The 72,089-nt window shown below is 39.7% G+C and overlaps 4 long non-coding RNA genes across 6 annotated transcripts in view; 1 reads left to right on the top strand and 3 right to left on the bottom strand.

Moving 5' to 3' along the window:
- Positions 1–26,609: 26,609 nt before the first annotated feature.
- LOC147756383 (uncharacterized) lies at positions 26,610–35,778 on the bottom strand. Its single transcript, XR_015324224.1, has 3 exons — positions 35,373–35,778; positions 29,214–29,426; positions 26,610–28,710 (listed from the first exon to the last, which is right to left on the bottom strand). It is a non-coding gene; the product is annotated as an uncharacterized LOC147756383 (long non-coding RNA).
- Positions 35,779–41,038: 5,260 nt separating this feature from the next.
- On the bottom strand, positions 41,039–56,489 carry LOC111247602 (uncharacterized). 2 transcript variants are annotated; one of them, XR_015323707.1, is made up of 3 exons: positions 55,228–56,489; positions 42,625–42,758; positions 41,039–41,576 (listed from the first exon to the last, which is right to left on the bottom strand). It is a non-coding gene; the product is annotated as an uncharacterized LOC111247602 (long non-coding RNA). The 2 variants fall into 2 exon arrangements; XR_002672174.2 differs by lacking the exon at positions 55,228–56,489 and adding an exon at positions 45,362–45,954.
- A 2,248-nt stretch (positions 56,490–58,737) lies between these two features.
- On the bottom strand, positions 58,738–70,172 carry LOC147756384 (uncharacterized). Its single transcript, XR_015324362.1, has 5 exons — positions 70,053–70,172; positions 69,288–69,966; positions 64,729–64,828; positions 63,389–63,491; positions 58,738–59,015 (listed from the first exon to the last, which is right to left on the bottom strand). It is a non-coding gene; the product is annotated as an uncharacterized LOC147756384 (long non-coding RNA).
- The window catches only part of LOC147756385 (uncharacterized), a 41,200-nt gene continuing 34,775 nt past the window's right edge, over positions 65,665–72,089 (top strand). For both annotated transcript variants that reach the window (XR_015324360.1, XR_015324361.1), the window contains exon 1: positions 65,665–67,321. This is a non-coding gene — a long non-coding RNA (uncharacterized LOC147756385). The remainder of the gene's footprint in view (positions 67,322–72,089) is intronic.

Genomic DNA, 72,089 nt, shown 5'->3' on the forward strand with positions numbered 1-72,089 from the left:
CTGAGCCTAACAGGTATCCTCGAGGTTATCAGAACGATGTTCTGATCATGACTAAAACCAAAAAGTAGAATTTTTACACTATTTTTTGATGCGATTCATCAAAAGACAGTCCTGTATTTCCCAATAAAGTACAAAATTCTGAAAAGCTTTAATAACTAAGGCACCAAACAATACTCGGAGAGGGTACAAGCTGTGCGAACTAGGCCTGAAGGAAGGAGCCGAAGTGCGTTTTTTCTTAACCTTATGCAATATTCTGCTAAACTTCGTAGAAACAGCTCAGCGTTATATGACCTTCTTGAACGCGTACGAAGTACATACAGTACAGAGAACACCGAGCGGCACTTAACAATATTAAATAATTAGGTTGATGGTAACAGAACAAGCTAGAGAAATTGATGAAAAATTGCTATTCTCGCAGAGTATGTTCCTCCAAATGGCATAATGGTGATGTCTTCTCTTTAATTTCTTGGCACTTCATAAACGCCAATTGCGCCCCCCTTGAAAAGACGAATGAATGTAGAAGAACAGCGACTACGAAGCTCGGGCAGTCAAAGAGTGCTTAAAAAATGGGTAGTATGTTCTTTTGTAGCAATCGCTTCACGGATCTTCTTCGTCAAGGATAGCCAGATGGGGGGTTAAGTATAGGCGGCACAAAACAAAGACGCATTGCAATGCGAATATACAATAATGGTTTTCGATAAGAATGAGGAAACTTCAAAGGAGGTTTAGATTTTCCATAATAAATACATGGGAATACTTCCGACTTCGTGGTCTAAAGTCGAAGACTTATCCAAATCTGACCAGGACGTTTAGAAAATAGTCGGAGCTATTCTAACGGTCGGATTGAATACTACAGCCCCGGAAGTGCTCTGAAAAACATTTCTGTTTTTTTTTTTTAGAGAATATTATTAGCAGGAAACGTTCACTATGTTCCCGACAGTGGAAATCAATTCATAAGCTTAAGCTTTAAGTCTTTTTCTGAAGGGAATAGCATGATGCATATATAGTTGTCAGCACCATATCAAGGTCAATCTTTACAAAATATGTATACGGTAAGTATGGCAAAAGGGCGTATAAATCATGTAATAGATGATAGTGTGAGAGAAATTGTCAGAATCATTACGAAAGTCCTAATGCGCCTACAGGAAGCAATCAAGCGTCCGCGCAAAGCGATCGACCTATAAAACAGCGTTCTGCAAGAAAAACGGTGAAACAACATTGACTATGCCAAAAAAGAAAGCGGAAATTTAATCTAGAAATTAAAATAAAAAAAAAAAGCTTCAAATCAGAAGATTCCGCAGCTGTCAGAACTTACAGAACAGAACAAAAAAAATAAATAGGTTACAGGCGGTGTCGTAAAATATTATCGTACAGACCGCATAACAATTGTCCAATGATATATCAACGATACAAAACGTATAGGTCAAACAAATTTAGAAGAGCAAATAATTATAACCAGCTAGTAGACCACTATTATGATTACAGAACCGCTATAAGGCTGGCAAGTCAACGTGAAAGAACCAACAACTTCCAGGGCAAGCAAACGATATCACCAAATTCAAAAGAATCTAATTGACTGGCTAATTCAATTACCCAGACGGTTATCCTTTTAAAAACCTAAAAACGACCAGAGACAAGCCACCATACGATGTTTATTCGACGCAGAAAACTATATGGTCACCAATATGAGACATAACACGTATTCAAAATTCCTTGTCCTTAGCATAGACCTTATGTATGTTCTCGGAAGTGCAGGCAACCATCAGCTAACGACCAAAAGGCCTTTATAATACTATATACACAGATGACCAGTAAAAGGGTTGCATTTACTGAGTTGTAACAAAGTCATTAATAAAGCACAATAAGCACTCATCCATAATCAAAACGTAAGTCGTTACACAATGCAATGATGTTCTGACTTAGCCAAAGATTGCCACCTGATACACCTGGGCTAAACACTGAACAATTCGAGTACATCACTTAGTCTCAGTCTTCTTTTTTTCAGAAGTCAGGTGCTGGTTGTCGCCTATGAGGACGTGTTAATTCTCTTGAGTAAATCGACTATCTGCTGATTTTCAAGAGACATAAAAACTCAATTTGGCCTTCAGCCAACCTCAAGCGTGTAACCTTTATAGTGACATAAATAAGAGGTTTGCTCTCAAAAATGTTCGAAACCGCCTCGCACCTAGCAATCATATGTCACAAAGACAAATAGACGTCATCGGTTTTTCACTGTTTCGACCCTAATATATCAATTTTATTATAAGAACATATGCTTCGTTTCTGGTTAACATACAAAGAAATATTTCCAGTTCTCGACTGATACCAAGAATGCCTTTTCCATATAAACACTCATGGAGGAACTGTGTGGCCATTTTTTGTAAAAACAATAATGTCGTAAGAATTTTTCGCGTGTTTAGTTTACCTCGGCCCTTACAGCCTTCTTAGGGTACACACCTATAAGGGGTTCCAGCAAAGAACCGCCCAGAAAGGCTCGAGGAGAAGCCGCATTGTAGTCAAACAGACACGATCAGCTTTATTAAACACGCTAGAAAAAAGGAGATCGGAAGAAAGATTAGGGATGAAAGCTCTGGATTAGTGACATACAGGAATATATTGGGGATTTGTATTTGTTTGTTCCGTTAAGTATTATTCCAAGCGGATGGTTCTCACAGTGTGGGTCTACGACACAGCATGTACGCCCGAATTCGAACCCAGACCACCATGTGACCCAAATTTTAACCTGCAGGCACGTTACTTGCTAAATTATATCCGACACCATATTACGCATCGGGAATAGGAGTATTGTAATGTCTCTCTCAACGTCTGTTAAAGGTTCAAGTGTTGGTTTGCTTCCTCCAGCTTCTCTTATGGTATTTAAGCGATGGCATATCAAGTTTCCGGTTGGTTAATACCAGAGATGCGCCAGAGGGCTGGCGTGCTTTTGGGATTCCTCCGAGAGGAAAACAATACGATTGCAGAACTTCTTCAGAATAAATAGTCTCGCTTTTGAACCCTCCTTCGTTTCACAGAAACAATTATTTGGTGATGTCACTTTCCCTGTTTATCAATTTTCTGTGATGCAGAGCACAAGCAGCGTAAATCAAGGACGTCTCTCACTTCCTGTATTCCTTATGGAGAATTCGGAGACAGCGTGTGCTTCAACCGTAGACCCTTAATGTCGTCGTACATTTGATGTTGTACTTGAAATCACCCGAACAATACTGTTGATTGATTGATTGATTGAAATTGATACGACAGAACAACAGCGTTTCTTACAGACTTTCTAACATGGTCACGATTCATTGGTTTAATAATAATAATAAGAAGAACATAAACTGTGAAGTTATTATCAGTATTAGGACACCGGCGCGAAGTTTCGTCGCTTAATGGATCATTATCCTGTTAAGTCGAGCGTTAGACTTTAAGTTGATATGATTTCTTTAAGACAGCATTGTCAAAAAAAAGTGTCTTTAAAAAGCACCCGTTGGGAATTCTAACGCTATTTAAAAACGTAGACTTCTCGAACGAGGTAATGCTCGTCGCAGCACTCACTTCCGGCCAAATGTTCACGCTCATTCTACCCGCTTATTTCACACGTTTATGTCAAATAAAAAATATTTACAAGGGCAAGTATTACATTGTCGTACTGCATTGTTCTCCCCTAACAAGCATGCCTGTAGTTCAATTAAGATACATTTTAAAAAAAAGAAATAAATGAGCTTTTCTCCGAGCCAAATTAGCAATACACTAAGGAGCAGACTTGCTATGTCTCCGATGCTCCAGTATGCTACTATCTAGTTGATTATATCAGCGATGACTAGGCGCTTCAGAATTGTACTTACGCAGCATACGGTCGGCCAAGACCGAAATAATACCTGCACGAGGCCATTTCTGATTGATGGAATGGCTGCACCCTCCCCTCTACGCGTGAAATCAACGACATTACACCGAGAAAATTCCCGAGAAACTTCTAAAAATGAATGCACCTAATAGAGACCCTCAAATGTTACTAACTTTTCGAGATATAGTAGTATAAAAGAACTTTCATCATTAACATTAGGTATCAGCGCATAAAAAAACGGATGCCTTCAGGTACAAAGTAGAATCATTTATTAGGCCTTTGCAACGTCAGTTTCACGTAGGAGATTTTTCCAAAGCATTATCGTACCGCTTAGTTTTCTTTTTTTAGCTTAATTTTACTTAACTAAATGAAATATGACAAAGATACACGTGGAGCGTATTGAATGAGCGAACAAGATGAACACGTCAAAACACACACACACCTATATAAATAGTGGCTTCATCTTTCCGACCCCGGCAAGGGTCTCCTAGTTTACTTTTGTCTCTTTTGCTAATCAAGGTAGGAAATTTTAAGTTCAGAATTTCTAGTTGAGCTTCAAGTTTCGATTATCGAGATCCAACTCTCATATTTCAAATGTCAATTTTATGCCGCGAGCGCCGTGCGTCCGTCGGGAGTGTGTTTTGCTCGATTCAATCATTTTCAGGTACTTACATATGCTTAGACCGGCAGATGCCATTATAATGCAGGTCTCGCTACTCCTTAACCTACGGTAAATTTTCGATAAAGTATATTGCTCTAGTACTGTTTCACGCAAATAGCAAGAATAAATCTCTAAAGTTAAGCTAGAAAAAATACCATCGGGTGCTCTACTTCTCGAACTCTCTATTTTTTAGCCGAAATGCAAAATTCCTCTTCGGCTTAAATAGGTTCAGCACCTACCGTATGCACTCGGTTTTGCTTTCTGATCAAAGATATAAATCAGAGAAATTTTTTTCCATTGAGGATTTTGCCAGCCTGAATAAACATGGAATGCATGATTTATGTATATAGAGTGTTCAGCTATACTTCCAGAGCTTCTCTAGATATCAAGTAGTTTTTATTTTTTATTTATTTATTTTTTTTTATAATACATAATAATGTGCAGGCTCTAGATAGCTGGCATGAGTCATCTGTCACGAGAGATTGTAGTGCATATAGGAACGAAGGTAGAATCAAAAATTCCCTATGAAACATACAAGCCTACGAGAGGGATAGGTACGAAAAAACATATGATCGTGTCCTATAACCCTTTAACCACCCTAGCTATACAAGATTTAGCATGTGCGCATTTTTCATCCCTCTACTATTTTTGAAGTGATATTTCTGTCGTAGTCCGGTCGAAACCACTTAACGGCTCTTGATAAGTGTCACTGGAAAAAACATTGTACACTGTGACCGTACCGTATGCTCCTGTTGAACAGCCTGTATAAGTTTCGAAATATTTGGACATCGATGTATGTGGCATATATGTCTACTTGTAAAATCGTTTCAAGTTCACTGATACACAATTTTCTATGGTGTTATGCCTTACATTAAAGGAGCTTCATACGGAGTCTTCAATACGGACTTCCTTTCGTTATACCTATTTAAAATATTCATCTGTCGAGTCTCAACTCTATCAAGATACATTCCGTTATATAAAGACTTGTTCCACGATGAATCCTGTTTTGGTTCGGTATGGCTGAATCTCACGATGCCAAATGCCCTATTCCAAAAAAATCGCGTTGAAACTCAATGGAAAAACACACATATACACAATACCTGTTATTCATGACACAGGGATGTAACAAGAGACTCCGATTAACCCGTGTCCAAAAATGCATCGTATTGTGGTTTTCTTAATAGCGCTTACAATATTTATTTTTCGTCTAACCGATTTTTCCCTATTTCGTCCATATCCTAATCGTAGCGAAACACTTATTATTAACAATTATTATTAATAACGTCCGGCATTTACTGACGATCTGCTGACATCTAACTCTGCTACAAGTATGCCTGGTGGACAAAGAAGGTTTGGGAAAGGAACATTGAAGCTAGCATAGGCTTACTTGACCCGTAGTTTAAGAAATTTGAAAAGGAATGCATGTAGACGTTGTTTATTACGGGCGAAACAGGAGCAACGTTGTTTATTATAAAGCAATTAGAACAGAAGCACGTAGAAAAAAAAAGAAAGATAGGTGTGCTATTCGATAATCCTGGAAACGCTAGTGTTTCAGTAATTAGTAGAACCAATAAGGTGAGATTAAGTACTCTAATTTGTGTGTGCTTTGCTTGACACGCACAAAAATTCGAATGAAAAAAGTCAAGCTTCACACACATAGTGCGGTTTTTTGATTGAGAGAACATTTTTTGGCTATGCTCAATAAGAAAGCGACAAACATAAATGCCGACGAGGGGCTGGAGCAGTACAAGGCACCTACTCTAATTTTCACAACAAACCCTTACATCTTTCACATACGTCCGTACAATCGAAACGCTTAAAAATACAAGAATTTGATAAATGGGTCTGCGTTAAAATGCCCATTTACTGTCTGACTGTCGGGTAACGTAAACTATAGCAGCTTGTATAGCCGGAAACCTACCCCTGATGCTAGGTACGTTACGTGGCACAGAACTAGAGTATTGATACTGAGGACATACTGATGCGGAGGATTGTATCTTGAGAGGATATACAGTACCGATCATCGTAGAAGTAATCTTTACTGAAGAGTGATTTTTGAACCTAGCGCTACTTAGCATGTATAATGCATATGTATTATAGTATTAAGAGAGTTCCTCAAAGGTGGTCCGGATTTTATATCCTAATTGATCACCCTGGAACGTTTACGTGTATAATGTACCAATTTCTTTGAAATATAAGTTAATATTGTGTTTTCGTATCACTTATTTGTCCGAACTGTTCCAGACAACTCACGAAGTTACGGCATAAAATCTGGCCCACTTTCACTGACGCGCCTGCATGGCCCGAATTAGTGCTAGGCTCAGCCTTATGTGTCAGGACACGACACTTTTTTGTCGTTAGGTTCATTTTTCTTCACAAGCCATTAGCCAATCGAGAAAAGATTCATTATGTTGTAAGGGAGAAACAAGAAAAGCACGACCACCTCTTTTTAGACTCAGTTGATGAGACAGTTACTTACTAGCTGAGACAACATTAAGCGACGCTCTCAAAGGTATACTTGCTTGGTAAGGACCTACTTTTCTGTCGATATGAGGTAGCTACAAAGCTCCAGCCCGTTTAAATAGCTAAATTGTTACTCCTAAAAAGTAGGTCGTTCTCCGAAATCACTTAGGTGCGTCCACAGTAACAAATCAAGACTTCGTTGACTAAAATAGTTTTTATTCCAACCGAAAATGTTTGCACTCATGCAAGTGATCAACTATTATGCGTATGTAGAATGATATGATTAATATACGGTAGAGAAGAGGGTTGCTGGCCTGCACTTTTATCGGACATTAACTGCCGAAAGGTAAAAAATTGGGCTCAACACTTTGTTCTTGCTCCTCAGGGGCGTGCATTGAACGCATGCGTAACAATAGATTATAAGTAAAAGAATAGATCTAATGAGACGGCGCAAATGTAGCAATAGGTCGAGAAAGCAGTAAGCGTTTAGATCCTGCCAATCATATCTAAGCATTTCTCCTGTGCCTTCGACCGTCCTGTGACCGACAGAGCGGAACTGCTTCGGCTCACCGGATACCTAAGCTGTACTTGAATGTTTTTTGGCCGTCTATAGTATACTGAATCTGCAGATGCTCAATCTGTTTTTGCATAGCTCACCGCGTTCGCACTTTTTACTATAATACCTGATAAGAGTCTGCTTCGCTATATATGCCAATGTGCGTTTTCGGTATATAGATATGCAAGCGCACGGCTTAGTATGCTGAGCTTTCAAAAGGAGGGTGGATCATAAAGTCAAGCAGGTAAGCATCGCTTATAAAAGTAAACTCAGGAATGATTTTGTGCGTGAAACAGGCGTCCAAACTTCCAACTTACCGTACGCTTTGTCTGTCCGATCAATTATATGCAGAATGACTATAATTAGAAAAAATTGTATATCTGAAGGTACGCGAATTTGTCATGCACACCCTGCACAAATCTAGGGGCAGAAGAACGTTAGAACGATGTACGCAGTCGACGCTAGATCGCCCTAATCCGGATAATTCGTAGATGGAAAAATAGAAATGCTTAACGGTTTCAAGAAACGCGTAGCATTTTTTGAGGTGTTTGCTCATTTTAGTAGGACACACTTCTACCGATGCAAACAAGAAGCAGATGTCGAAGTCTATAGACAGCCGATAGCTCCACGACTATAGCAGAAAACTGAGATTAGAAACAAGTCTTGCGGAAACGGCTAAATAACCTTTATTTTTAGTCAGAGGCATAAGAATAGACAGGTAAAATAGTGCAGGTCTACTGTGCGTGTCTGTCTAATCAATAAATATATCCCTAGTTAACAGTCTATTACCATTAAAAATTTAAAGGGGAACGAAGTGTCCTGGGGTGGATGTGCATGTAGTAACTAGCTAATGGGCTAAATTCTATTAGCCAACTCTTACTACGCCTATAAATTGAATAACAATAATCAACTGGCTTTGGTGAGCCATTCTGACTTAACCGCTGACTGCTGTCGTTACTCTTTATGAGTGGACCCGTATTGCTACTGCAAGGAAGAAAGCCAAACGGGAATAGCACAGATTGTGCTTATCGACAGGTTGAAAATGTATGTATGCTATTGCCAGCGATAAAGGCCGCACGGGCTGGCTTTGTCATCGTTTTTTTGTACATGTATTACTGATCGCGTTTTTGTACTTAGCCTTCCTTCATGCTAACCCCCCTATCCCGAGCTTCACTGCCTACAGCCGGTGTGCCACGGTCAATTTACAGAAGAGAAAAATGTAACGTCATTAGTTTGAGCTGCAAAAACGCTAACAGATTTTCAAGATTTCTTTTGCAGGAAATCGTTGAGACCGATATTATGTGTATGAAGGTGAATTACGTACACGTTTCACACGAAGTAGTTCATACAATATTGTTATTTGCTCTGGCTATTTCAATGAATAAGCAGTCTGTTACAGAAAATCTATACAGATTATCCCGTGCACATTGATAAATCTATCATCCGTCTAAATTCAGGTTCCTTTATGGCTTGTTTCTCAAGTTATGTCTAAACAAGTGTTGGTTGCAGGAATCGTTCCTGGAAGGCACGTTTTTTTTCAGGACAACCATCATGCACTGCAATCACCCTTTCGATTGCTAATCTAAGCCGTTCAGAGACTTGCTTTGAATATTCCGTCGGCCCACATGCAAACGCGGTAGGAGCTTGTTCAGACTATTCTCGTATTCTCAAGCCGTAGGTTCTAAACTAGCTGGGTGATGCATCATCCCGCTAGAAGACTAGGATTTTCGTTCGGTCGCACAACCTTTATAGAACATGCAGGTAAATTTACTAGGTAATACGTTCGCTCTTTTGTAAAAAGTATGGTTAACTGACACTTCCTTCACTGGACACCGCAATAAACATATCCTTTGGATCCTGAGCAAGTCTGCAAACGTTTCTGCGGTTGATTTTTGCATTGAAAATAGATTTTTTTCAGAAAAGAATCGAAGATAATTTGCTGCGTCACCCTTTTTCAACGCCTACGGCTATTTATACTGTGCAAACAAGTCCCCGAAATCATCTGTTCGGCATAGCGTCCAGAGCTCGCCCTCACTGGAAGGTCTAGCGTATCTTCGCCGAACGTGTCGGAGTCTTCTCTAACAGAGCCATGAAACTGCATGGTACCCATACGTCATGGTAACTACTTACCAACGCTAAAATGTGAACCTGCAGTGACTACATGTTCATGGTTACCGTATCAACCCACGCCGCCTCATTGCTTCACCACTAAGAGAATTAAAAACCAGACGGAGGTCTTGGCCTTATTGACTTTAACATGACCTATAACGAGTTTTAACGAATGATCTGTAATGCATTAGGTCTAATCACATGAAATTTCCTCGTGCTTCTTAACAATTGAGTCGAAGTGAGACGATCGTCAAAAACGCACTTCTAAACGGCACCGGTTAGATTTGCACCCGGACTATTCTTCGCTAAAATTCGTATTTGTTTACATCGATGTTATAATGGGCTTGATGAATAATATATGCGCGTCTAGGTCTGTATAAGGGCAGAACAAGTGACTGTGCAACGGTCAACGTCGCCAGCCAACGGCAAAACGTCCGCCTTTATTATATGATTTTGGGTCGTCGAAAAAGTATTGCTGCTTCTTATAACTAGATAGCTTTAAAATTACATATGTAGAGTACTATGAGCATTTAGAATGTCTTCATTCGGACACAAGACAGAAACCTTGAAAAATTTCGTTATAGTTTATTGCAACAAAGCACTAAACATTGCCCAAGCCCAACAAAAATGGGTTAGTCCTAGTCGAAATGCGTTAATCGTAAAAAAGTGGCCAAGGAAAATGTTATCGCTTCCGTGCTGCGCATTCGAAGTGAGAGGTGCTCCTCGTGCCAGTCGGCGGACAAGCGGATCACATAGGACAATGTACAAAAAAAAAGAATCGTGATTATGGCGAGGAAAAGCTCGCAAATCTGTGGTGAAGCTCGAATTGGCGCGGAAGAAAATATTTTCTTGGTATGATTCGAAAGCAAGGGTGTGTCATGACCTGCTGGCGTCTAGCAAAACGATTAATTTGACCCTCTACTGTCAACAACAAAATTATAACAAGCTATTAAAGAAATTTAACCAGAGTTAACGAACAGGCACAATGCAGACTTTTACTTTGACAGAGTCACGCCGTGCACATTTTGGCTACCCGGCAAGAACTGAGACAACTTCTGTGAGAAACGAATGCGTCCACAGTACCAACCGGATTTAGCATCATTAGACCATAATTTGTTTCGGTCTTTGCAAAACCCCCCTAATAGGGTTAACTGAGCTTCAATAAAAGGGTGCAACAATCACTTATCACATTTTTTGGCTCAGAAATCGCAGAAGTTATACTGTGAATTCTGGTGGCTGGCTGGTGTTACCGTAAAATACCGTAAATAGATCAAAGTAGCGCTTATTTAGAGTCGAAATTATGATGTAAAAAAATAGTTGCTTTAATTTTGGCTTAAAACTATTAGTACCATTACGATTACCTAATATATAAGCGTGCTGGGTCTTCAAATCAGCTTTGGAGGTCCATGGCTGCATATATGGGAGCACACATATGGGTCAGCTTTGTCGTTGACTGGATGCAAGGAGCATTTTCTGCTGGATCTGGAATGGAAATGTGTAGACAAAACGATTAAGTAATTTTTACTTTTGCCTGAGCACAATAATTGATACGGTCGAATCCCTTACGCCAGATTATCATTATAACACCGGAATTTAACGTTAAAGGACGACAGTTGAAGATATGTTATAAAAAAAACTATTTATCTAAAGTACATCCTTTCAGTAAAGGCTCAAAGGTGACGTGGCCTCTATCGTTATTGACGGAGCGTATATAAGTAGAAATGATTTTTTCGATGCATAAGAATTCTTCTCACACAATCTAGTTGATGCGCAGGAGAAGTCCTTTGTGAAATATAGTACAGAAAATTAATATTAAAAAAGATGACGCTGAGGTTGGCTAAAGACAACAATAATAGTAGCAGGAAGCGTCCTTAAATTCTAATGACCGCAGTGTCTAATTTATCGAACGGGATTTCTTAGAAAGGGTTGTGTTGTGGTGCACGGTTTTGGTTTTGGTTTTTGTTAATCAAAGCCAGCGACGAGGTCGTAGTAGCGTTTTGTTGTACTTCTTGCCTTTCGCCTCCCGCGAGCCTCATGGAATACTAAACTTTGACTAGGCAACGGTTCCTTAAATGGCAACCTTTTTGTCTACACACGTTCCTTTCAGCTGCTTTTCGCTGCTACTGCTAATCACGGTGGAAATACCTCTGTTGCCCTTAGCTACCTCCTGTGGCGCATAGATACTCTTAGATTCACTTTCCAGGGAAGTTTTTCAACATTGATTGCATCGAGGCTGTCCGATAGCTGCCATACTGTCTGCTCTACTTCCGGTTACCCCTGCATACAGAGCAGTGAATCTATACCGTTTGTTTTTAAAAATTTTTATTTCATCATTTAGATGTTTTTGCATACTCACGGCTTGGTCAAGCATTAGGTATATCTGTACCGTTTTTCCTCTCGGCTATCACAATTCGCTATCTACGCTCCGTTGTCAATAATATAAATGAGCCTATAGCTATAAGAAATTCAATACTTAATCAATAGCATCATACTATACAATTGGAGAAGACTGGCTTAACTTTGTCGCTGGCCAACGGATTCAAGCGCTTATACAATCATTCTAATATTTTCTTTGTTTTTGTACATATACATAGATATAAATTAGAAGTGTCCCGACGATAAATATTTATTCAATATAAACGCACTACTACTACTGCTACTGTGGATACAGCTTCAGTTCGATAGACATCACTCACTAGTCGTCTTCGAAAAATTATTTTCTTAATCAGAGATAACATAACAACCGTACGTCAATTGATATTATAGACGTGACCTATCGCTAAAAATTACGTTATATACGAAAATTTCAGCGGAATTAAATTACTGGACGGAGAGCAGGACAAAAGTCTCAAGAAAAATAAACAGTTCAAAGCGGACAAAAAGTGCAAAAATCTTACTGAGATTAAGCTTTAAAGTCTATTTTCTTTCATCGGTTCGCATTTTTTGAAAATCACAAAAAGGAAGTTTCCGGTTTTAGTGAGGGTTTGACTAATACGAAAATATTAGACAGTGGTAGGTTTTCGACTGAATTGCAAAAAACGAAGCACTGATGTACTAAGAACAGCATATGGACGCATGCCTACCATGACAACTAGCACATTAAACCCGTTTAATGGGAGAACCTTGCGTACATATTACCAATATATGAGGGGTACGAACATAAGTATATGTACAACATTAACACCACAGATGTTGTATGTAGCCCTAAAATATTAAGTGAACAAACAGCACGTAGTCGAGCTTGTCAGTTGACCCGGCTATGCACTCTTAACAATACATTGTACGTTTAATTGCACGATGGCAGTGCTTTTAGTAGCCAAAAGCTCACTCGAGAATGAAACCAGCTATACGGAACGCATTTTGTTACTCTGCTCAATGCTAAATACAGATCTGTTCATCGGCAACTAATCTCTCCTTCATACCGACCGTGAACGTGATTGATCCATCACAGATACTCGCTCTAGGATATTACCAATCTCAATTGTAGCGGTCTGTGATCTGCTCTTTATACTTGGTCTAGGCTGGGCACTTGTGGGGTCCTGGAGGCCATGCCTGAAGATGAAAAATAACCTCTTGTCTTCGTAGTAGCTTGTATTAAATCCATATGAAGCACACTCGTCAGTAACAATGTGCTTTATCAATAATATTTCATAGTGATAATGTGTAATGTTTTAAGGTCGAAATGTTTGCTACGTTAGGAGCAACGAATATACTATGTGTCGGTATGTAACTTTGGACGGTGAGACAATAAAATAATATCAAAAGTTTTTACAACAGTGAACCCGAACGTCACACAAAACCCAATTCGAAATTTCCTCAAAATACTTTTACATATCTTTTTCCGTTCACAGCTCTTCCAATTAACAAAGCGATCATATATTAATTCGGATGAAATTAAAGGGTAATCAAGGCGTGTCATCTTTGAGAACGTTTCAAATATATTAAGGAAAGCAATCTTCAGTACTTTCTGCAAATCTATTGGAACCCCTAAAGCCTAATGTTTTGAAGCCGTACACATCTTTCCCCAAAAAAAAACCAATTACTAAACGAAAACCCAAAAAGCTAGTATTACCGCATACTAGATTTCCCATCAATTCATTTGTCCAGTTCTCTAACCGATATACTGTCTGTACTTATCAGTACTACTGCAATGCTTTGGGTCACGGTTTGAACAATAAATCAGCTGCATCGCTCTGAATAAATAGGATATTTTCTTATCCCTTCGTTCATACTTACAGTTCGCTGTCACTGATATTTATTGTAGCTTTCGTTGTTCAAACTGAACCTCTAATTATTCATAGTATTTAAGCTGCAGATACTACCTCGGATGGGTGGACTGATCCGCGTCGTCGAACGATTCGTTCCTTGACTCGCTTCACCCCATCGTTAATGTCATTTTCCTGCAGCGGCATAGCATTGGAAAATCCTCTATCTTTTCGCTCGGATTATTAAAGCAAAACAGGCCAGTTACTATAGGCTTTATACATACAAGCAATGCAACTCATTGTTTGGCATGCATGGTGACGCTAGCGATAATGGACAGACCATCTAACTACGGACCGAATCAGCACGTCTACAAAAAGCCTAGAAATAACAATGCTTAATTGGAAATTGCTATTAAGAAAAAGGCCATTCCTGCATTCAAACACCCCCTGCAGAGTTTCAGTTTCATAAACAAGGACAAAAAGCTGACGACGAAGTCCAATTATCCTAGTCTTTAAACAACGATGATGTAGGATTATTTACGTTTACGGAGTTGATACCCCTGTCAACGGTCGGATCGCATCACGCTTGTAAAATCCACTATGATTACCCGATCTTGTTTGGATAGTTGGGAGTAAACAGATAAAGGAGGCTCTTCAATGTTATGCTGTTGCGGGACAGAGGCTCCAAAAATGGGTTCAGTAGTTATCTATGGGTCTGGCCTAGGCCGAACCACTGCGAATGAATAGCAGTCTCATAGATAGTTCATCAATAATTGCTATTAATGAGACATTAGTTCACTCGTTTTGAACTTGAGAATGACCACAGGGGTTGATGACATCTGTGCCTAGGTAATAATGAATATAATAAATCCACGCCATGTCCATATTTGGTGTAATTAGACTTGTCCTTAATTTAGCCTTCAGCAACAGTGGGGCCATTCAAATAGAAGTCAAACTGAGATACGGTAGACCATCAAAAATGTGTGTAGTTTAAAATATCGTATGCAGGCTAGGACCGTAAATAGTGCTCGTGAAACTAGTTGCCTGTATTGCATTCGTTTCATGAATTTTTCGGTAGATTGTCACTTGTTAATATTTTACTAACAGCCGACCTGTATTTCAATATATAGCTATCGCTATAATATACGAACAAAAAAATTCCCGTGTGGCTACAACGTGTTACTGTTCGTTGCATTCGTAGAAAAGCTGCCATGATGGAATTACTATCAAAGAATTTTACCAGCAAGTGTATAGAAACTCAAAAAATATTTCTCTGTTCTTCTATGATATAGTTTTCAATGAAAAGCTACACGATAGATATACCTAAAATCCAGTTTAACCTGCTCTAGATACACTGAAGAGGACATAGGCTTATCGTATAACTTGGGCGGACCTTTATTGTAGGCTAATATAGGCCAAAAAATAAATAATGCTGACTTGCTATGAGGCAGGTACAAATACAACGAGCTCCCGTATCGTACATAAGCAGGTGTGCCAAAATGAATGACGAGACATACAGGTATACGCCCGGCATGCATATAGTAAAGACCCGTTCAGAAACTTCACTACTCATATACGTTTGCTGTAAACTCCTGCGTTACAGTATTTGAAATATTCAGATATGCATCTATATTGAAGGCTTCATTGATAAGGATATACCATACCATTGTTGTCCGTACTTTTGGACAGTTCGATATATTTAACGTAAACTAGAGTGATTTGGTTTAGCATTTATTATAACGACCGTTGCTCTATCTTCCGACTCTTGCCTCTTCCCTTGTCCCCTCTCTCTATGTTTTTGGCTGAGATGCTCTGCCAGACGAACTCTGCGGCGACACGTTTTTTCAGGGTAGTGAAGAAAAAGGAAATCAGATCTTTAAGTGGCTGGCCAAGTTTCTCGGTCCATTTTGTCCCATTGTCGTATCTGTCCATGCGGATAGTCGTTGACGTTACTGCCTTGAGGAAACCATTTGCACCCCAGTTTGCTGGCGGCAGCCAGTCTATTGGCAGGGCCTAAGGGCATACATCCCAAAGGCCAACGCCGCAACCTATTCACAGACTTCATAGATTCGGCAAAGTAAAGGATGTTAAGACTTTCCATCAGAAGTCATAGTCGGAATTCGCACTCGATAGATTGACGCAATGAGGGAAGCAACGAAATGTTTTCCCTTTCGTCGCTGATACTCGCATCTATTGAAGGCTCACTGCATCCGCTGCGGTCACAATGGGAATCGAGTGACAGAGGAATCCTTTGAAATGACTAACCAGGGAATAAACTAGGGTGCTTTGTCCAGCGGAACAGTCGAAACTTGTCGGACGGCAAAGACGAAGAAATAGTGCAAGATCCCATATAATGTAGCGGTCCCAGAAAAAAGGACCAGAAACCGCAACAATTAACCTCGTAGAACAGAGAAGAACGATTATAGGGTCCCTATCTATCAACTGTTCATGCATTTATGCTTTCTGTTCTATGCAACCAGTGTTTGAATAGCTCATCTTCTGCATTCAGTTAAGGTATCAACATAAAAGCATTGCCGTACAGGTAGGATGAAGAGAGCGACTATGACAATGGAAGCGACCACACGTATATTGTTTTCGTACTAAGACAGAATCGCCTAATAACTGTATTAAAACTGGTAGTGTTTAATCGTAAGATAATACAGTTAAACATTCGTACAGCTCCGACTGTCGCAAGAAAACCTATGTGCTAACAAGTTAAAATAGTTTGACAATCTCAGCAACCTACTGATAAATCTAAGGGCAAATTTAGCCGGTGTAGCAGAATGGGGTTATTCAAAATAGATCGGTGTATAATGTACGAAGTAGTTAATCTTCACTGTAGCCCTTTTAACGTCCAATCATTAACCGCCAACCTGTGTAATATCACGTATATTCCGGTAGATAATTTTGTAACAACAACGTATGTACCACCTACTTAGTCGCCCTAAATCTGAACCTAAAGAGAGAGAGAGAGAGAGAGCGAAGATCTATCGATTGGCGAACCGACACTAAATAAGCGAGCAGACAGCTTTGTTGTTTGCTTAATTCCGACTGGATAAAAACCCAGTGGCATCAAGGCACCCCCGCTAGCAACTTCGCGTTAGTTGAGAGTGCTAGGGCAAGCACAACGCCAGCTGTGGTCGTATATGTAACGAGAGCATAGTCTGAATATTCTCCTGGTCAGGGTTACCGAGATTACAATTTCACTTATCGTTCAAGGAGACGTCAATGCTGACTGCCCGGAGGTTAATGTGTAAACCTTATATACGGATACCGGGCCATTTTCCTCTAAAGGGTCTTTGCTTACAATACTCTCCAAGTACACATTTTTTCCTACCTCAAGTATCTCTCTATATCAGTACTTGTTTCAACAGTACTTCAACTAAACGTTAATTTTGTGGTATAACAATGTAATATCGACCACGTACCCGTGGTCGAAACTTACTGGCTTTGTGTCCCTGCAGACATATAGCACTATATGAAATTTTCTTTAGTGAAAAATTAAGATCATCCCATTGCAAAAATCCTGAAAATAATTTATCCTTTAAGAATCGCCTTGTCGAAAAATTATTCCTCATTGGCGAGGACTGGAAGCGAAACCAGTTGATAAAGTACGCCTTTTATTTTGGTTTTCAGGATTGAAACCAGACCCGTCACCACCCCGTTAAAGATCGAGTTGTCCGTTCTTTGGCCAGTGCACGTTAACGGACGGCGGTCATAAAGGAACACCAAAACCCATGGCTCAGATAATTGGACAACGACAAGCCAGGCAAATAGCGTTTTCACTTTGGTTCAGTTTGCTAAGAAGCTAGCGCAGTATCCAGGAATGCGTAGCCCGATGGTGATTGAGTTGGTAAATCTTCTTACCCTTTTGTTACCATTCATTGAGCTACTAAAGTCGGTCACTAGATGGCGTAGCAGCAACCGTGGTAGAACGAAGTTAATCAGCAAAGGCCGGGAACTTCTGACCCCTCGTCTCTGGCGACGTTTGGCCGGGGCCTTTCATACTAGAATTTTCTTGGTTGAAGAATGTAAGGACAAGCCGCCGTACTTTCTTTGCCGCATAGTCTTAAACGCAAAGATATTAATTGGCAGAGGAACACTACAACTCCCCAATATGCGTAGCCTTTACCTTCTTTGTTAAGATTGTGGCTGATTTTCAGCGTTATATTGAATTTGCGCCTTGAACTGATCTCAAAAGCGATACGAGTCCCTCAACTGCAGAAGCCTTTGCGAAATTGCACATAGTGTTCCAAGACGATACACAGGCGTGGGTTACCTTATTTGCACTTTTCCCTATTGTCCCGCAAATGGTAGCCCGGAAACAGAACGGAATGTCCCTACCTGCGGTAATTCGATTTACTCTTGCGGCGTACCATAATGGCCATAGATCTGTATATTACTTCATTTTTTACTCGACTACATCCGCTTCCCAGCTACTTCAATTGCTGGAAAAAATAGTATACGACTTGCATCTAAAATACATGAAGAAGGTTTTTGTAAGTTTGTCAGAGTTAAGTCAGAGTTTTCTATTAATCAAATTCATTTATAACGTAGGTAGAGCTTGTAAGAGCTATGCGAGCTGAACACCCTGGCGAACTTCAGGGTAAGTTCGTGTCCAATTAATGATGTCGAGCAAGCGACATCTGATGATGACATAATAATAGTTGCCAAATCCTTGGTAACTAGATATGCAACAAGGGTTTTGGTCAAGAAAGATCTGACAATTTCTATCTTAAGCAAATCATTGGCCTATTAACCCTTTCGTTTGGTGCTATCCTAGACATTAGCACACGCACTGACTAAAGTCATCGACGTTATTTAATGGGAATTAATTTCGGTCCGTCCTGTTTCACGCGCACTTGTAACATGTAAAATAGAGGATGGCGCCTTATACCTATTGTTTGTATTTTTCTCATTATGGATAGTAATGGCTAGATATAAGTAGAAGAAACTAATACTTGAAGTTTTCACTGGTTGAGATGCGCGCGGCAAGGTTGTGTCAAGGCTACCATACAATGGGCCTGAATGCACTCGCTCGTCTAAATGGATTTCAAAGCCATTCCCAATACAGTCATAAAAAACTAGTTGCTTTATTTAGTAGGATCAAATATCTTTGAACTATATGGTTTTGTAAACTATAAATCTACAAGCAACCGTCGCACGCATCCTTGAGACATATCGTTCTTTCTATAGCCAACTTACAGCAAAAACTATCCTTCATTCATTTGCTACTAAAGATCTGACGCAGTCAGTAGAGTAACCTCTCAATCTGTGGTAGATGAAGTGGCAGAGTCGGTAAAGACTCTAACCTAGTGTTATAATAGATTTCCGTCCTAATTTTAGCGGGTGAAATAGGGCTTAATTCGAGCGCCGCAAAAGGTGAAGTTTTACGCTGGCTTTCTTTATAGAGAGCCCAGCAGACCACGAACCTACAGACTTCTACCAGCTAGAAGTGAACGCTATTAGAGGTACTTTAAATCGACGACGAACTTCATTCAGTTAAGGCTCCATAAATGAACCGAACTAATCTTATGCTTCAATATACGCATCTCTTTGAAGTGTATAAGGTCCAACTTCTCCTTTGAACTATACTATTGGCTACTGAGATTGCATATGTACTTATCCCCTCATGGAGACTCTTCATGGAGTCCTCTCTATTTTTCGAGTTCTACATCCGGTATTACCGTTAGAGATTCCCTCAGATGGCTAGCTCTCAACGCAAAACGAAATGTGCCTAAGCCCGGGTTCGAACCTAGACCACAACATATCTCTAAAGTTAGCAGGCAAATATGTTATCCATTTAATTATTGTATCGCATAGAACTTCAAAACTTTTTCCGCACATCCAAAGGCGCTCGAGAAGTTCAGGAGCTGACTCCCTGCAAAGCACCAGAGATATTATCAAGAAGCTCACACTGAATTTCTCAAAAGTTTAGCTACAATGCAATATGTAAAACTGCGCATAAGGCTAGAGATAATACGAAGTCCTCAGTTGTGCAAAGCTCTACCCAAATGCCGTCCCCTCTCCTTTAATTTGAACTATTCCAAGCAACTGCGTCATGCGTATATGTTTGTTTCACTTAGATACACGCTTAGTAATTCCGCAGGCTTTTCTCAACCCGCGCCTCACAGCCAGCAGTTGCTCCTCGTATATTTAATTATCTCGGATTTAACCGCGAAATGTTACTACGGGGCTCATTGAAGAGGAGGCCCATGCCATGATTGGGGCCAATTCAGATCTCCGCCGAAACGCGAATAAAGCAGACTTACCTCGAAGGGTGTCAGCCTCATTGTGAAGTGCTATTTATCGGTTGTTGGCTATCGTGTTCGTAAGTTTTTCTGGTCTCTCCTGTTTTTTCCAACAAACTTATGAAACGGTATGATCATAATTCGCTAAAGCTATTACTCAAACCAGCAATGACGTGTGTTCATGGCTACCATGATAATGCAATTAAAAACACGCACATTAGTCATCCTGGTTACGTCGCTCTAATCCGTCGCATTTGGCGGTATGTTAAATCTACAAGCATGACAGAATACGGGCTATCCTGTGTCAAAATTGTAGGAAAATATTCTAGCTAGTATCATATTAGCAAGATTTTAGCAAGAGCCTTCAGATCCGCTTAGTTTTCGTGCTTGAGAGAACCGCTTGATTTGCACAGCGATGACGGCAGTAGGCTAAACAACTTTACTCTCTTCCCCTATCAAGAAAGAAAATATTAATTTGGAATGCCACTATGATCAGCACTCTAGCCTTCCTTTATGTTGACCTTGATATTGCAATACCCGGCCATTCTAGTACCTTGATTTTGGCCCGATTCTGCAAGGCTGTTCCTATTTGTGTGCCTTTGAGACTTTAGAGGACCAAGAATGAAGGTTGGAAATTGTCAGCAAGAGTCGACGGTAAAATCCAGTTTCAGTTACGCACAGAGCGGTCGTGCGTGACCTAGATTCTTGAAAATTGGTGGAATTGGAGCTGTTAGTACCTTTTTGGGCTGAGTGTATTAATGCATTGTGAGGAAAATAGCGACTCAATGATTTAATAAAGGCACAAAGTGCGAATATTGGCGATTTGCTACTATCTTCCTTTCTATCCAATAATTCCTTGCATCATGATTATTGCAGTGCCTGAATCCTAGCCGAACGCTAGCCCTACCTTGAGGTGTGATCGGACGAATTTACACATTTATATTTCTACCAGCACTGCAGAGAAGGATTGGAAAAATTGTTCATAGATGGGCTTTCTTTTTGTCTTGTAGTAGCGCGGCCTAAAGCCTTTTAAATCGTACACACGGTCTGCCAAACTAAACATGTGGCATGCCGGAAGATGGGGAATAATTTTGAGATAGGCAAACATTTGAAATCCTGTAGCCAACTCTGCAAATCAAAAGGCATTACTATATACGACGCTCGGGTTCCATTGGACGGATTAGCCCCTGGAAAGTGTGTTTGCCCCGAGTCTCACGACGTCCGGATGGCGAAAGGATGCAACCGATAGACCCAAACGCTTCCGGATATTGGACGAATATAAAGGTTTCCATATAAAGAGAGACAGAGGGAGCTGAAGAGTTATATGGAATATCTGACTCTTAAGATGTGGGTCAAAATTCCGTGAGTAAAAAAAGAAAGCTGTCCACAGGCTCTAGCGCTCGATTACATATATTAGTAGATTAGCTAAGAAATTCCATGTTCGTCCGAACGGAAAAGGCAAAGACTTTAACCTATATAAGAACCTATGAAGCGAGGTGAGGAAAATGGCGTGTAAAATCTGCACGCCTATAATAATGCTAGAGTCAATGTGAAGATCCCCGTAGTATTTTAGTAGGTAACGTATATTTGTCTGCTAATCTTAGGGACACATTGTGGTCTGGGTTCGAATGTGGGCGTAGACACAGTTCGTTTGTGCTGGGAGCCAACGGTCATATGTAACGCTTAAAGACAATACCGGACGCAAAACTTGAAGGCACCGGGGTAAACGAGGCTTGCTTCGTTGTTAATAAACCAATGAAGGGTACTATTGACTACTAGTCGCCTGGAGCCCAGTTCACAAACCCTCTAGTAGCAAACAGAATCTTAGCAAAGGGTAAACTGTGCATAGGATGGGTCGCTCACGAAATGACCAAAGTGGTTATGGTGCCATGCTGCCTGCCAGTTCAAAAAATGAAGTGCAAAACCTTTGAATGTTTTAACTAAACCATGACGAAATCTCCCAAAAGATTCTACCGGTGTGAATTACTAGGACACGTTCTTAAAAACTGCAGAAGTGAACCCTCCTGCTACAACGGTTGTGTGGAGGACCATCCCGCAAATTTTATAACTGGTTCAAAATGCGGAGAAGATCGTAAAGGAAATTTAGAAGTGAATACAGGTTAATTTTATAGGTAAATCATTTGTTAGTCAGATACCAACGCCGACAAAAGAAAAAAAAAGGGAACTGGCTGCAGCGCCTGTTCCCTAAACGTCAGCTATTAAGAGCGATAACTTCAAAACAGCAAGCACAAAAGAGTACACCAGGAATGAGGAAATAGCTCCCCTACCCAACAGAAACAATGAGAAAAAAGACGTTTTAGAACACGTGAGCAATGATCACAGTGCTCCAATTAAACTGTCGCAGGAGTGCAATATCTCACGATCTAAGAAAAATGCGGCTGACTTATTGATTACTAGCGAGCCTAACATTGGCCTACAGAATAGCCAATAAATGGCATGCAGCTTCGATAATATAGTGTGTATAAAAGACCAAGGAGGGATTGTCACGAGTAGCTGGGTGAGGAGAGATTTTCCTGGGTACGGATTGGAAACCTAGCTTGCATCTAATGGGATAATGGAAAGCTTATACAGGATTTTAGATGGCGGACAGAAATTGTTGACTAAAGTAGGAATTGCTTTAGTGATCATTGGCGGGGACCTCAGAGCGGCATCCGAGGTAGGGGGAGCTTGTAGGACAGACAGAAGTCGGCAGTTGCTAAAGTGGCCACACAAGACTTGGCAATGCGCAAGCGGCTTGCCAGCCTTTCAGAGGCACCCAAATTCCTCCCTTAGAGAGCTCATGAAATGTGAGATTAGGTGGCCGGCTTGATGCCTAAGAAGTGCTGGAAAAGGAGCAAGCTCTAAGTGATCATAATGCTGTAAGGTTCTCCGTACATCCCAGGCGAGCAAGCAGGTGTGCTAAAAGCAGAATGTCTCTCGTACACCTGAAAAGAGAAAAAACGAGAGAGGCCATAAAATGCTGACTACAAAAATATGAAGACGCGTAGAACGAAGAAAATTTACAGCGGCTCCTAGTAAAAGTCTGTGAATAAGACAAGTCAAAAATACAACCAAACTATTGGTGGAATGAAAAAAATGCTCAGTGTCGAGCATCATTTAATTAAACTAGCAAGAAACTTCAATGAGTCGGAGCTAGACATGCTCCAAAAAACTATTGAAAATTAAAGGCAACGAAAAAGCGGCACTTGAGATAAATATCATGGATAGTAAGGAAAGCTTCTGGGGAAACCTTCTGCAAGAAATACGGAAAGACTCATTGGATTGCCTTTATAAGCCCGTTGTCATTGGCGGGGATCTGAGTAGAACATCAGAAAAAGAGAAGTATATTCAGCAAAAAGAAGAGAAAATAAGGGCATTAAGGTCCTTGTTTCCATCTTACTAGCCTGTCGATCGAGCTGAGTTTACAGGCCCAGACCGTGAGAAAGAGATCCCACCTGTTACGAGGAAGAGGTATGGCAAGCAGGAGAACAAATCAAAACGAATAAAGTATTGGGTTTGGACGAAATCCCGGCCGTAGTTACAAGAACATCTCTGATATGGTTGCTGTATTTGCTACATAGATTCTCAGCTCACACTGCTTTCCACTGAAGTGGAAAAAAGTCGGGGTTTCTACAGGTAAGAATTCCTACAGACTTATATGCCTGCTACGGACGCTAGTGAAAAACATTGACTCCATATAGAACAAAGGCTCAGAAAGTTTGCCGAAGGAAAAGGTTTTTGTCTAAGAGTCAATATGGCTTCTGAAAATATGAGACTGACGCTCACAGCAATTGATAGAGCTCTCAGAAGAGCTGAGAAGGTAAGAGAAAACTCGATTAAAGCAAGAGACCTTTTTCTCACACTTCTCCCAGGTGTTAAAAATACTTTTAATAGCCTGCCGTGGCAAAGAGTGTTCACATATCTAAAGGAAGGAAAAGTTTCCAAATATTTAGTCTCTCTGGTTTTGGATTATTCGCGGGATAGATCAGTAGTCAATGGAGAAAATGTCCTTCTTATAATAGTAGAAGTTCCACATGGGTCTATTCTGGGTCCCCTCCTGTGAATCCTAGCGTATGACGGGGAGCTAAAGTTAAGCGATGTTCCTTTAGACCTGGAAATCATTGCCTTTAGCAATGATGAACTGTCACAGTTCATGTCCGGGTGCCAGAAGAGCTCCAAAGAAGAGTAAATCGAACTTTGAAGGAGATTTTAATATGAATGAAAAATATGCTATATCTGGCCCCTGCATCGTCGAAGGTTACACTGCTTATCAGTAGGGAAAAACGCCAGCCTCTAGCACTAACTTTGAATGGAAAGAGAATAAATCTGGCAAAATAAATGTGGTACCTAGGCATCCAGCTCGATAACGCGATGACAGGAGAGCTTCATACCAATCAAGTCGCTACTAGAACCTTCACGGAAATTCCCTAAATACTACCAAACACCCATGGATCAGGGAAGAGCAAGTGATAGTAGAATCAAAGTGTGAACATTACCGTAACCTATAGAAATCATGATTAACAAGCTACTTAGGAGTTTTTGGCGTATTCTTCTAGGGTTATCAAGCCTGTAATACGGTTAGCACAAACGCTGCCTTGCTCATTGACCTAAGAGTTAAAAAAAAGACGCATTTTTTGGCACTATCCGACAGATGATGCGGAAGGCAAAGTCTTGAGAATGTGGCAAAAAGAGTTGGAGGCAGTACCTCATTGTGCTTAGTTGGTGCGGCAACGAGCGACATCATCCCTAACAAGCAGGCTTAGATTGCGCTTACCACCCGAAAGCTTTTCAAAGCTATCTTCACAAAACCGGTAAGGCTACATAGGATCTACACTGCTGGCCTGAAACATACGGCATACCACACATTAGTAACCTATACGGCGGTTATCTACAGTATAGAAGGAAAGAAGATAAGATTGTTCTCAGAAAGTGATGTGAGCTTGTTTACGTCCTTCATCACCTGACCCTAAGAATATTTGGAAGCGGGTGACCCCGGTCTCATGATCCGGTAGCACCAGCAACTGCCTTCTATCAATCTTTAGTACCGTTATTTGAAGATCTGAGCTGATCTGGAGTGAACCCTAATAGACGAATTGAGAATCTGCGAGTATTGATCTCAAAAGAAATAAGTCCAACCAGCTAAACCTCACACTCGGTTTACATAAGGTAGTAATTATGCTCTGGTGTTGCTAATCGTACGTAAACTTCTTGTAATGAGAAAAAGCCTCGAACAGACCTGACGAGTTACAGGGACTCAAGAGCAGTCCTTCACTCTACAGTGATCGCAGGTTGACATGTACGAAGATAATTACTGATATCATGAACACGCTGCTCGTGTGGTTGGTATGAGTTTTCTGCTCTAGGAGTATGCAACTTCGCGGTTTACTATTTTGATATTTATCCGCTATATTTGTCAGTGTTATTGATATTTAGTTGTCCGACCATCCATTTTTATTTTTCGCCTTCTTTGGGTTTTTATAATTTGTTTATAGTTGGGGATATTTGTTAACAAGTTGCAGAAGTTACAGTGAGCTGTTTCAGGTTCTACCTGTTTTTCTTATTAAATAATATACTTTTTTTTACGCAGGGGTTTATACCTGCCTACTAACTATATATATATATATATATATATATATATATATATATATATATCAGTTATATTACTCTGTCATATGTATAAAGCCAATGTGTCAATGAATTTCGATACTTATTAACGCTTCTAGTCTGTCTGATTATGAAATCCATTTACTTTTCGTCTTTTGGCTAATTTGTGTTTTGTAATTTTTGGGGGGGGGGGGGGGGGTGAACGTATGTGGACACACGGGCTGCAATGAGTGGGAGTTTATCGAAGCTTAAAAGTGAAAAAGGCATGTACTTACATTGTGCAAACTGATAGAAATATACCCAAAAACATGCAGTGAACAAGGCAAATAGTATTTAAATGCGTGAAGTTGGTCCTTTAGTTTAATCTAGTCGTAACATTTGATAACATTAAAACGCAGAACAGCAATTTACAGTTTATCAGAAGTTCAGATTATATGAGATAACGAACGCACCTATCTAGAACACATATTGTGATAACAAATAGACTAAACCGTGGAAAGCAAAAAACATACATAAATTCTAGCCAATTAGTTACCAGGATTTAGACTATCTCTGACAAGCAGTAATAGTTCTCCAATTCATTCTTGAGTTTGAGATAGCGGTTTTTTTTTTTAGTGTTTTAAACATTTGTTGTTAAAGTTTTTTTGACTTAATTTTTTGTTGAGAAAGATCCGGTATTGAAGTTTATGTTGGGGTTTGGGGTCTATCGTTGCACTATTTATGCGTATTGTAGCTTCTTCTAAACCTGATACGACTAAAATAAGAACAGGTGAGGAACGTTTCCAGGTAAGACGACCAAAAAAAAGACCTTGAAGAGGACTGAGCATACGTCTACAAATAGTGCTGGCACACATTTTGTACGTTTGCATTGGTCGCTAAATCGGCTATGGCCCACGTTAATGATCTTTCAAACAGGTGATTAAAAATACGTTGCCTATTTTATTACACAATCACAGGAGTTTATGCCGATGGTAGGCAACGATCTCATGGAGAAGTTATTCACGCTTGTGTAACCCCAACTTCTACTGAATGATAGAAAATCTCCCGTTCTCGATTCCTAACCCAAAATAGCATCCGATGGGGCCGGTGTTTATGTAAGCATACTAACCATGGGCGTTCGAGAGCTATTGTGGAAAAAAGCGGTCAACAAGATGGTGAAGCTGACGGCCCAGTAGACTCGCAGAATGTACCGCTTTAGTTTTCCACATCCGTTGGCGATAACTTTTATAACACATTTTCTTTTGCCGGATGTTGAGTTACTGATTCTATCTAATATCGAGCCGCTGTGCATTGTCATCCTATCTCATGACGCCAAACAGCGGCCATTTTGTTAGAAAACTGCCCTTACGGTGGTGGTGGCAGTAGATGATGTTATAGAATAATGGTGGCGGAGCTGCACGAGTATTTCTTGCATGTTTTATCTTTCTAGGCCTTCTTTCTTTTACTGTGCGTCTGTTTGTCTTGCAAGTCGTCAGCTTATCAGCAAACGGTCTATTCGTTGCTATTCACCTCCTTTACCTTTCGACCACCAGTGCTACTATCGTTTCCTTTTTGAATCCTCTAACTGCCCGATTCTTACCTACTCGGATCCCCGTGGCTAGTACTATGGCAGTGACATTATTCCATAGAAAGCTATCGATGCATGGGCTACTTGATTCTAAGCGTGCTTGGTCGAACTACCCGTTGTTATATCCGCAGGCGCCGGTATCTTGAGCTGTGCTCACTGTGGGCGTCTTATGACGCACCAAACGAACTAACCGCTAGCGCCGTGTAGTTGTTGGCAGTGGTACCGGATCAGCTCACATGAGCACGTCAAGAAACAAGCGAACGACGAAATCCAGGGAAAAGGACTAGCGGTAAAAGAAGGAGAGAATGGGAGATACAGAAGGCAACGTAGTTAGAGCTGTACTAGGGATTTGTGTATGCGTTATGCCTTGCGTAGTGCTCGCTTTTCGAATCGCCCGTCTCTTTCTCTTTCTATTATTCTCTCGAATTGATGCCTCACGCTTCTTTATTTTCCTTGCCTTCATCGATGCAACGTGACTCCTGTGTCACCCGTCAGATCAGATCTTGCTCGAGCGTACCCCAATAGTGCTATAACTCTTACTTCCAGAGACCTATAGAACGATGTCATACCACCACAAGAACCATTATGTATCGAATACTATCACTACAAACACATACATAGTAATACATACCAGAATAAACATCGCCCGTTCAAAACGAAAGAATCCTACCCATTCTTCTCCTAGTTTTCATCCTAATATCTCAGAGCATATTGTTCTTACCCTCGCATCAGTACAATACAGAGTGTATTTCCCAGTAATGCAATTCGTGCACGTTGATTAAAAGATATATGTTCGATGTTTAGTAGCAAATACATCGTAACTCCAATAATCATTGTTATCAAGGCCAAACAATAAGCATTTGTCAAGTAACGTGTGTCGGTTGATACCAGCCAGGCAATTAAATGTTACATAGTAAAAATTATTCTCTGTAGGATTTTGAGGGGTCATCGGTTGGACCTAGATAGACGAATCTGCTTGGCTCCACTTCAACTGAGACTCAGGGGTTTTTCAAATTTCTCGACTTGCACATTTCAGTACACTATACAGTCACATTCGCATGAATCTATTATATAATATATGCTATCCGTTCTTGCGGAATAATTGAAATCGGTCTCCAGGCGTCGTTCCCATTGAGATGCTATCGTTGGCAAAAGGTCTCAGCTCCTACGAAAAGGCCTCACTTTATACTCTTGGCAGAACAATCTGAACGTTTACCAACGCTGGGAGATTTGATTAAATAATTAATTGCTTAAACAAACACGATTAAAGATAAATCGAATGAAGTGTTTAACAATTATCCAAGTGTGTCACCTAAACAATTTGGCGTAGAAGAGTTACACCTGGAAACGCAGGGATAGCAGAAAGGGTCAAAACGGAGATGTTGGAGGATAAATAGGAAATCCATCAGCTGTGATCCTACAGGTGACAGAAATCGATCCGGGCTCGTACCTGTAAATCGGTCAAGTACGCTATTATTATTATTATTATAACAACGGTAGTTTAGCATTCATTGGCGAGGACCTGGAAATATATATAGTATGTCCTTCGCTATAATAATGCAGGGCCTCGGAAAGCGATGAAAAAGCAGTGCTACCACAGTGAATTGCGCGTGCGATTTACGACAATTTTTTATACTATTATACAAGTGACTATGGACTTTCCAGACATAATAAGTTCGTCTTGGTGCAATAAGTTTCTCTCAAATTCAAGCGGGTAATCATGTACTCTAGGAGACGTATTTTGGTAGCATTTTTGCTTCTGCTGCGTAAGTGACGCATAAATAGCTTGTTTCTTTCGTGTTTCCTTGCTGCACACCAACCTCTAGCAGTGACTTCAATGAAATTAAAACCTCAATCAATGTAATAGCGTTCTTGTGAGCGCGCGGTCATGGCGTTACGCTAAATGAATCGAGTCATTACGATAATAAGTCGATGGTAACCTTCATACTCTACCTCACGTCTACATATAGTGGGACTCGAGCCATCGATTGTGTATAGGGTTCACCAAAAGCCGACAAATGACATGAACCGAATAAGAGGTTTCGGCACACATGCTATTTCTATGGAGGGACATCAAACGACTGGTCACGTCAGTTGAAAGGACCGAAGTGAACGTCTGTCGTATCCAATAAGATTTCTTTTTTCAACCGCGCTGGTTGCCGATATCTGAAATCCAAAGAACCCAGAATGTATGGCAAAACACTGTATTTTTTTATTTTTACAATGAGCACCTCATATTTATTCTACCTAAATGTTTCGACATTCACGTCTGGCACCATTGTCAGACATGTTCCGGTACAAAATGAAGTTCACTATACTATACCTAATATTGCGTCCACGCTATTTTACACCGATTTCGATGATGCTGCCAAATACATTTCAGTTATTCGTATCCAAATAGCCTGACAAGGACACGCATAGCTTCGCGTTCAGTTTTGTTACTGCCTGACATTCTGCCATGAATCGTTGCCCTGCATTGATATTATTGATTTATACCGGGAGCTTTAAGGCAATGAAAAGAAGACTTGGGTCGAGACGCAAAGCTAGAACAAATGTCTCGGCACCGATTACTGCTGTTTTCCTGTTGTACTCTGGCGTATATGAAAACTCGTAAAGAAAATCATCCTCTTCTTTGAGAGTCAACAGTAGCTATGGTGCCGGCGAGCCTTACTTCCTGACAGCATTCTACTTATATGTAACACGGTGTTCAACATCAGCCCATAAGTAGTAACGAAAATAATAGAAAGTTCAGTGATATCCCAAGCACATCTAGCAGATAGGACATGAAAAAAACACTTTTGCCTGATTGAATAGTAATAATAGCGTTACTGCTTAGCAAGACGCGCTACTAAAGCTTCTACCAGCTACATGTACGCTGATATATGCCAAACGATACCTCTCACAGAAATGCATGTTAAACTTTTACGAAACGATCATTAATGATTGGAATTACATTATAGTATATGAGCCTAAGGTTCCCTTCTAATGAAATGAAACAGTCACGTTTAATTGTAGTACTGTTATTATTTGTAGTAACTACGTTACTAGATAGCAGTCGTGGTCACACGTATAAACCTCTATTTTGTAGTGAGTCCTACAAGAACTGGCAACTAGTCCACCGACAATGTACCTACTAGCCGCGACAAACATAGATACATGAGTGGTTATATATATATATATATATATATATATATATATATATATATATATGTGAGTGCGTATAAAACTGTAGTATTCTATGACACGTTAGTTACACGTAGTCGCGATGACAACGCTATTAAATTGCCGGTACTGGGGGGAGATATGTAATAAAGATGTTATATATATTCGCACTTTACAATATGTAATAATATGAACATTTCGCTGAACTCCGGTTTTGATCTCGGTAAAATTAAGTAACTTTTTGACCTGACGTAGCAGGGTTTCCTTCACCGTTGCAAACTTCTAGTTTTTAGTGTAACTTTAAATAAATTGACATTTTATATGGGTTGCTACCATTCGCTATAGTTCTAGCAAATGTGCGAATTAAGTTTTAAAATATTGCTAGCGAAACAAACAAACACACACAGTCCAAATTTCACATAGACTAATTATCCGTTACTTTTTGCGTTCGAGTGTAAAAAGTTTAGCGGGAAGGTTGGAAATCACCCATAGCGTGGCTAGTGTAATGATTTATCGTCACCAGCTGATTTTACATCACGAAAAAAGAAGTTTGTCAGTTTTTCCTGGTGTGCCCCACAGCTTTCTGGCTCTGAAACCTTTTTGACTACCATATATTCATGCCAGATGTTATCTCCGCAGCCCCATCGGGATTGCCGATAATTTAGGACTCTTCTAGACCCTGAATCTATACTAGTGTAAATAAATCTAATGTTGGCCGCATTTTTTCAACAACGGAATTTTTAAAAGAGGTCCTATTTATTGGCCTGAGATGCCTGACCAGAATTATGCGTACGTACACAATGCTTTTAACATTAAACAATTACCATCCGACACGCTGGATCAACTGGAAAGTTGTAGTTATCCAAAAAAGTTAATTGAATTTATGTTCCTTTGTCTCAACTCAATTCACTCGGAATTTGGCATAGCTCGGTAGTCAAAGCACAAATAAGCTTATCGCGTATACCTATTATACGCTTAGTGCTTATGTTCATGCGTCAACGTTTTGTCTAACGTAAAAAATCTCCAAATTCTAGCGACCAGCCGTTTATAGTAAATGAGCCTAAAAGCGAAGAATACGTAAGAGCAGAGAGTAACAGGTGACTGTGAAGGGCTGCTCTAGGTAGGCTTTCCTTACTCGAACTGAAACGGCAGACAAAAATTCTGTAGAAATACAAAAAAAAAATTGGTCGCCGACGCTATAGTACCATAGTTAGGGGTAAAATGCGTTGTTCATTAACGCTTTGATGATGTTTGCTATGAGGCTAACGGAGTCACTGGTTGTACAGCAGAAATCGTTGCCGCAGCTCTAAGAGCCAAGAAAGATTAGCCCGATAGCTAGCTCCTAAATTATAACTTGCTTGCATAGATGTAGCTTGCCCTTAGTTCGACATATCATGGTAACGACTCGTCTCTAGATCATGCCGACAGTACAAAACATACTCCAAGAGCGACTACTTCAAATGATGCATTCATAATAATCGTGTATTCTGAAGAGACGCCGTTCCTTTGTTACAAATAGAACATACTCTGAATAAACTAGGAGGTTCGTACTAAAACTAATGTGCATTAAATTCCAGCTGCAGAATTTGAAATATTAAAGGAACAAAAATCTGCTGTATTAGTTTTCACGAAAACGAACAACGTTTAAATACTCTGCGACATTAGATTTCCCTTTTGATGAGCAGTTCTGCTTGTTGTTACGGTCTGTATCGTTTTTGTTATAGCAGTTCAGGTCCATCACCGGAGTGTCATAAAGGTACGATTCGTTTACGAAGCGCAAAGCAGTGCGTAGGAGCACATAAGTTCCTTTAGATGTAGAAACTTTGGATGTGCGAACTAAAGCGCGAAATTCCACTCGAAGTTGGACGACAAGTGCGTTCATGAGCTGTCCAATATCTTTTAGCACCTCTCGAAGACCTAGTGCAATGTTATTTGGCAATATCTAGGTCGAAAATTTATAAATTGTCGGCATAATGCACCTAGCCTGTTGAAAGTAGGTGGTTAGTTGAGTGGTCCTACTTTTGCTCCAGTCGCTACATAGCTAGTTCCGTTCTAAATCTTTGCTGATAGAGACTGTCACTAATATTATTGATAAAAGCCTCTAACAATAATAGTATAGCCTATTATATATTCTGTTTATAGTTGTTATGAATTGTATAAACGTGTATGAATACTTCGGCATCATCGATACTAAGATGGACTAAAACGCCGCTTGACTGCAACTCCTCACTGGTGACAATCTGACTGAAATTGATTTGAATATATGCTTTTCCTATACGTAACTTCAATGCGCCTTTAACGGGAGAAATTCAACAATATAGTATATATAAAGATGGGTTACCACAGGATATATGATGCATATTACAACATAAATGGCGACGATTCATTCATACGTCGCCTTAATTACAACGTCTATAGGGTCAAAATTTATTATTTAAGCGCTGGGTCTGTGAAGGTTATCATTATGAGAAAGACAGTTACTTGCTGCATAGTATCCAAAAACGATTCCCCTACATCTAGTGCAAATACACCCCTTGTTGGACTCGTAAAAGTTCTCGTCCATGTATTGTATGTGGTGGGAATCGTAAATTAAAGGATGGGCACAAAGCTCATTCTAAACAATCCTAATTGCTCCCGCATTAAAAAGTTCGCCACCTAGTTTGGCTAGCCTCTGGCCCAATCTTTCGATACGTTTGGAAAAAATCTCGGTTGCCACAAGATCAAAAACAAAATCTCAATTTTTCGGTGAAAAGCAAAATGTGAGCGAAGAAGTAAACTAGTCAATCCCTTGCCCTATGATGAAGGTTCCGAATACGGTTCAGCAAGGTGATTCAATCAGTTAAGTAATTTAAGATTCCCTAATCTAGAGTCGAACCGAATTACATTTGCTCTGTAAAGCGCTACCAACTTAAAATGGGCGGAGCGATATCACGAGAAAAAGTTTGAGGTCCTAGTTTTAGAAAAGGCGGATAGGGCTTTCTTGGATGTCCCTATAATATGCGAAATAAAGCGTAGCAGTTAAAGAAGTGCGTGATACGGGAATCTGTTAAAGGTCACAAAAACGGTGCGTCACCAATTGCAGTCCTACGTTTCGTCCTGAAGTTGGCAGGCCCTGTCATACCCAGGTTAACTATTAATCTCCTTTCTGTTACCCTATATGATAAACAGGACTTTCGACACTTGAAATTTGGTAGAACCGCTGATGGCCGAGTCATCCGCGTAGAGAACGACCTTCATTAAGTTTTTTCGATCGCTTATTCTATCAGCAAAAAATCCTAAGGATTACCTGGATCGGAAGGAGGCTTAGACAGTCACTTTGAGCAAAGAGTGTCGTTTGAAAGGAGAAAGCAGTTCCGCCACCTAGTTGTTTGTACTTATCTTGTTCTTTATAACATCGTAGCCAACAGAGTGAGCACATTTTTTTATACACCCATGTACGTTGAGCCATCCGAAACTACATTTCTACGTGCAGAATTGAATACAGCTTCGAAGTAAACAAATACTCAGTGTAGTGTTGAGCGCCTCTTTAATGTCGGCCACTAGAATTCTGCACGCTGTTCCCGTCGAACGCTTTTTCCGAAACCTATCTTGTTTCTTTGGAATAGCTTATCTGCTCTCTGCAAGAGCGGGCACTCTTTTGATCAGTCGAGCACGGAGCATCTCGATGTAGCAAACGCTACCCTTGACGATTCTGCAATATGACGATGACGAAGTTAGCTCATTTTTGCCTTTGGGAATCACCAATAAAGAGCAGTTCCCCACTGAGAAAAAGTGCCAGTACGCAGATGTTTTAAAAAGTACAGTCCAGCAAGGAGCCAGAATAAATGACCTCTTAAAATGCTCATAGCGTATCCCGTACGGGCCCGCCGCCTTATTGCTTTGGTTCTTGAAAGCTTGTTGGACTCTGGCACGGTCATCGGATACACATACAAAGTGTTCCAAACTCTTCGGTGAATTTATTTGTTCAAAGAGGGCGCAAGTAGGTTGCACTAAGGCCATATACAGGCTGGTGCGCTCTAACTGGGGAAACTTTGGCAGTCTGTTCGGCGCAATGGGCATGCTTTCATCAGCTATTCTTGGCACTAAAAAAAACAGTCTTTTTCAAACCATGACCAAAAACAATGCGTTGTTTTCTCAGGGTAGAGACAAACGATTACTGAATTTTTTCGGGCTGGAAAAACCACCAAAATGAAAAACTTTCTTTTTGATTGAAATCGACGGTTTGCGACATTGCCGGTTCTCATGAGGATTCTTAAAAGTCTAGCAAATTTAATCGACAAATTGTCAATAGAGTTCAGATTTAAGAAGCTCGAAAATTTATTTATCAAATTCATATTGTCGGAAGCCATTTTTGAAACAGCTAGGCTTTTCATACAGAAATTGCCGATTTTGCCGAGGAGAAGAATATTAGTTGCCAGCTAAGTCATCTGAATAAGCATTTTTTTTAAAGCCTTTTTGGCGTTTTTTGCGTTTGAACTTTTAAAACTTTTGACCTGCAATTAGCTTACACTTTAATAATGCTGGAACTTCTTATATTTCTCGAGTTAACAATTACCAACAACACTTGACGCATGATTATTATTAAAAACGTTATTTGCCAACCGAAAAGGAGTATTTTGAAAACAACTAATTAGTGATTTATGTGGTTGCATGAAACAGAACATCGGCTAAATTGTCTTCCGGAGTATAAAAAAGTTTATAAAAAGCATACTTAACTGCCATAACAGTTTGTTTGTAGAAATACAGGTAAAAAAACAGGACTGCAATGTAAAATATAAAAATGTCACTTTACAGTCACCAAGAAACAGGCCAAAGCAAACTCCGAAATAATAATAATATATCGCAATAATTCAACATCTTATTCCTATATAAAGACTGAGGAACAAATATGAAATTTTTCTAACGAGTATGACAAATTGAAGTTCCTAGGCACACTGAACTAGTACACACCTTACCGGCAACAATAGTAAGAACTTCGGTTAAACAAATGGATGTAATCATTCAAACAACGATTCAGCGATTTCAAAATTTAACGCTACAAATGACACTCTCCGCTGTGAAACACTGCCTAGTGGGGCACAAAACGAAGGTAGACCCAACAAAAAACAGCTACGGTTACCACAATGATAACGATACATTGTCACTAATCCATTATTTCATAGGATAGCCCAATACACGAATCGCTGCCTTCGAAGGAGGATACTTGACAAAGCTTTACTACGTCGACAACTGGAACGGCGAGGAAGGTGTGCCCTTTGTCAGCGTGGTCAAGAAAATCAATGTAATCTTTCTGAGTGGATAGAGATCTCGATAGAGGAACGGGGCCGGACGGGGCGGGCAGACGGTACAACCACCACGAGCGTGCTGCAATTACGATTTCTCTACGAGGACAAGTCTATCGGTCAGTCCGATGCTAACTAACTGCATACGCACATAGTGAGGAAATAGGCGACGGCACTCGAAATAACACAACTAGAAGGCAACTCAAATGACTAACCGTTGTCGGAAAGATGTACAGGATACAATGTTGTCTTTGCATAGGGGATAAATAGTCAAAACTGCGGTGGTTAGCTATGCTAAGTAATGGTAGTAACGGCAACAAAGAATAACTGAAAACAACAGTGCAACAAAAGACAAACAAATAGAGTAAATCTTCTATTTTGATTCCTATATAAATATATATAAACTCGAAACGCTACCATGCTTCTGTACGGATGACGGTAACCAAATCATATTCTTTTTGGGATGGAAATTTAGTTCAAGTAGGGCGTATCTAACCACACTACCAGTTGTTTTTCCGCTCAATATTGATGTAGGAACACCATCTCTTGTTACCTATGATAGCTTGGTAGGCACCTATCAATGCGGCGAAGCATTTCCTGGTGCCTGGCGAGGCACTGAAGGTCGATAAGAAACCACTTTGTGTGCTTTACGCAGCCCATCGAATGCTCAGGCTTCTAATTTCTGATAGTATTCTATATATTGAAGAGGTCTTACAATTGTATGGTATTCTCAGGTTACCTTTTCGGCCAGTTAACGAATTGCTTGCTATCCGAGCCGTACATCAACCACGGACAGCTGGTCGGGGGTAGGGTACATTTTCCAGGTCTAAGACCTCTCAATTTAACAGACCCCTCTGAGCAGCTTTCTCAATTATACAGTCCTTATTATATATCACACAAATATCCTAGGCTAGTTTAACAGCCCTAAACCTCGAGAAAGGGTAAAAAGAAGTAAGTGTCGAGAATGGCCTCTTTTTTTATCTTCTGCCGTCACGTTTAAGGTCTTAAATTGTCATTAATTTTATTTCATTGCCGACAGAACAATAGAGAATGCACTTTTGAATGATGTGTAGAAGAAAATAAACGGTAGTGTGAGAAAAGGGAAAAAGTAGGTTTAAACACACACATATATATACCCTAGACATTTTATTATTATTAAATCTTAAAAATATATTTAATAGTAATAAAATAATAACACACATCCAAAGCCAGCATATAATATTTGCCAATGTGCTGTTACTTACAGACATAGACTGAGCAACCGATTGACCTATGAACACGTTCTCTCTTTTAACGCATATATATACAACTACGGACGGGCAAATATGGCCGCGAAATCACGCTTTAGTCTATTAATGCGTGGTCACCCCTTGTCCGACGATCAAGTCGATGAGCCTTTGAGTGATCAAATCGTGTATGCAAAACACGCCGGTGGTAAAAGCATGTTTCCGTTGTTTGTTTTTCCAGATATATAATATTTTTTATGCTTGTTATTTTCAGGCATTGCCCTTTAACGGGACAGTTGTAGAATCGGGTGGGATTATTCCATAGAATCAATTTTCTTCAGAAAAAGACAGCCGAAAGTAGCTAGGCCAGCTCGGTATATCAGTGCCTCAAAATTGTGATTTCTATATTTTTTGAGAAATGCTATTCTCAAACCACATCAAGTGATTTTTCAAACTAAACGTATCGTGTTTTTCCGTCTCGCATTGCGCTGTATATAAGTGAGAGTGATTCAAAGCACAGATAAAGAAAAACTAATCCTGTGGTTGGCCAACAAAAGAGTCAAAATTTTGCCCAACAATATAATCTGCACTTTGACATGTTGTTTGTATATGATTAGCTGTAGCCTTAACCTCTCTCTACTCTAAGCCTATTTATTCTAAACCTTAAACGTATTCTTTCTGCTCCCTTATATATAAACTGCGCAGTAGGAATCAGATGCGTTAGTTAACACTTTATAGAAATCTTGTTAGTTCTTCAGTATGCGATTAATCTTAAGATGCCCTTGAGACAAGATAAATACTTTGTAAGCAAGCTACTTCGTTTCATTGGCATAGAATTACTAGTCCAGTTAATTAAAGTAGCGTGCACACAAATTTGCTTACTTGCTATTATCTCCTGCGCAAACGGTACCTCCTCATATCAGTATTAGAGTATGCATAGGCGCGAGTTGGTTTCTTTTTAGCGGAGCTCGACCTATGGCCGTCATAGCTTTTTCCAGCATCCGCGCCTAGCTGAATGCATTAGCATGATGGTATGCCTATTCGGCCTAAGTACGGACCGGACTTTACATTAGCTATGTTTACTGTACAAGCCGATATAGTCTTCTACCGCTTAGAGTGTCAGAGACATCTCTCATGGAAGGGAGCCAGTTTACCGTTTGGTTATAGCGTGCCTTGAGCATAGAAGGAACACGTGTTTAAGAATATTCTAGGAATTGGCAGCTGCTGCCTTAACCAATGCGTTTACTACAATTACGTAAAGCATACAAATTCGTAATGATAAAAATACAGTTTGACATTTACCGCAGGTAACTGCTACATACCATTAAGTCAGCAATATCCGTAATAGGAATCTTCTTCTGCAGATTAAGCTAGACCCACTTAAGAAGCTTCCTGAAGAATTATGGAATACGAGGTTGTGAGCTATAGCAAAAAACGTAGTGTAAGATTTCAATAGAAGAACTCTTGTCGTCAGAGTTAGTGGGTACGCTGTGCTAGTGACGTATCAGAGTATGACATATATGGAAAAGATTAATTTATTATTTTTGTATTAATTATTTTTGCCTTTCTTGTTTAAGCATAATAAATGTGTACCATTTATACGCGTCAGGTAAGTAAGTTCCAGCCTCAGGATACGATATCGCAGCCTGGGATTGCCTTGTTTATTGCTCCCTTGTTGTGATCTCTGCTTGCGCTCGCGTATTTATAGCATGTACTCTCTAGCGTCGCTAACTTCATGAACTTTCGGAGGTCCAACACGAAAAGCCAGGCTATTTGTTTTATCTAGGCGAAGCTAAAATAAATCAGGCTGTTCTACTCCTGTACTCAATTTAAACGATAAGCGCCCCGATATAATCAAATTCCTCAAAACAAGCCAATCCATTTTTACGCTTAACGAAAAATCGTTTCCTCTAATCACCTGCTTGCAAAAACATGGATTTGCGAAAAAGTTTACATTGTAGTAAAAAAAAAAAAAAACTGAAAAAACATGCTGGCTATAGTGGATTAACATGTAAAAAATACACTAGAAACCACTTTTTTTGCCGAAGCGGAATTTCTCTATATTTTTGAGTAGTCCGTCGTGAGCGTCAACGCACGCTATACTGAAAGCACCATGACATCCTCAGAGCAAACTTCCTATGTCACTACTTCTGCTGACGGCATCTATGCGTGTACAATCACTTAGTCATTGTCGCGTTAACGCATATTTGAAACCAAGCTCTCTGATAAATATAAGTAAAATAAAATTTGCGATGTTTCCTTATTTTGTTTTGTTATTTACATTGTGTGCTTGTAACGTATCAATTTTATGCTTTGAATTTATACGAGACCCGAATATGGTGTTGCATAGCGTAATTTAACTACGACAACACAACCCTACCTCTCAACCCTTTTAGAACCCGAAGCACACATCTGTAATAACTAAATAAAGAAATGTGTACCGTTATCGGGTACAAGCGCCTCCGGATACCCGTAGCTCCCGTTATGAGGTTCTCCATTGTGGATCTAACTTATGGGCAAAAGAGTAGTTTCTTGCCACTTTGAAAAAGCATCCACGACGAACATATAGAATGTTCCATATGGTGATCTGAGAAATTTTCGTAACGCGGCCATGTGATTTGCTAGGCTTATAGCAGCCAAATATTACTCTTCATCGATTTCTTCGCGGCTTCTATACAGCATAAACCAGTAACTCGATTTTTTCGTCCAGAGCTTGCCAATAAGTGTAATAAACTACCAACCGATTTATCCATATGATCACTGAGTTCCTTTAAATAAGGAAAATATCTGTGTTATAGTATTATGTATTGCTATTGTATTATAGTTTAGTTATAAACGGAACAGTAGCCTTAGGTGTATTTACGACAGCTCTGATCGCCTAATTACCATTGTTTTTTACCATATTCTACAGATTTTACGGACTAACTACCATTTTTCGTTTCACCTAAATTTCCTGTACATCTCTGTCTCATATCACGATTTTCTTTTCTGTGCTTACTGAACAAATCCAGACCTCTTAGCTAGAACCTCGTTCAACTGTATACGTGCTGCCAAACCCTATAAACATTAGTTTCTCTACGCTTCGAGCTTTTCGTGTTTGGCTTTTCGTTAGAAGGTTAATTTCTATCGCGAAATAAAGTGTGTTTGGATTTAAACCTAAATTACAATGTTTCCCAAAAATTAGCAGGTAAACACGTCACGCGCAAAGCCATCACGGGGTTTAGTACCAGTGGTCTACGATGTAAATATCGTTGAGGTGATAATAGAAACTTGTCAGTGCAAAAATAATGGGAAGGGCTCCTCCTTCAGTCTGCGGCTGCAGTCTTTACCCTGTACCTAGAAAGTTACTCCTGCAGATAACCGCACGTTCGGAATAACCAACAGACAGGAAATAGAAACACTATAGATCTGTAATTTCCTTAAACAATTTGGGTGCTGCATGTTAGCAAAACCTACAATTTTAATAGCATCTGGTCTTTGCCATGATTTCTCAATGGTAAAACCTAACTATTGATTTTCTTGGATTAATAACTAGAATCTTGAGAGCGTTATTTTAATTATTAATGCATTAATTATGCCATTAATGCAGAAAAATACGCCAGTATTTATAGCAACCCTTTCGAACTGTGGTACGCAATGAAGCTCATCCATGTAAGCTGTGATCGTCCGTTGAAATATCGCTAGTGTACATGTTACCCCGCAGACAGATGGCTATACCGGAAAACACATCGTAGTAAACAATTATAATAAAACTCGAAATGTACATAAAAACGCTTTTCCCAAATCTGCTTGACGAAAGTGGATATCTTAATTTCGTACGGTAGAAAACGCATTCATCGTTGGCAACAGCTGGCGATGAGTCTTAAATGTGTTGTTCAACCCTATCGATGTTGGTAGGATCTTCATTATGCTCCCCAAGGATCACTATAGATGCTACCTGACTACGTAATCTCTAGTACTTTGAAATGTCTATTTAAACAAAATTATGAAGTCCCTAAGCTGATCTCTCTATCATAAAAGCAATCGAACTTTCATAAAACCCTTTGTCAAAAGGTAAAATAAAAAATCGTTTTTTTTTTTTTCTTCAAATTGATACCTATTTATTCAATCGTCCCCCCAATTCAAGTTGTTGCTTTCGAAGTACTCCCTGCCGAACGTAACACAGTTATGCTTTCCAATCCAAAAAACCTAATCGCCGGAATAGTCCCTCAGATTGGTCAGTAATTTTCGTTTTATCTCTTCTGCTTTCCCTTTAGGTTTCAGACTAGGGGAGTTCAGTGAATCCGGAGACTGAAGCAATACATACACCAAGTTTTTCTCAAGAATTGTTGTATCAGTAACAAGGCGTATGCCAGTGTGTTGTCGAAATGGAGAACCCATACTTTGTGGTGCCACAGTTTTGTTCTCTTGCGTCGGACAGATTTGCGTAATCATTTTAGAACTTCTTGATAGCAGTTCTTGATGACCATGAAGCCGCACGACACGAACTTATGAAGAACAATTCCTCAGCGGTCGCCGTGACAAATCTCTTGGTTTTGTACTTGGATGGTACGAATCCATTCGGTCGGTGTTTGTTTTTACGAGCCGATACTGGGAAGGTTGCGCTTTGCTCTCCTCTTCATACTGATACACTTACATCTGGTTACCTGTAATGTGTCCAAGCCAGTTTAGTTTTTCTAGACGTGACAAAAGGTTTTCCTGACACACTTCTTTGCGGGTGTCTATCTGCTGGACATTTAGTGGCTTTGGCATAAAGTTTGAGGCAAACCTTCAAGGTTAAAATGGCCTCACGTAAACTAACCGTAGTCTTTGTTCTGATAGCTCTCTTATGGTAATTCGGCGAATGGCGGGTTCGACCTGGATCACCAGTCACATTTTCGCTCGCAATCAGTGTCATAGGTCTTCTAGAATAAAGATCGGCCTTCATAAATGATTTATTTGTCTTCGAAATGTTTCAGCTACCCGTTTACTTGAAATCAACTGAGTGTCTCTCTTTCTGTAAGCGTTCTATAGAGTGGTTCCAATTTGCTATATATTTTCAGGTTTGGCATTATGAACTTGGCTTAAAGGGTACCATATACTGGTATCGTTCGATATCTAGTTATGCTTCGATTCAGTCACTGGTTACTCGTTGTATTACGAAAATACAACTCAAGAGTCTTACTCCATTAGCAATATGCGAACTGACTTAAATAGATCTTATTCTTAGTACTCTTAAACACCCTTAAATGTGTTTGCAAACAATTGGTTAGTCAAACTTATTTCTACATTTTTCTGCCCTATCTGTATATACATCGGTTAAGATCTATTCTGCTTTGCTTAGTTGTCTCCCTCTTATTTTATATATATATATAAGTTGATAAAGTGACCAGAATGCAGCATGTGAAGCACCGATCCAAAAGCGATTCATAAAAGAAGAATGGTACAAAACGCATTGAGCTCTATTAGACGTCCAGACGGAACACAACGACGGATGATTGCGAAAAGGCACAAGTACTTGGTACTTTCTTCGATTCTATATATCTCTCGGAAGGCGAATCGCTGCGAGGTAATTAAGTGAATTCCTCATTGCTTCCTGAAAGTCCTCTCTGATTTACCCTCTCGATATGAAGATCAGCTCAATAAAGGTACTAGGGCAGACGAGGAAAGTATAGTTCAATATTAGTGAAGCGACGTACAGACTTTTGTACTTACCTAAAAGACTCGACGCCTCAATCTGTATCTCTCTGCGACGAATTTTTAGGCTGTCTATCGAACGTGTCCAAGTGCCTTATATATTCCGAGCAGCTATGGTGAATCTAGTGCACGAGAAGTCCTAAAGTCGGTGCCTGCAGTGAATAGACAAAGCACCATTAGATTTGTATGTCTACTGTGAGTCAGGTCTGCTGAATGACGAGGTGCATTCCCTACCGAATGAGAGAGCGGTCAGAGAGTGAGCCACCAATTTCAAACTCAGGAAAGCATCAGAAGCAGAAATTAAAGGCTTCAAAAGACATATATGTGAAGCCAGCGAGAAGTGGAAGCAAGGAACGATTCTGATTTAGTGGATCCTCAACAAGAAGAATCGGCTTGGGAAAATCTGGCGTTTGGCCGGACTTATTGATGAAAAGAAGAAAATTACTGGGTTGGGTTCACAGAGAGAACGAAGGGACAATTCTGCTTTCCTCCAAGGATTGGGTCTGTCAGGCGCGATAGAGAACCTAATTACGGACACTCCGACCTGTCGAACCAGTGGCGTCCGGCATTTTTCCTTCCAGTTTGTGGTACTATTAAAAGAAGATACGAGCCGGCATGGAGTACAGCGTAAGAAAAAAATTGAAAATTCGTGGGCAGTGCTCTCGGCGAAACCAAATCCAGCCACAGTCGACAGAGCTTCACAGTCGGCCTACATAAGATAGGTGTAATTTGGGCGAGCCCCGATGGTGCTTAAACAGCATTATCGAACCTTTTCAAACAAACTGCGCTGCCACATATAAAAACGTTAACAAGGAAGGACTGATATCTGATGTTCAGTCCGAATATAACCTGCTGTTATTAAAAATGCAATTCGAATGGACAAGGTTCATTTTTTCATTCGTTTGTCATTGTTTCGGTATGATATACTTGTACTTCAAATCAGTATCTGAACATATCAACCATTGCAAGTTTTTCAACACGGTTACTCACTTCGGCATCGGTGATCAAATTGTTGTCATATCTTCCATGTTTGAGTTCTCTTATCTATAGAAGCCCGTCGAACACTAATCAATTTTCTGAAGTGCTCGACACTTATTCTAGGACGAAAGTTCGCCACTGAGTCAAAAGGAACTTATTTTTATTTTATGGTGTTATTTCAATCAATATTGGTATCAGCCATTTTCAGTGTCGCTAACATAGGAAAAGTAAGAAAGGAGAGTAATGCTATATAGATACAGACACTATATGAGGAACTTAAATTTTTTTGGCCAGGAAACGTTGATATGAAGTTTTAGTGCTATTAAAGCTTCAGAACTCGTCTGTAACTGGAATTACTCGATTTTTTGACCAAATTGAAAAAAAAATGGGCTATATGGGATAAGTGTTTTTTGCACTTCATCGATAAAAAAGCAAAATGCGAAACCACCACGTTCCTCCTCCACAGGCCTTTAAGCTACGATTTCAAAACCAAACTCAATGCGACTTATGTTTCATATAAGTTATTTTGAGTTACATTACACAATTATTCTGGAAGTTGTATGGGCCGGTATCACTTTGAATTTATGTGAAATACAATGTCATCCATTGCTTATTGTACAGAGAAACTAGAAGCGTCAATTATCAGAACTTAGCGGAGCAACAAATGCGTATATATTATATGTGTATATATGTCATACCGAGCAAGCGTATCAACGTTTCGTGCTTACATGCACCGCCTTTCAAAAACAGCCTTAGAAGGTCGCTTTTGAAAGTGATTGTGACATCGGCGTTCGCACAGAACACCGTCGGAGAAGGGCCGGACAACTGGCATTGCGGCCAGCGTAAATGGAGAGATCAACTGACAGATTTCTTAATATGGCACGAATGCTTTTCCTTGCAGCAATCTAGAGAGATGGAAGATGTCTTTTGCACACAGAATGAGTCTTGATAAGGAAACCAGGTTTTTTCAACAATTTTAGAACTTTGATGAAATATATAGAAATTCTGTCTGTTCAGATATCTTTAACCAAACGGGACATCCTTTCTTACAGTAATGCATCGTCCAAATAAAACAGCGCTCACAGAAATGAAGCTAGTCGTACAAATGGCATTACAAGTACGCAAAATCCTTGTTACAATGCTCGTGTTTTGAGTTTCCTAGAATGCACTTCAGGGAGTATATGCAGAATGAGTGCAGCCGTTAAAAGCCAGGGTTTTGCAAACCCATTCGGTTTGATTACAAAGTAAATGTTTTAGGACTTTTTTCATTGCGTTTCGTTGCAACAAATCGCTATTCCTAAGAGACGTTCTACTAATTATGAATAGCCACAAACGCACGCTTAAATGTGATCAGGTCGGCTTCAAAGAACCGTAGCCACATCATTATGTCTCAGCTCAAGATAGCATTGGTAGCTTTCAGCATATGGGCTCGCTTGCTCAAGTTGTCGAATTATATTGCCCAAATAAACGCGCTGCTAATTTGTACATTAGTGTGTCTTATCTTTACAAAAGCGATTGAAGCATTCAACTAACACTATAAGAGCTGTAGCTAACCGATACAATCACTCTAATGGGTCCTTCGTACAGAATCATTAGTGGCCCACGGAGCCTCACCTCTAACCCATTAAGCTCCATCAGGCAATGTTATACAGGCTAAGGCATGGGTAGCTTTAATTTATTATTCTTTAAAAGCTAGTTCTATATTGCTTCCTCACTTCAAGCCATAGGACACAGGAATCCTTAACGAGTACTACATATTTTTCTACTAACAACGAACCTTTTTAACGGTAGCGCTCGGTAAATTTGACGCATATAGCCTTACCCTGCCGAAGGCAATAGGAACGTCTTGACTCAACTCTGTACATACATAGATTATCACATTGTTCTGGATATCGCATCATTGATATGGAGGACTTTGGTCTCTAGTTCACTGTCTGCTCGTTGCTTTCACCAATCCACAGGGGATCCCAAGCCCGGATGTATTATACTTATCGGCTGGTTTTACTTCAGGCGCTACAAGTCCATAGGATTGGTAAGATAGGATCAGCGAAGTACGACAGAGAATAGTAAACGCAGATCGCTCTCTGATAAGCAACAACGACTTTCGAGAAATATTCACCAGTCGATGCTTGAGGCCTCTATAATATTTCTATGTATTTGCTTTGAGCAAAAATCGTATAGCAGATGTACTTTCGTATTTAAACCAGGTTGCAGGTTTAAGCAAATGCTCTCTTTGTAACTCTTGTACTCAATCGTATTAGACAAAATGTCTAGTACGACTGAGTTCCGTTAAAAGAAGCAAGGCCGTTCTCTGCCTTGGGAGGTCCCATTCGGTCAAATGAGTCATATCGCAAACGGAGAACGGTCACTCGCATTTACCTGAAAACGATTCAAAATAACATAATATTTCGAAACTAAAAATAATTTGAGGGTAGGAAATACTGGTTGCCTAACGGATCACATCGCCAGCCAGCTATTACGTATCAGAATCAGACAGGCGCTAAAACATATCTACGCATTTTATGGTTACCTGAATATGTAATTAATTATGAACGTAGTTGGTATATTTTATATAATAGATTATAGATGGTGTTGAAGGTGTTGGCATCGTTGTCACGTGGGAAAGTGGTTCTGGTATGATCGCATTGCGTGTTTTAGCTGGAACAATGTAATCAACGCAGAAAGTACGCTACTTTAAGTACCGTTATTGTACACAGAACAATGATAAGCGGAATTCATCGACATATTTGGGCAGTAGTTGCACTCGGTGAACGTGTTTCAAACGTGCCCTTGCAAAAGAAGGAAAACGATTTGGTATAACGAAACAGGAAATCTACGACAGGGGAAAGAAGCAGTGCGAGCAGCAGTCCACCGGTGCTTTCCAAATATACATATTTTTCGACCATATTGTTAGCATAGAAATTTTATGCGAACAGGCCTGCTATGTCACGGGTTATTTACGAAGATCTCAGGAATAAGCTATACTTCACACAAGTGACAGGGATGATCTCTGAAACTAATGTATCCAAGAGATTTTACCGGTGTTTTAGGCTTTTCAATTTATATTGGAGATGAAGTAGCAGACTGTCTTCGATTCCGCTCTGTCTGATAGGATAATACTGATCGATGCAAAATCAGCAGCAGCAGCAGCAATAATCGCTGGCTCGCTCACGAACCAAAGGATATGCGTATCGTGAGTAGAAGCAAAATTATATAAAGTCTCGTGAAAACGATGTCTAGAAAAGGAAACGCGCCAACACAGGAGTTTATCTGCATTTTCTATAAACCGTTACATGGGCGTGGATAGCTACAGGCTGCAGGTCAATTAGCCTTGCTAACGTAAAACGTAAAAAAAAAATAGGAGCATGTCTTGGGATGAACACATATGATCCTTGAACAGCCCAAAGTCGGATCCGTCGGATTACTCTGTATGAAGCGCTATTGAGGGAGAGTCCGATAAGCCCTAACGTGGCAGCATCAGCTTATTCGTTTATGTTGTCAACGAAGCATAACTGCAAAGGGTACATTTGCTAGCGAGCCTGTTAGCGATTTGGGTCCCGAATTAAAGATGTACCTACTACGAGCGGTGGCTAAATTCAGTAAACACGATTGCTAATGATGATACGTTCAGCACATCTGTCTCATTTAAATATCAGCTTTTGTTTAAATTAAATAGTTTTAAAAATGCTACGCCAGTGTCCCGCATGTTAATAGCAAAAAAATAAGCTAAATCGTCGGATCATTTTTAAAAAAATCTGTTCAGTTCGATGATATTCATAGAAAATCCAACTTTTTTCTTAGTACGTCTGTTCTTCGGACATATCAGACTCACAATTCAGCCAGTTGCGAAACGTAATCTCGTTGCAAATAATAGGGCTTCTGTCTTTATCATGCCGAAACTATGTACTCTTTGTTTGAGTAACTTTTAATAACCTATTTGCGATGCCAGGGCTTTAGAAGAAATAAGAAAGTTACTAACACTTTGACTGTGAAGGTAAACCGATTGGACAAAAAGGATCGCCGCGGTAAATGCCCGTTGTCGATGACAGTGAACTTTTTCATTGTAATTTAAAATGCGTTCTTCTTGAGGCCCCAGGGGTCCTGTTTAGATTCCTCTGATGCGCATAAAAGTAATTAGACATTCGTAACCGCAGGACTCCATGATTGCGGCAGTTTTGTTTGTCTGCCTTCTTGAAAAGATACTTTACTCATTTGTCTCGTATTCTGTAATGAGAACCGTCGTTAGTTGTTCTGGGCTGCTGGTACCTATTGACAAAAGGTTACGCTTCAAGTCACCTCTCTATCTGGGTGTTCTCTGTTTTCCTAAAAAAAATACTCTTGATGAGAGCGCAATTACCTGCTAGCCTTGTCACTGAACATCCCCATTTAGTGAGACGTTTGCCGTCCTCTGACGGCAATGCTTTTTCAATTATCGCTGGCAAAAAGTTTTAGGCAAAAAGGTCTTACCAAGCCGATATTATTGAACGAGTCCAAACTGCTACGTCGTATTCGAATAGAGAATTCAATTTAGCTAGTAACAAAATTGCGGAGAGTTTAAACACTGCCAAATGATGACTGGCTGATCGTGACTACTGTTTTGAAATTATGACATGTTTTTTCTTGACAAAAACTATCTAATATCACTAAACGTATTCTCGCACAATGTTATTACCAGTGGATAAGGAAACTGGACGTAACTGTACAATATGAAAACGGCTATATATATCGTTTGTCTGCAACAGTAAGCTTGTAAGCAATAATAAAGCTGCTTTAGTAAGCTTTATTACTGACGAGTTCTTTGCCGATCTCTTAGCAAGAGTTTCAGATCTTCGCTTACGCCTCGTTTACATAGATACACTGATTTTCATTAGAGTGGCCTACGACTCCAGGGGAAAAGCCGCGCGTCCTTTTCAAACCATAGCAGACAGAGTAGGCGCTTCGGTTTAACGCGAGGTCTAATCTACTTATTTTTGTCACGCTATTCATCTCCGAAACAGAAAAAGATTCATATAGACAGTCCAGTTAGTGGACACACCCGGGTCTTTGGCGACGGTTCGGCTCAATACGACGTTAACAAGGAGATCGGGCCTTGGACTCCTTTGTCAGTGTTCTGAGAACAAAAAAATGCTGAGGGAAAGGATCGCCCTAATATTTGTAGTTAGGGCGGAAGTGAATGTCATTATGATGCCTGATGAAGGCAGCTAGATCCTCTATTTCGTTGCTTTGCTCACCGTATGAATATCTCTGCTAACCTTAACCTGAATATGAAATGACAGCAGTGATATTGTTGCCGTAATAAGCATATGAGATATGTGCACGTCAGTCTATCTTCATGAGAATATTACGCGAAAATTTTGCACGCGCTGCATGTAGGCTACTCCGCTGGTCGCTTTGAATTATTGTAGAAAGTATAGAAATTACTACATGTTGTGTAATTGTTTAGTTTGGTGTTTTTGACAGAATAACCGTTACGTTTAAGTAACCATGAAATTAAATATACATTCGTTTTGCGTTACATAATATACATTGGAAAATCGCGGGTAACGCTGCAGTTAGCTAAGAGTATTGTAAGACGACGTATGTCTTGAGGTATCGTAAGATTTAAATGCTCTCGTTCGGAGCATGAAATACGTTTTTTCTTCAAAGTGCTTGACTGATTTGGTGGTTTAGAGAAACATAAAAAGCGCGCGCGCGCGCTTTTTGAAGATTGGAGGACGCTCAGTTGTTTTCCGTTAATACATTGGGGACGTCACATCGTGTATTCAGTCTAATAATTCGTCTAAAGATCTTGTTCTGCAGTACAATCTTTGCAGTGCCGTCAATAGGTGCTTTTAATGAACTAAGAGCATACGCCAAAAGCGAATTCAATGATACTTCTAATCCTACCAAGTTTTACTAATTTATTATATACAATTATATTATTTTTTACAGTTTAATGCCATTTAAAAAGAGAGGAGTTGTTATGGCGTTATTTACGGGTCCGTAACTCTTTTCGTGTAACCATTTTGAAGCGGGGTCTACATGTGATATCGTCAACTACGATTATTGCTTATGGTCAGTTCAATACAACAAACCGCGTCAACGCAACTTACAACCTTTGTCAAGGCCACACCTAATAAACACAAAACAAAGAAGTTATAGAACTATGCGTTTTCCAGATAGCGTTATTTATTTCAGTACGAGGTGCAAACCATATGCTCTAGAACTTTAAGATTCCGTGGATGTCAAACAACTTCGTATATCTCATTTAATATTATCTTATGAAGAGTTACAGTCTTACTCCTGCCGAGAATTTTCAAAGCTTGGAAGAAGGGAGACTATTGTAAAAAAAAACTGGTCCTTCTTTCCTTTTGTGGGGCCTTCTTTGCCCATGCTAGGCTGTGGAACTTTCAGGCAATCTCTTCCAAACATATACGTAACTATAGAATACCTATACATTAAATCCAATGTACAACACTTCCCAGCTATATATTGAAAAAACACGCTACTCCTATACACAAACTGTTTGCTACAATTACGCATTATTGCTACGACAGTACGTAATTAGTAGTTAGGGGGAATCACCTATATAACAGAGTGATATAGATGATTTCCCCTAACTGGTTTTATCTGCACTCATCCGCGGAAGCATGAATACATGGGCCAAATTGCAAACTATTCCAATCCAGCTGCTACTGCCTTTACTCAAAGTTTTACTAACAAGAATCCTTTTTGGAACATTTTTTACTCGATTGCGGCACTCTGTTAAACAAACGTTATGATTTAATTGTCAACTAATTATCGGCCCCGTGAAACAAAAGCCCTGCTTAGCACCAACACATTTTCCCCTGTTCTTCATTTCCATCTCAAATGATTATTGTCCTTTCATTGAGTGGATTAGTTTATTTCGTAATGCCATCGAGTCCATGTATTAAGCAGTACCTTTTCTTGTTACAGGATTCAAGCCGACTGTCGTTGTGGATTGCATCTGATAATATCAGCCGAGGTCGAAGCCTTTATAAAAAAAAAACTCATTTTTAGCATACTGTGTGCATTCCCCAGTGCAAAGACTAAATCTTCAATGGTCTTATTGACTTGCAAGGATGGATGTCACCCTAAGGGAATAAGGAGGTAAGACAGTTTAAATATACTCTAGAATGAAGACATATATGAGGTCTAAACACTCTACAAGTTTCCCGAAGCCAGTTTCCTCTTTCCTTCGTGAACTATTTTCTCGTGATTTGGATGCTTATCAGTGCTGGGACTGCGTGGGATGATTTCCTTGCTGTTGGTAGCGCCTCCATCAACTGTTTCCAGCCCATTTAGTTTGCCGACCCAAAGCAGCAAAAGACGCCACTTTACAGTTTTTTCGTCAGGCTCACCTGTTACTAGAACGCTGTGCCTGTAGAACGCTGGTTTGATTCACATTGCTAGAAAAATCAAGCACATCACTTTCTAAACAATGTTTACTTGAAGGCATTAAAGTACTGGCGTTGGTTGACTTCGAAATGCATTCGGGGTTGAAATGCTCTCCTTTCAGAAGAATATAAAAAAGTCAAGATTATGCTGTGGGCCATTTTTTACACCAGTTGCCGTAGTTCAGCCGTGTGTTCACCTTCAGTTTATTCCAGGTATCGCATTTCTAGGCTGCTTCAATTGGAAGCTCCGTGATGGTAACATATTTGCCAGCTAGGTTTAGGGTCATGCTGTGGTCTAGCTTCGAACCCGGGCTATATCGGTTGTAAAACCAACAAAAAACATATACGCTAATTAAGTGAATTCCATTTTACTCTTGCACTGTGGACGACTCAGCGCGCTCGTACATACGATCCCGCAGCTTAAGGCCTAGCTCAAACGGACTACGTGATTTTTAAAATTAAATCATTTAACATCAATTAGGGTACCGTTTTGTGTAACAACTGCGCTCCTTCTGTGGTATCATATACTTGCATAGATGCTATGCTTCGGTTGTGTAGCTAACTGAACCAAGCTAAAATAACTGAGCGACAAAAATTTGCGTAGAAAAAAGCACAGGGTAAACATCAAATCAATTGGATTATTGCAAATCCGTATTTTTCATAAATTCGTGCTCGTTTGTCTCTTTCGAGTTATCATATAACATATATTCAATATCGGAAATATTGCATTGGATAAAGATTTCAACTTCGTCAGTTTATATTAGAATCAACGAATCCTTCAGCAGAGCGATGCTAACTAAGACCACCCTATGCGTTAGAATCTTATGCGTGGCCTTGAAGAAATGATGGCCCGTATGCACTCATTCAGAAAAAACGTGTTTTGTTGAGACGTGTCGAATCGTCGTCGCCGTTCAAGTTCAAGAAAATATCAAAAGAGCTCGTGAACTGCTATGCTGTTCTGTAGCCTCTTGAGTTCAGCCCTGAACGAAGCTCGTACGCGACTACCGGACGCACCGACATTGTCGCCAGAATGGGCGTGACAGAAATGGTGTCGAAGGAGGAAAAAGATTTCGTTCGTGCAAACAGAACAAACGCTGAAGTGTTTCAGAAACGGTACGAAAATGCTGTAGTGATCGGATAACTTAGTTAGACCCTCAAGCGGGTGTCATCGCAGGCTTGAAGGTTTAGAATTTTCTAAGAGTAACTAGCCCAGAGCGCAGACTGATTAGACCGTTAGTAATACGTCTGTTGCTGAAGCTTTTCCTTGCATTAACAATATCTGTACAAGCATCGGCAACACTCGTTTTTTGCGATGAGAGGAAGGAAGGCTCGTATTTAGTGGCAGATGCCGACTGAAAAGACAGTACAATAGTCATAGAAATATGAAATCTGTTTCGATTTCTGCGCTTTCTTAATTCAACCGTACGGACCACCAGCTGTCGTCTTTTGTTTTTTTTCTCAGATTTCCAAACAGCTGTGAGCTAGCGTTTTTAGTCATAGTATTACGCATATGTTAGACACGATGTAGCTGAGCGTATAGCGCGTAGTTTAGAATAGTGTTTGTAATTTTAATTACCGGGGGCTAGACATATCGGTAATTTGTTCAGGCTGAAGATGTATTTTCTCATAAACATTGTTTATTTTCATAATTGTAACTCATGTGACCGGATGATGATGTCATGGGAAGAGTTTATTTTATCGTTAAACCATAATAATAATAACGCGTTCTTTTTGCTTAAGGTGTAGGTCAATCAGGAAAGGTATCATGGAGACATTAGGCAATTGGCAAGTGGCGACTTAAAGATAAACTGCATTTAAACCTACTCGCAGAGGAATTGCCTTCGACTCTACTCGGAATATAAAGCTAACTATCAAATGAATTTTCTGTCTGTGATAAGAAACACCTTAATCAGAAGTTGAAGAAACCTATAAAGCATTTCGAGCAGAATAAATAGATGTACAATTCTGCCGCAAGGACCAGCAAGCAAAGTCGTAGAGAAATTTTCACTGAAATACCGTTTCGTTTTCATCATTCCTTCGCTAATTTTTACGGAATTTACGAATTGCGAACAGTCTGTATTACCATACGCCGCAGGCGCTTGCTCGAACCGTGTCTAAAGCCGGCGACGGCGCTTAGAATACAAAAATCCATAAAGATATAGTACAAAAATCCATAAAGATATAGTACAAAAATCCATAAAGATATAGTACAAAAATCCATAAAGATATAGTACAAAAATCCATAAAGATATAGTACAAAAATCCATAAAGATATAGTACAAAAATCCATAAAGATATAGTACAAAAATCCATAAAGATATAGTACAAAAATCCATAAAGATATAGTACAAAAATCCATAAAGATATAGTACAAAAATCCATAAAGATATAGTACAAAAATCCATAAAGATATAGTACAAAAATCCATAAAGATATAGTACAAAAATCCATAAAGATATAGTACAAAAATCCATAAAGATATAGTACAAAAATCCATAAAGATATAGTACAAAAATCCATAAAGATATAGTACAAAAATCCATAAAGATATAGTACAAAAATCCATAAAGATATAGTACAAAAATCCATAAAGATATAGTACAAAAATCCATAAAGATATAGTACAAAAATCCATAAAGATATAGTACAAAAATCCATAAAGATATAGTACAAAAATCCATAAAGATATAGTACAAAAATCCATAAAGATATAGTACAAAAATCCATAAAGATATAGTACAAAAATCCATAAAGATATAGTACAAAAATCCATAAAGATATAGTACAAAAATCCATAAAGATATAGTACAAAAATCCATAAAGATATAGTACAAAAATCCATAAAGATATAGTACAAAAATCCATAAAGATATAGTAGATATAGTAGTTTAGATATAAGAATTTTTAAGTTAGCTTAGAATCATTACACCGCTTCATCATTTTCGGCATAGCAAAACCATTTTTGAAACGTTATTCGGTGTACCTAAAGACTGACGCCAGTAAAGATTCTATTGAAAAGATAGTGCATTGTTTTCGGAACGATCCTATCCTGATCCACTTTCATAAATAAACGTAAACACCTATTTTTTTTTATGATTTTTTAATTATTATGGGTAATAGACTTTGAGACAATTATTTACCTTTTAATCAAGACAAGGAGTCATACTGAAGAGCAATGTAGTGCCCGGAGAACTACAAGAAATTGGAAACATTTCAGATTGAAGTTCTGCTATATAAAAAGTAAATAATTTCTATAGTATATATTGGACCTTCGTATTTAGCGTCAGACAACAAGCACTATGACCTTGGCTAGCTCTAGCGTAATTTTTAGAGAGATTGGAGCCGTTGCTACTACCAGTATTTGTCGAAGGAACGATAAATCCTGTACAATTTCAGTTCGATTGTACGCTTCTCTTATCTTGACCACTCTACCGAACAATTTGCTTTCGCGTGCTGTAAGGATAGAAACTGTCACTTAAACGATACGGATACTTAATAGACTTCGAGAGTTACAAATGGCGTATGACACGTGACAAGTCGAGGGGTCATTAGACCGTGGTGCTTCACGGCCTCAGATTCGGAGATTCACTGTCTCATGCATGCCTCCTTTATTAACCAGACCTCTTAAAAGATCGACTCACTCTCTTTTTCTCTCTTGAGTTTAGAATGGGGGTTTTTATACATTGTAAATATGCACGAAGAACACTTAAAGTTGCATATATTATCGGTCAAAATGTGCAGGTTTATAACATTTTCCTTAAACCTCAGGGCAACAGAACAGAAAAATTCCACTGTTTTCTCGCTTCAGGATGGCCCTCCATCAAGGTCCCAACTCCTTATAGAGCAAAACTATCTGCACAGAAGGCTCCTAGGGAGGCCTTTATTGCAATCTCTGTGTCCGAAAGCTCTGCAGTATCAAACGTTTACACCTGAATAGGCCTCCAATGTGCTGAGGATAACAATAGGCTCATTTTCAAATTTTCATCTGTTTCCGAGTATGCAGCTTACGGTAATGCTAGTTACATAATTCCTCCACTGTTATGTTTTGAGTAAACCAACATATATGACACCTAACGGTACATAGTATATTTTACGATATAATCCTTTATAAGCTCCTAAACTTCAATCAATATCAGCTCTTAGAACTGCCTTTTAAAGACTATTGTTTTGATGGTTTATGAGCCCAGTCATCTATCTACTGCTAAGTCTATAGTTGTGATTTACGAAAGGTTTCACCGGTACCTACCCATAGAGCAGTTACTTAAAGCGTCACTTCAACGTATGTCTATATGTTATCTCGAGAGCGATCTTTCGGTCTGTCCCTTTTGTCCCTCGTCATTCCTCCACGTACGCTTGACGATGTGTTTGAAAATCAAGGAGAAACTCGGGAACGGAGAAATTCGTTTGCTGCCGCTGAGAGTCAACGTAGAAGCTACGAGAACGGAAGTTGAACGCAGAGTGGAGGCGATCACATCGATGTAGCCAGCTGACGAGCAATGGCGAATAAGAGTTCAGCATCGACGGGGATGCAGTAGCAGCCGCAGAGATGGTGGCTCAGACGACGATTCCAGACTTGTTCCGTGCCTCCACTTTTTCCTTGGGTCTCGACGCTCGCTTGTTGGTGATGATCATTCCGGTCATTTCGATCTGACAACCAAGTCTGCTTTACGGCGGTAGCAGTTACATTGTGCTCCTTGCCCCAGATCCCCATGGGTTGCCGTTATCTAGGGAAGGCAAACTGCAGGAGCATTTCTTTTGATTTCCTGTTGGTCATTTGTAGATTGAAGAGAGAACACGACCAACGATGTGGAACAAGAAAGGCCTCTGCCCTAGAAGCTGAGCATCCTTCCGTCCAGCCTACTCTTGCACTATTCCAGGAAGGGGAGGGAGGCAGGAAAAAAGGAACGTCAATGGAGTCTGCTTGTCGGTCTGGTGGACAGTTCACTTCACTACTATCGTCGTCACTCCGCGCTTTTCGTACACCAGCTAACGTTGTGAACGGCTGTGCAAAATCACTATTATTATTACTACTATCACAAATTGATTACTTCTTTGCCTTTCACTTTTCGTCGTTATTTGTCAATTTCAAGACTTAAAGATTACGCGAGCGAAGATATTAAACGATACTTTGATTTCATTTGGGCCTTTTAAGCGGATATTTTGCTTTCAGATTGTTCTCTACTTTTAGTAAAATGTCATTTTTAGCGTAGCAATGTCCGCTGTGTCGTCTAATAAGTATACTAAAGAAAATTGCCATGAAGAAGATCTTAGGTTTCTTTATCGGGACGGGTTTCATGTTTTTTTCATGATCTAGTCACATAATCAGCTCATACTCTACATTATGGGGTCACCTATCCACTTAGGGTATCCACAGTCTTTTCACGTTCAATGATAGCTTCTGTAGCAGCCATTCTATATCTCCTTTGCACACGTTATTGATTAGCAATAAATTCTTACTCACAACATTATCATTTAGTCAAATATAAGAAAGATCACTAGTAAGCCAAATATAAACAAATTAATGGCATCTAGTATCCATCATGTTTACTATGAGTCATTGGAAAGCAGAAGACCAATGCTCGTCTTTTTTTTTTTCATCTACTTATTTAATTCTGACAGCGCTTAAAAGCTGAATTTTGATTATGCTTAAAATGAATGTATCAGATAATGCAGATATAACCCAGATTCTGCTTCAAGCCACTTTTTATCTATACAAAAAGCGTGGCGACTACATTTCGACACTCAATAAACAGTCGCCCAAATGATTCGTCCGAATCTGAATTTCCGATATATCAGGATCATTATCAGGATCATAGTCGACCAAAGTAATTTGGTCTGACTTTTCTTCCATAGCATGTGCATACATAGTTTTATCTATTTAAGTGATACAAGGTGTTTCGAGTTTCACATCCGATACCGCTCACCTCATCAGACGGCTGGCTCCCAGCACGAAACGCACTAATGTTGACATAGCTTATCTAAATTTAATTAAAATATTTATACAAAACATGTATAAATAGTTTAAATTATTCAGACTTTAGTTTTGTTTGCATATAATGTATATTTGAACTACAAGAAGAGCCTACATAAATTACTTAGGGTTTTTCCCCCAGCGCATATGCTCAAAATTACTACGGTTCTTGTCAATACATTGCTGAAAACGGTAAAAGATAGATTAATTATTTAGTTCCGATTAAAGCTTTTAGAAGTTTTGGTGCAGTCAGTTTTTTCGGCTTAGGCTTCACTTTTATAGAAATCTAGAGGAAAAAGTCGGCAGGATATTCGACGGGATTTCCTTGCCCGATTCATCTTTTTCCAGAATTTTGAGCAAGATGGCTTTTACGTCACGATACGAGTGTGCAGGTACCCCATTTTCTCAGAAACAGAATTCACTATTTTTACCAAAAACCTACCGAGTGCGTACTAGTACTAACTCTTGCAGTAGTTCAATTAATTGAAACCAATCGCCGTACTGTCAAAAAAACGGTCCAATCAAATTACGGCATATACGTTTTTGGGATACCCTTTACATATAAAATACCCTGTTATACATTTCGTGTGATTATCGTCGCTCAATTAATCCAGGTGATCTTGGATGTAGCTTAGAATAAAAAAAAAATAAAACAGAACGAACGATTCGGAAAGTTTGCTTCAGTTAAAGCCATCTTGATTATACTTTCTAGACTGTTTTTTTCTGATGAGATCGCTTATTACTGTATCATATCGAGATAGAACAATTATATGCAAACTTGTCTGCAGAAGGGTGTTTGCTTGTCCACATACAGGGGTTAGGCAAAAGCATATTTGCTCAACCTTATATGCTAAAAGCTCGATTTACTTGGGTGATTCAGGCCTCTAGTTACGCTATCTACTATCTATCTATCTATCTCTTAGAATATTACCGCATGTAGTCTATAAGGCGTTAATGCACCGGCCTGTCTAGGTTCGGGATGCATGCATGACATTAGGTAGTGAACAAGTAAGGAAGTCATTAAACTAGGTTTTAACAAAAACATACTATAAAATCTCGAAAAGCTTCAAAACTCGGCAGCGATAACCGGTATTTCTACAAATCATCTGAGAAGTAATAAGCTCTGTAATGTTTTAAAGTACAGACTTAGCTTCGGATAGAATAGATCAGCTGGTTACTCTTAAATCTCAAAGTAATAAATATTTTCACTTAGTACCTTTGCAGGATAAAAGTAAATATATAAAAAGGTTTCTAGGAAAAAACTCGTATTAGAAGAGTCGTACGATTGCAGTTTTCGTTGAAGACTTGCGTATTTTTTACCTTTATCGAGCTTAGACTAAGAAGAAGAGTTACTGCTTCATGACCGTTCTTGTAGGGCTGGTGCAGAAGTGACTTTACAGAACTGGTGCAGTGGTAGGTTTAACTTTTCTATAGAATATTACGGAGGAAGTTATACAGGGCGTATGCTATATGAAAGAAGTATAACTACGCTAATTGTACCTGAAGGCTAAGATGAATATCTTCAGCGAAAATCCTTCAATTATTGCCTAGCATGTAATCTTACGGACAGTATGTCAGTATAATGTGGATCTGGAGTATAAGCGAATGAATTAAAAAGCGTCGTTAGGCAAATCGGACATAACTTTCATATATATTCGTTAAAAAAAGGCGGTAACATAACCATACCCTGCGCGTTTTATATGCTATTGTAATTGAAATAGACTTCTAGAACGTGGTCTCATCGAAGAGCGTACTTACTCGACTTTTACGAAATTCTGTCTGCAAACTTGAAGATTATGATGTAATAAGAAGAAGAAGAAGACCCGTACCGAATAGCGTATTTAAAACTAGTCAACGTAATTTGTTTCATTCTCTCGGATTGATTTGTTTTACGTATATGATTCTACCGTTTTATCATGATACAAGTTGTGCTATTTATACCGATACCGTGTGCATTTAGCCGCCCGATGAGCTGAATCCATGCAAACTTTAACGGTTCTTTGACGCGGCAAAAAACAACCGCTCCACCGTTATTCTTGGTGCCAGAAGAAAAGCAATTCCTTCTGAAAGAAAAATTCAAACTTGTAATTTAAACGAAAATCAGCTAGCTCATTCTAATTGGCCCGAATGAGCATCTATTCAGATGATCAGCTTCTTGGGCCATCTTAAATCGACAGCTTACGACAGCTTGCAACTGCGCATGGTATTAGAAAAAATGTAGAAGCAAGCATGTAACGGGAAATCCTATTGCTTGTAGTGTACATTATGGATAGCTAAGATGTCCAAAGCCAATAGTGACCGCCTGATACAGAGCTGATCGCTTGAAAGTTTTCTAATGAGTACATATGGTCGCTGTATGAGTTCCACTTGGATCCGCTGGATTAATATAAATTGAGCATTTTTGAATGAGACTTCAAACAGTTCGAGATGATACGGCTGACTTCCTCGTACGATCAGAAAGGAGGTTATACATTTTCAAAATGAACGTTTAAAACAAACCTGTGAGTGGTTTAGATCCACAATTGAAGCCACAGCAGCGGCCATTGGTAGATATATTGAATAAACATGACCACTTCTTGCAGATGGTAAAAAAATGTTATTTGTTGTTGTGTGGTAACAGTTTTCGAAATAAAGTAAGGCATAATCAGGATTTAGCAATCTGCCACCCCATATATATAAATATATATACGTATGCATATATACAGTATGTGTGGCAAATGTATTTAGTTTTAAGTATTTTGATTGTTTCTATATAACAACGGAACGTCATGCTAATCTATAGAATTTAAGCTGGTCTAGTTCCCTAAGCTTAGCAGGGACACCTGTAGCCCGCCACGTTATTACCGGTACGTAATGGTTTAAATTCTCGAGTGCAGGCGTAGACACACCTCGCTTCGTGCCGAGAACTAGATGTTTGAAATGATGCCTACCGGCCTAACATGTAAAACATGAAAAAGGTTCTGAGGCCGATATTAGTATGTGGTTTCTTGAATAAGTAAACTTAAAAACTTTAAATTTAAAAATCCAGTAAATGAGAGAATGGATGAAATGGCCGGCTAAGTTGTAAAGCTAAGGTTTGGAGGAGCGTTTGCTGCCATTTCTTAACTCTTCAAAATCGTCTCGTAATGGATTAGAAGGTCGGAGACAGCGCCGGACATTTTTGATTGGTTGCTTAAATACCCACTTGGGTCCGGCGGTGCGCCGATTTAGGGTCAACCAACCCGTTCCGAATTGTAAGCTCGTCATGATGTCCGCAGTGGGATTGTAAAGCTTCAATATCGCTAATGTCGTAAAAATGCAGCGGGAATATGGTCGCTCAAATGAGATCATTACTAGAATCAAAGCAGGCGCAAATGTTTCAACGTAGTCGTCATTTGTTCATCATTATCTAAATCACAAGAATATGACCGAAGGCCCGAAGTAATGTTCTATCACTTTGATAAAAAAAAAAAAAAGGATTAACGTGCAGAAACTGTGCAGCGATTACTTTAACGTTTCCATATTAGGCCCTGGAATATATAGAAAGGCTAGGCACGTAGCAGCTCGGGGCGAAGGTTGTCGATGTCTGAAGCAAAACACGTGTATTCCAACGTACGCTCCTATTCGCCGGATTTTGAAACTAGAAGGATGATTGGTTTGCAAAAAATATAAGGGGTGCGTACGTGCAGGTATCAGAGGCGTGATTCTGTAGCCGAAGTTCTGTTTTCAGCCTATAGAGCAGGTACCGCAGCGTATTGTGGAGAGATTTTATCGAAGATGACCGGGCAGCCTCATTGCAACAATTCTCCCGCGGCTGTCAAATGGGTATCGTAAAATACCTGGACAATTGGTATATTCCAGCAGCATGATAACACCTAGGTGAGCCGCCTGTTACGGCACGCACTAATAAGAAATGAAGTTTTTTTGTCACGACCGTTATTCAAAAATAAGAATTAGCCGCTTTTTACCGGTACTAGTTCCGTTATTATTACAAACGACACGCATGTACTAAAATAAGTGAATAAATAACTATTACTATGATAAATTAGTGTGCACAACAGAACTTCTCGATTTGTGCATGTGACGCGGACGACTGGCCAACAAGGCGGGGGTGTTACAAAATCGTCGAAAAGGCCTAGGGTAATAAGTCTTGAGCCAAAACTTGCATCTCGCATCGAAGTCAAGTACTTAGGAGAGAAACTAGCTCATTTAAAATTCTATTATTCTGTGACTGGTGTGACAGTGTCCTGAATCATGAAGGTAGGCGGAATGGCGATTTTTTATTCACAAAGACCGCGCTAAAATTGCGCTTTGCTAGCCCCTTGTATTAAAAGTCGCTGAACGAATCGTCTGACTCTTCGCTGATCTTCAGAGACAAAAAAAAATAGCGACTGCAATCGGCAACACTGTATGTCACCCCAACCAGATGTAATTGATAATATACTCTTGAGCACTTTGCATCATACAGCTGGGCCAGATGGCCTTTGGGGTGGATTTTTTAATAAATGAACCTTTAATGAATAAGCTGAGGTCGTGAAGGCAGGCGAAAAGCAGTGCGTTGCTGGAAACCACCTGACAAACGTCTTTTAGAATGGACACGTCCGCTGTAAAAAGTGTCCAACTATGATACATAATATGAGGAAGCAATTAAAGGAAAGAACCGATTAAAAAAAATTCAAAGTACATAATAACTGACTGGAACTTAAGCCTATGACTTATTGCAAAGATGTCTTTACTAGCTACTGTAGACTGGTATTAAAAGGTGTAGTCCTTTACAAGGACTAAATGCATGCTCCCCATTTTGTCTGGGAAGGTCAAAAGTGTTTTGAAGCTCGATGCGTAATTGCGTGGGAATTAGAATAACGGCAGGCAACATCTGACTCGACTTTCGACCTCGTACATACAAACAGGCCGGTTCATTTCATCAAAGTGTTTTAAGTCCGTTTCCCATGATATTAGTTTCAAGCTTTAAGCTTTTCAAACTTTCAGAGTTAAGTGGCAAAATACAACTGTTTTATGCCTTTACGAATCTCGTCTAACAAGCTCTTATTTCTTCGGCCCTTAGTGCGTCTGTCGTTCTCGTGCCAAGTTTTTAACCCAAAACAGCGCCATAGCAAGCACTTGAGCTATGTTTTCAACCGAACTGCCAACTAATCCAGCATTAAAGCGACAGTCCTCTGGATCTTCAGACCAGTCGACGAAATAAATTCAGTTGTATTTTTAATAATGTTTAACTTAAAGTAAAATTGAGAAGCTCAAAAACGTAAGCTGTTTTGTCGATCACCTACGAACATGATTAGATATACGGAGGGAGAAAGATAGCTAGGGGTAACAACAGTCGAAGAATATAGATCTTTAGCTGGATCTAGGGCGGAATGCAAATGGATGAACTATTATTCGTATGCAAATAATGCACGCAACGCTGATTATTGGACTGTGTGACGCATTTGACAGTTTTTTTTCATAGGGTCTGTCGATAGACGCATCTAAACCATAGATAGGGCACGGTTTCTATTTTGGCACGTGAAAATGCTGCATAAAGCTTTTACTCATATTTGAATAATTTTTACAACACGCGCTCGTAATCGCTTCACGCAAAAATTGTTCAGTTTTATTCTGCAGAGAAGAGAGTTACAACATTTTAGAATTATATAGAGTTGTTGTAATAGGGAGTTGACAGAGCCTGATGTTCTTTAGCTTAAGGTGACTTGGTCCGATACAGTTATCCAAATTACCTGTCACCACGTCGACAAGTCTCTACAACAAGGGGCTCTACTCTGCTTGGGGACTATTTCTCATCGTTTACGCGATTACAGTTAATTACCATGGCGTCGTTACAATTGCAGATTGTATAGGTACTGCAAAAATCTTGGTCTACATATATTTTTGAGCATGAGCATGAGCATTTTTCTCGTCACGGTGTTTCCTAACGGTGAACGTAAATTCATTTTCTCCTCTGCGCAGAGGCAAAGTTACTCCACGGTAGGATTTTTTGCGGCCCTTTACACAGCCCGTATATACATTCGATTGTGCTGTGGCTATTTAGGTCAGACGAAGGTCTGTGGGCCGACAGTTCGTTTTGTATGTGGACCAAAGCGCGGACGTGGCCGGACACCGTTTGAGAGAAGGTGGCGCGAGTCAGCTGCCTACTGGAACATGAAAGGAAGTTATACGGCTGATGTATTAAAACACTGCCGAAAAGATAGCGAAACCAGCAGCCGATGCTGAGCAATGGAGAAACAAAAACGCTTTGCAGTTCGCCCGCTCATGGTGTGTAAGGTCGCCACTTCGCTTCCTGGATAGAACTGAAGACGAGTCTATAAAGGCTCCGTAAATTGAGGAGCTGGGTCAGTTACAATCGAAGAAATTTAAGTGGGTAAATGGAGAGTGAAGTGTTGGCACGAATAGGCCCGCATACAGGCATATAGCCCAACAAAGCAAACAATAATTGACTCACTTTAAAGTTCACTAATACGATTTAGGGTATAAGTTTATCCTTAGTTGGCGCCTCGGTTTTTGAGCAAAGGGTTACGGGTACACACGCTCGATTCTTGTAGCAGCTGAAATAATACAGAGACTAGTTAATAAGCAAGTTTTCAATCAACACATCTGTTCTGTCAAAAATTTCGTGTGTAGGCCATTTTTTTTATAGCTATGTAGTTAACGTAATATATATGATTGTTATACCGAACACCTCTTAATATTTACAAATAGAACTGAACATATTTATAAATCTCGGCTCTTTTTAAATTGGATGAGGAATGAAAAATACGAAAATAAGAGAGAACATACAGAACTTGTTCGTGAAAAATGATGGCTTGAGACATGAAGTTATGAAAGATTTCAGAGAGACAAAATCACTGATAGCATGAGAAGCATGCGTAAGAGTTGCGTATCTATGAGGCCGAGTGTGAGTACCATGAGCGCGGCAGTGTCGTTCATCTTTGAAGCTTTACTTCTGGCACTGCCGTTAGGCACTAGTTTAGAGGACTGGCTTCGTTCCAAACCTAGGTCATCTCACACGCTCTTAAGTTCAGCAAGCAAACACGTTACCATTGTACCATCATAGGAACTCTGCAGGAAGCTGTAACTCACTTCTGCCCAAACGTCAAGAAAAAACCGTATGTACCTGGCCGCGTCCGGCGCATGGCACAATTTAGCCTTTAATAAGTAAGTTTCTCTGTCTGATTTCCTGTTACAACCTAATGATCGTCCAAATTTCCCACTAGAAACTCAAAATTTCCATACGTGTACGACAGCACATCTATTGTTGTATACACCGATCGAGTGCAGATCTGCATGCACGAAAGGTAGCAACAACAACGGCGTTATAGCACATTCTTGCTCAACTGTATTTTTCTTTAAATCTCCTAGTGTCGTCGATTTTCTTAATTTAAATTTCATGATGAAGGCATCCCTGTATGAAAAACTGGCGTTAGAGCCGGAGAACGGCAGATGATTCTATGAAATTTTTACTTTCGACCCATCCGAAATTCCGAAGATTTTCATCAAAATATGCTTTTAATGAACTTAACGGAACATATATATATGTTCTGTTAAGTTCGTCATTAACATTACTATCCTCCTAGGTCCTAGATGAATAGATCCTTGCAGGAAATCCAGGTAATTGGCGCTAGTGATTGTACTGTCGAAAAATAATGGCCAAATCAAAGTAGCAGGTTTTCTTTGCGCAACAAGTGGCTTTATAGCTGGGCGACAAGCGCAATTATGTCGTATAGCTATGATCGATAATTTGAATATGGCCTTATCGTAGCAAATAATTATTTTTTCAAGTACCATTTGGTCCTGATGAGCTTCAGTGGCAGTACGTATTATTATTGCCGTGCAACTTTTCCTTCTACAGCGTCTCGGAACGATTCTGATTAGCTATTAAGGCCTGAGTGAAAAGAAACGGCACAAAAAAACACCATCAGTCTGAAACATTGAGCGGATATTGCTGTCCTAAGCTATATGTTGATTAACGCCGATTAATACATTGACTCTACCTAGGAGAATTGACCAAACATAGGACTTATGTCGTTTCCTAGTAGCGAATCACTTCAATATTTAGTGAACAAATAGTCTGGGTGCGCAATTTTCTATTGAACCTAATCTCATAATTTCAGAGAACATCAATGTCGGGTAAAAAAAAATCGATGATATCAGTAAGCGATTTTTTGGGTCGCTGTTTTTCAAGGCCAGCGTTCAAATCTACCAAACGTGCTTATCATTACGCTACGCCAAATAGAAAAAAAAAACGTGTTCATTTCCTATTTATGGGGGTAATGTGTAATATAGAAAGAAATTCGAAAAGATACCGCAGTTTTGACCCAGTAACAGGCCCAGAGCGAAAAGTCTCTAATCGAAGTTGAATTTGAGTAGAGAAGTTACCGTCGGCCCGCATTACTAGTCATAACTAAATATTTCAACTAACAATAAAACGCTAAAAAGTAAATCTAATGCAGTTAGTTATAAACTATAATATCAATTAAAGTTATACATAAAACGATTTCTACAAAACACGTTTTGCTCTCTTGTACTTTGCCAATTCACTTTATTATTTATTCCCTGTAGAAAATTGCTGATAGTGCGAAAGCGTAGACCTATTAGTGTGAGATCGTTCCTCTCTCAGGCACAGCCTGAGATGGTGCTTTGCTTACACAGAGCGTCTTTAGTTATCTCCAGATTTGGTTAGCGGCGCAAGCCGTTTTTAATGAATCCCTACGTGCGATGGAAACTGTCGGGTCTTATTGCTTAGCGCGACATTTACTTTAGATGGACAACAAAAAGCAAGGTCAGAAAGATATGTATTTAGAATGTTCGATTAGTTTAGGAGAAATCGCAAAAAAAAAGTTTCATCTTTTCTAAAATTAAAATTTCTAAGAAAACGAAAAGCTTCCGCACTGATATCCGCCAATCTAACAATGCGTTTTCCCTTTTTAGCGGTCCTAATGGCAAGGAATAGGAATATAAGATGGCGTCGCTCCTAGCATAGTTTGTTGTTTCTGATACGAGTCTGCAATTAATAATTTGCTGCTTTTAGTTTATTGTTTTTAAAATGTCGACTCGAAAAACTACATGCATCTACTATTACGTTACATAGAGTATGCCTCGTTAATCTACAAGCCTTAGGTAGAGTTACTGATTAAAATCGTGTCTATTTTGCGGGATGTCACTTACGTAAGGCGCTATTTATCACACCCCACTTATATGCTTTGACCTGCAATAGACCCAGCAATTCTTTTCTTGCTGCCCATATATAATAGATTGTTTTTTTAATGTTTACACATACTGAGTTAACACACCAATAGAAAAATGTATGCTTTTGAAAACTGAATTGCGAGTGACACACACGTGTACATTAGTTTTAAACGCTTCATCTTTTTCTTATAGGCTGACCGGCATTACCGTTTGCAGCTATTTGTGTTTACCCATCCTTTCGTAGTCCTTTATCGGTGATGATATCCGTAAACTTTCAACGGATACTTGTCTTCAATGTCCCTCTCTTCCTACTGAATATTTACTAATGTTCCTTTTTCTGCTATTTGTTTGTTTCTTTCTTCCTCATTACTCCACGTTTCCCTCTAAAGGCCTCTGCGCGCTTCCAAGTGAAGTGGCGAGGTGATGACGTCGCAAACGGATAGGCATTAACTGCTTTTTCCTTTAGGCTCCCTGTTTCGTACCCCCACTAGCGGCTTTATTCCCACGCGAAACATCCGGTCTTATTCTCAATGCTCTGCCTTACATTACTTTGCTTCTTCTTTTTTTTGGTGTTATTTTCCTTTGAGTCTCTCTGCGCCGTCGGCGCTCCCCATCTCGCTTCACTCTCCTTGAGGAAATGTACGTCGTTCGCCGGCCGCCTCGTGGAAAAGAACCACTGCAGCCCCACTGCTATGTCTAGCTCTCGCCGACTATACCTTTCTTCTACTTTAGGCACGGCTGATGGTGATCACGATGACGAAAGGAGACACATAGACTTTGCTGAGCCGTGGGCATGCTTCACCAATCCCAAAACTCTCTTTCGAATTTTCGCCTCTGGCCTTACCAGGGCCAGCGGCGATGACAGCGGTCTCTTTTTGTGAGGTGTCTAGATAGCTCTAATGGGATTATGCTAATGCGCACATAGCTTTGACTGCTTCCGCTGTAGCTGGTGCTGTGGTCGCCGCAGCTGATGCTGCTACTTAGATCACTGCAGCAAGCTTCTACTGCTGCTGCTGCTGCTACTACTACTACTACTACTACTACTACTACTACTACTACTACTACTACCACCACCACCACCACCATTGGTGTTTCTGCTGCTATTACTGTTACAACAATAGCAATACATAGTCAAATGTATTGCCATGGCTTTGCGGCATCCTTGAGCATTTGAATGTTTCGTTGCAAGGTACGTAATCGCATACCCAGACCATAAGGGTCACAGCGCCGCTGCCACGTCTGTGTTCCCGTACTGTGACAGCCGTTGCCGTTTCAGCCGCTACTGGCTACGCTACGTACGACGCAAAATAGACTAGATTTATGTGTGGATAAATAAACGACACTGATGAGCGCAATTTCCTACATCAGTCACGAAGATCGTTCGTCAGGATCGGTATTTAATAAAGTTTAGATTGTTCGTCTCGATCAACTTTTACGAAAAAGTAGATTCTGTAGAAAATTAAGTCCGAGTTCTACACAGGTCTAGAAACGTGTTAGTAGGTAAAATTTCCTTATTGTTCTGGTAGTATTTCGTAGAATATCTAGGTAAACAGAATTATCGAGCTTTACTGAACATATAAATCGTAATTAATTGTTGACAATTAATGATAATTTGCTTGTAAGGATAGCCACAACAAATCGCAAGAGCCTTATCGTCATGGCAACCATCGCTATGCTTGTGCTGTTTACAGAAGCCATTTGAAGATGCTTTCAATAGTATTGATTGTAATATAAAAACCATACCAAAAGGGTACGCCATAAAGCTTCAGAGAAAGGATAGCTTAAGCGATATTTCCAAAGAAAACATATTAGTATAATTCGAACGGCCCCTTTCTAGCAAAACGAAAACGTGGTTATAAAGTAGAATTGACGGGAGTATAAAATTGTTGTGTTTGATATCCCATTTTTTAAAGTATTATCAGGACGGCTAAAAACAAGGTACGTGTTGTGCTGTCCTTGTAAGCCTTATCGTGTAATGAAATTTACGTGCGTATATCTGTGCAAAAAGCACTTATTCTCAATTTGGCTACTCAGTAATAAACTTAGACATTGCTAGGTCAGCGTTTGTTTCTAATTTCACTGCTAATCTTTTCAAGAGTGACATGCGTGAAAGAAGTCGGCGCGTCTTGAAACACGGGCCGGACCCATTTGCCACTGCACGTGTTAACTATATATACTGTTACAGTATAAATGTGAAATAGGTTCATCGAATTAACCGTCAACGGTAATTAAGGCCTTTTTCCAATTGAATTTTCACATACGATCCGAACTAGAAATTTGGTTTAAGGCAATCCTGCATATGGACAAACATTATACGCCGGGAAGGGCCGAAAGGAAACGATTTGGCGCGTGATAGATACGTTGACCCCTTCATATCGATTCGAAAGAAGTCCCGCGTACAGTTTTACGTTAAAAAAAAACGGCCTAGGAGCAAAAGCTGCAGTTTTTATTGTCCTAGCGGACTGAATTAATGTCTCGCTCGGACACCGTAGGCTCTATTCTTACTGTCCTTTCTGATACAATATTTATCTGTTGAAGGCATCAATTTTATTATTGATTATCGCGACTATGTCTGTTGTTTTTCATGTTGATCTGCGTCCGCTTCTCTCGTCGGTAAATTTCGGACATCGGGTAAAAACGGCTGACGCATACGTTACGGTTTAATGTTTCGAGTCGCGTCTCTCTTGATAGTATCTTTCGGACTGATCTGTCATAAATTGGCAGGTAAAAATACCTTAATGGTTTGATAAAAATTCGAAAGCATTAAGCGCTATGAGCAAGCGCTGATTTTTGGCATATATGCCTTTATTGTCGACGGCTACAGAGCATAATAAGCTTTAATGAAAACTGGTGTTGAATATTATCTAATAATATTACAATTGACATCTGTAAAAAAAAAAAGGGATAATTATTCATAACTGTCCATCGATAGTAAACGATTTAAGTCACGGCACAGTTATATTTACAAAGCAACATTGACATTTAATAAACCCATGAATTTCGCATCAAAATGTGTGAGGTGTTTACCCGCTGTTCTTACAACCATAACAACATGCGTACGCAAAGAATTTAGTTAGAGGACTCCGTAAGAAAAATCAAAATCAAAGAGTAAGCCAATACTAGTTATAAAACTTCAGATCTATACGCGAAATTACCTTATAATCTGAGATCTCGCATGACGACTATAGCTGTCCGTCCGATATACGTTTTACCCCGCTTTTACAGAGTAGTTTTCGCCTTCTCATAGCGCGTATCAGATCTGCAACGTCCCTCTCAATGGAGGTGTATAAAAGCAGTATAAAATACGATGGTATATAAATAACATAATACATACGGAAAGAAGGCATTAAAGAACACCTAAACTGAGATATTATTAGAGTCCGCAATAGCTCCTCATCAAGTTCGCTAAAATAAGAAACTTATCCGCTGTTCCAAAGCATCACATTGTATCCTATTACGTTCTCATAAGCCATGTAGGCATCAACACTGTTAAACCCGTGTACATGGTCACCCTTATCGTGATGCGATGATATAGACTGGCTAAATTGTCGCTCCTGTCATGCCAATAAGAAATATACGTATGTGTAAACGTTGTTATTCCTTTCTCAAGGGCCGTGAACACGTTTGCTTTGCTCACTTGAACTTCTTTTCAGTTTGTTGCGGTCCCAGCTGACTACGAAGTTACCACACACAATGCCCTGTTTAGTCTTTATGGATATCAATAACACTCAAATGGGGGGATCCAACGAAACGGCAGAACGGCCAGTCAGCTAAACAAGGCCGATGAGTTTGACCACTCTATCTGATCGCTTGGCGCCGGTAGCCGCTAGGTAACTGCAATGGTAGTCGTGCTGCGTTACAAAAAGTTTTATAGGGCGAAATGCCGACAAGAAAAAGGAGTCTCCGTTTTAATACCGTACCGTAGTATGCCACCGTCGTGCAGGACAGCCAGGCCTACGGAAACCTCAACGAAACTTTCGTTATCAAGGGTTCCTTCTTGACTGTTTGACGCGGAGTTCGTCCACCTGAACTGACTGACGTCGTGGCAGTGGTAGCGCGAATGCATTATCATATAGCTGGCGCTGGTGTTGGAGTAGGAAGTGAGGAACAGAAGGCGGGGAGGAAGGGTGGCAAAGGGCTTTCTCTGCAAAAGAACTTGTCTGCTTTTTCTTCGTGCTTGGCTACCAACAGATCCACGTTTATCGTAGGACCTTGCAGGAATCGAAAATAGGGAATTCCGTCGTTTCGACTAGAGAATGGTGATATTGGCGCCCCACATACTGCCTTCCTACCTAGCAACGTCTATCTTTTTAGAGCAGCTGCCACCCAATATGATCCAAGTAACACAGCGTAATACAAAGCAGCGTTGTATCGTAGCATTTGATAAACGTACAGCGATAGCTCTATAACGTGTGTTATGTTTGCATGTTCTAAGAAAACTTAAAACTGCTCTTTATAATTTTATTACAGCTGTAACTTGTATTAATTTATTAGTTCAAACAGTTTGCGTCTGTCCTACTCAAGTATTCATATTACGTGGTAATGCTGTGGCAGAAAGAAGCGCAAGGAGTATCGCGTAAAAGGGTACTTTATCTAACAATCGCAGTTGGCGTTGGCTTAACGATATGGCACCCCGGCTCAGAGGGCCCGATATCACCTGTGACGGTAAAAGAACCTTGTGCTTAAGCATGGCATTAAAATGAAATATATTAAGTGATTGAGTGATAAATTTGTTAGCTGGATAACGAAGTGTAGATGATTTATCTATCGTGAAGATCGTGCTGTACCTCCTGAAACAAACTTCAATAGCACCACATCACTAGATTGACCCATTAGTTTATGGATAAACTATGTAAAACCATGTCTTTAGTTGGTTAGTTATGTAACTTTTCAGTTGGCATAAGCCGTTTGTCCACACTTACCTGGGCTACACTGTAATTTAACCAGTGTAAAAAAATAATGTCTCTTTTCGAAATTCGCTAGGAAAAACGCGGTCGTTAAGTTAGTAAAGAATTACGACAACATACTTCAGTTGGAGACAAATTCTGGGCCGCTAGTAAGTGACTTTTAAAATCAACAGCTTAAAGATATTGTTGAGCTTTGATTCTCGAACCCACGCATTTTACTTCCGACTATTCTCTAGATCTGCATTTAGCTAACTTCCATTAGCATTAAACGAAACGCTAAATACGAACTTTGCAATGGAACTATGTGATAAAACCGGCAAGACAATTAGGAGCAACTAGTCAAGCTACGCGTCGTTTTATATTCTGTAGTGTGTTTTTTTTCCTGCACTAAAGAGCGTATTTTAGATACTATTAGGATTTTAGATAGAGCGGATTTTAGATACTTACACTTAAATGACTAAGCTTTATTAAGCACGAACGATATAATCGTTTGTTATTTAGTTCACTGTATATTTTTAGGAATGCATCTCAACACCGCTTTCTGCTGGTGTTTATAGATACGGCAAGACTCGCTATATAGTAAAAAATATTTTTGTATAAAAGTGAGGTAGCAATCGCGTAATATAATACTAACAGCTTGTAGCCTGTCGCATTGGCTTCGTGGCAACATAAAACATGTTCGGATAGTTAGCCAGCACCTAACATGTCGGTAAATGAAGACGTGCACGATGGTCACGCGTAACTGGCATCACGGCGTGTATTTAGATTTATTCATTAGCAAAAACTGCAACGTAACGTGCATGATTTGCATTTAAACTATATTAGGCCCGAATCAGCGACCAACCACAGCCTTGGGTGGCCGAATCATCATGACCTTTACAAGATTTTAGGCAATTTCATTTGAATCCGCTCTGGAGTTATATGTTTCATACTGGGCCTCACCTTAACGCTTCCCTTGCAAACTTAGTTCTCCTGGGTACAAGAATTCATAAACTACCTTTGGCAACCTTTTACTCAAATGACGACCTAATAGCAATGCATTTTGGGCAA

The sequence above is a fragment of the Varroa destructor genome, unplaced genomic scaffold, assembly GCF_002443255.2.
Source record: "Varroa destructor unplaced genomic scaffold, Vdes_3.0 BEIS01000003.1, whole genome shotgun sequence".
NCBI lineage: Eukaryota > Metazoa > Arthropoda > Arachnida > Mesostigmata > Varroidae > Varroa > Varroa destructor.